The sequence below is a fragment of the Gallinula chloropus genome (genome assembly GCF_964237585.1).
Source record: "Gallinula chloropus genome assembly, chromosome: 6".
Classification (NCBI taxonomy): Eukaryota; Metazoa; Chordata; class Aves; order Gruiformes; family Rallidae; genus Gallinula; species Gallinula chloropus.
Genome location: NC_140091.1, coordinates 17,548,970 through 17,621,058, shown reverse-complemented (window position 1 = coordinate 17,621,058; position 72,089 = coordinate 17,548,970). Strand labels below are relative to the sequence as shown.

Below are 72,089 nucleotides of genomic sequence, written 5' to 3'. Positions count from 1 at the left end.
AACAGGCAGGACTGTCATTTTAAAATGACAGATTAGCCTTTTGTGTGCCCTCAAATGCTGTAATTCTCTAATGAGCCCCTAAGCACAGGAACTCATCTAGAATGCTGTTATGTCATATTGCCTTGCTTACTTCTGGTTGCCTCCTTTCTGTTGTAGTATGTTTTTGCATGTGACATGTAGTATGTGAGTCTTCCCAGAAGCCCTCCCACACAATGCAGTTTTTGGAGTTTGTGGTTCTCTTTCATATCCTCTGTGAGGAAGTAGGTTAGTGCAGTAGTTTGGTGTGGGTTTGCTCCAAATTGAGCAGCTTTGGCTGCACACGAGCTTTCCAGGGCAGAATTTTGAGGACTATGTTCTGATTTTTATTTCTGTTCTTCACTCTGTGGTGTGCAAGCCACAGGACCATATGGCACAGCTACAGAAATGTGCAAGCTGGTTAAGCAACTGCTTCCCATTACAGCTACAAAATACGGAAGCAATGAGTTAATTGGATCAAAAATAATGTCACGGTTCAAGAAAGCAGCAAGCCCCAAACACTTATCAGTGAAAACTAAAATATCATTGTCTGACAGACATTTCTAAAACATTGAATGTTAAAGAGACAACTAAAAATTAGTTTCCTTAATGAGTAATACAGGAAGGTGCTCCAGTTCTTTTGGCTGACTTGCTACTAGCATCCCTGAAAGTGGAATGAGGGAGGCAACGGTGTCTGCTCATACTCAATCCACAGGAGCTGCCAGCTACCTAACGGCTAGCATGTGTATTCCACAAACATGAGGTGCTGAGATGTTACTGGTTTAGGTACAAATGTGGTAGTAAACTGACATTTGTACAAGTCCATAGCACTCTTCAGGTGTTGCTCACCGTCACAGCAATCTCTCTCTTATTTTCTCTTTTGTTTCTCAACTGGAATTTGTAGTGAAATAGGTATTACCATATGAAGTCTGAAAACAAGTGGGAAAGTAGGATAGCATGGAAGGATTAAGACAAGTGGGTTTTTTTGGATAGCTGAAGCAGCTTGGGAGCAGTTTATATAAAGTGCTGGGAAACATGTAACATGGACAATGGTGCTAATTGGAAGCAGGTGATGATGACACATGGACAACAGACTCACAAGAACAGCTTTAACTTGAAGTTGCTGGGCAAAGCTGAGATGTCTTCATGTTTGTCTGAATTACAAGGATCTTTAGTGGAAGCATGTAACTTAGCAGGGCAACTTCCTTCAGAGTTTTACGTGTAAGAGATAAGAAACAAGGCAACTGTAATATCCCCCTCTCACCATGAACACTGCCTTTCATGCCAGAAGAAAGGCTGAGAAGCTGATCTATCACAATCCCTATTATGTTCAATATTCTTGGAGCCACAGGCTTCGTCCTAAACATTCCCTCTCAACTCTGAAAACCCAATTTTCTCTTGGTTTTTATCCAAACTGCACCCTTTGGACACTGTTAGCAGTACTGTGTTGTAGATGGGCTGCTTGTCTCAGGGCATGCTTGCATTGCACTGACCAATGAGACCTTTTTCTCTGCTGGCTTTATCTGCGTTTATATATGTGATGCAGAGCTCTGTGTAACAGTCTTACTTGATGGTATCTGGTACACAGGCAGCTCTGAAAGATACTTGCTAAGGAGAGGTGGAATGGAAAGTCAAGCCTTTAGATGAAAAGGTAATCTGGAGGAAATCCAAAGAGGAAAACAAGAAAAGACATTTTGAACAGATCCTGAAATCAATGAAGAGCTGGTAGGGGACAGCTGAAGATGAAACTGGTTGTATTTTTACATTAAAATTTGCCATAAGTGTATTAATGTTTCTGCTGGGTGCTTATACATCATGAACCACTAAGACCAAAACTAGTTTGAATTAGGAAAGCTTCAATGATAGCTTTAAATAATCAGGTTTGTTAATGGGAGATTTCAATGGGGATTAAATTATGGAAGGAAATAGATAGCTTAAAGCAGTGGGAGCAGTAATGTACAGGAGACACGGGGAGAAGAAAATTGGGGTCAAGGATTAAGTCAGCATCACACGTAAGAGACAACCATTAGGTCAGAACACAGCAAAACAAAAGAGAATGAGTGGGGCATGTATAATATGTGATAGGGAGGGCCAAATTCTGCCCCATCTTATGTGAGGATAACTTCATTGGCTGAATCCTCCTAATACAATGTCACTTTCAATGCGATCTAACAACTTACATACAGGCTTTTGTTTAATTCAAAGCACAAGGCTAAATATTCTACTCTCCTATGCTGTTTCTAGGCAATTGAAACTCCACTGTTCAACTCTTGTTACTATAATGGTTCTTTAGATACTGCTGAATTTCTTCTCCTGTGTGTCTTCTAAGAATAAATATTTACCAGTTTCACATGTGCTTTAGCTAATTAAATTCTTCAGATTAAAAGATCATTTAGGAAAGCAGGCTACTCTATGCCACTGCTTGGACAGCAGACTATTTTATGCACATTTTAAAAAATATGGAATCAGTTTATACTCTACCCATCAATGCTCATTTTAAAATATTTAAGAAATAGTGTTAGTATTCACGCTTTGTGTTTTGGCATCAGTGGTGTAAAAAGAACAATTAAGAGGATAATCAACTCCCAGAACCAACAAGCAGGAAAACTGATGTTGTCTGAAATATTTCTCTTCTCATATCTTTTGTATTTGTAGCACTTGGATCATTTTTTAATGTATTATTTTGCTGATGTGAAAACAGTTATCTTAATCTCACCCCTGGTTTTATGCACAAGTAAAACACCACCCCCTTAACTGCTGTTACAGTTCACGGGTGTGTGTATGCACACAAGGTTTTACTGCTCTGAAACCAGAAGAAACTGCAGGTACTGGTGTTTTTAAACACTAGCTCTTTTATGCTTGTTGCTTGGCAGAGCCCCCCTACAGATGATTTTTACAAACAGACAGAAAAAAACAGCAAGGCTTTCTAATCCCACCCTTCCCACAGGAAGTGACTGGTGTGGTTTCAGTCTTTGCCCCCACTCCTGACCCACAGGCAACTTTGCCTCTGACTTCTGCTGTTTAAAGTCAAAACTTTAAAATTGTCAATCTCTAAAAGCTGCAACTCTCCAGCCCAGAACTCCAGGCTTTCTATTTTACCTTAGCTGAGCATTATAGATAAGGCTGTATTTACTCCTTGTTTACATCAGTGTAACGGAGGTGGAATTAACCCCTGGGGTCACCGCTTACCCAAGAGCGGCAGCGGTACTGTCTGTTTCTCCTCGACGTGCCGCTCTGAAGAGCTGCCACCACAAGAACAAAGGGCCGCGGCTCACAAGAAAACCCTTCCGCAGCCCGGTGCGGGAGAAGCAAGCAATGCATACAAAGAACAGGCTGCCGGAGCCTGCACGGCAGCATCCCTGGCGCAGGGGCGCCGGGGTCCCGGCGGGCTCAGGGAAGCGGCTCGGGGCCCCCAGCAGACAGCAGCGCTGGGGCCCCTGGACCAAAGCAGTCCGTCAGAGAGAAACTGTATACTGAAAGGAAAGTAATACATTTATCACTTAAGGCATCTAGCTTAAAATATTAAAAAGGAGGACAGAACTACGGGAGGGGGAGGCGGGGGTGTCTTCTGGAAAACTGCCCCTGGACTGTATTTTAATGTTCTGAAGCTGTTCCCTCTAGCTATTTTATACTATACCCAGTTTTCTCGAGTTTCTGAAGTACTAATGATTCAGTGGCTGCAGAATCAGAGACAGCTCCTGAACTCAGCTTATGCTCCCCTCCACTGCCTTGAAGTCCTATTTCCAGCTAGTCTTTTAGAACCGTAGAGCACTGCAGTGGGGCAAATATCCCTCTGCAGTGTTAACTGTTGCTGCCTTCAGAAGGCATTCGTTTTAAAGCAGAAAAATTGGTTGTATATGATTGAACTAATTTCTCTTCTCTCCCCCCTCTCCCCAAGAACTGGTAGCTTATTAATCTAGAAGCTTGGGTTTAATGGAAAAGCCATGGTAATTAAATGCAGCATCTTTTGTGTTTAGTATGGGTTTTTCCCCCCCTCTTTCTTTCTCAGTATTTCTGTAGATATTTCTTGTGGACTATGATGTTTAAGATAACAATTACTTGGAATGTCATGAATATCCAGTAGAAATTTAATAAGTAGACCGCCCCTCTTCTGAATTTAATATGAGGATAGTGCTTTTTTTTTAATCCTTTCCAAACACAGGACCCACAGTTCTTGGTATAATATTAAAATACAACATGAAAATAACATTTGATGCAAATGTTAACAATATATTACTTCAGATACATGCTGCATACTGCCTAGCTATATAAATCATCAAGGTAAAGATGGCTTGTTTTTATGATAGTAGCAAATAACATTGACAAGATTTCCATTATTAAAATAAAACTAGGGAAAATGTAGATAATGCAAAACAAGCCCCCCAAAAATCTCATTTTAATGTTTTTTTCCTACAAGACTGCTCTGAATGAATTAGAAATTAGTGAAACACTGTTAAAGCAAAGCTATGTTCATGGAATTTCACTGTAATCAGAATCTTCCAAGGGGCAACACCGCTTTTTGCCTAAGGTTCTGATGGAAAGTCTCAAAACAATTGGATACTTTAAGAGAAGCAGTCTGGGGTATTAGAATTTTATCAGGATGAAAACTCTATTTTTCAACAAGCTCTAGGTGGAAGCGCACTTCTTATTGCTTCATTCTGCTGTTTTAATTCCTGTGTCACGTTGATGGCAGCTGTGGTATCGCACTAGACTTTATTTATCTGTCCTCTTGGTCTGGAGAATAGACCTGACTTGGTCCTACTCTACCATGCCATCTCAAATTGTCTTCCAGAGAATGATGGCAGTTTTAAGAAATTAAAACACGGTGTTATTAGGGGAATTTTATTAAGCATCACCTTGAATCTGTAGCAAATTGTCCTAGTGTAAAGACAAAGCCAACACATATCAACATCTGCTTACACTGTGATGATAATGCCCGTGGGCTTCCCAGAAATCAACTAACAGTTGTAACAGTTCAAAATATAGCTATGCTTTACTAGTGGAGAAGTGAGAGACAGCATTTACTGGGAAATTGCTCTGAAATTCCTTGTATTTCAGCAAGATGTTGTACGGCTGTTTACTTGGCAGGAAAGGAGTAACAGTTAAGATGCTTATTTGGGGCAGGACATGTGACAGTGGCGGTCTCAAAGGGGGAGTTTTGCTGCTCTCTTCTTCCCGAAGATCACTGCTGTAGTTGATAGCTCTAAGAGCAAGAGCTATGTACTTGTACATGCATGTGCTTGTATTTCTAAATATCCAACGTATGCTGGGCTGTGTTTATTGCTGGAGGCACATTTAATACTATGTGCCAGGTAGGAACCGGGCTAATTCCCCCAGTCTTTGTGAAACAGGTGGGTGACAAGCAGCAGTAGTAATGACCATATCTTAAAAGTCTGGAATATAGTGGAGTCTGGGACTCGACTAATGCAGGTACTAACAAGGAGACAGGATCCAGGTGCCCCTCCCAGGGGTCTGAGCCACTCTGAGTCCTTCCCTCTGCCTCTTCCTTTTTTGTTCTCCTTCCTTCTGCTGCATAAACCTCCTCCACCAACCTGATGTCCACTGTTTTATTGCACAGTTATTACTGTAGTGACAGACCCCAGCTCCGTCATGATAATTGTCTTGTCTCTCCTTGCTTTCCTTTGGCAGCTGGGAATCACAGAACTTGAGGGGTTGGAAGGGACCTTCAGAGATCGAGTCCAACCCCCCCTGCCAAAGCAGGTTCCGTAGGACAGGTCGCACAGGCAGATGTCCAGATGGGTCTTGAGTATCTCCAGAGGAGGAGATGGAGTGGTTATACCCATGTAATGGAGCTGCCAGCTGCAGTGTGCTGACTGGCAGCACAATAAATACGTGTTCTAAGCTTACATGAAAACTGTGTTTGTCTTGACACTTCAGTGCATTTCTTTTACTCACACTCCATTTTCTTAATTACTATTATTTCTAACAAGTACTGCGAGTTTAAGTTGATTGTGAAATTCTGTACCTGGTGCACTGGTGATTAAGATTCTCCCTCATACACATGTGGTAGCTGTGAGGAATAGCTCAGCACTGAGTTTTATTTTTTTATTAATTTTTTTAAGAGAAGATTTTTCTGAACGCTTTGTTTTCCCTGGTACTCCTGCTGTTGCCACTTCTATTGCCCAAGGAAATGTTTCTGCCTCAAATCCCTCTGCTTCCAAAGCCTATGCACAGACTCTGAATATAGGCCAAAGGTCACACTTTGGAGAAAGCAAGGGTGGAGAGAAAAGGGAAAGTCACAGGTCTCAAAAGTGTGACTTGGTAAAATTTAGTGGCTTTTTCCATGCAGGTGCTCCTGTTGGAGATTCTTATGGACTCCCTGGTCTTACAGCTGTGGCTCTGTAGCGGCTCAAGCCAAGAGGAAAACAAGAGCTAAAACAAGGTGAGAGGAGACAGATGGCATTCTCCGATAGTCAGGTAGTATTTTAATTAATTAAAAATGTATGTGAAAATAAACCTATCAGCAACTCCACCAAAAAATGCCAATAGTTCTTTGTCAAAAAGAAAGATTATTTTTTTACACTGGAGATTATGTAGGTAGCTTATGAGGACCAAATGTTAAAGTCATTTGCATAGATGTTGCAATTCTAGCTTGTTTTACAGGAAAACAAGGTGCTTAAATGAGTATGAAGTAATTAATGCTAAACCACTGGAAACACACACTTTCTGTCATCTAGTGACGCTGCAGCAGCAATTTAGGTTAAAGTGATGTTACTAATTTTATGTAAGTTACTATGGTTTGCAAAAGCATTCTGTTAAGGTACAAGCTTTTAATCTTTGGTTTCTTAAAACAGTTTTACATTTAATCCATCCCTCCAATTCAGTGCTATTAGAATGTGAGCAAATTACACTTTTAACTTCTAAATACTGATTTGACCCTTTGGGTCTCCTTATAAATGTGCTGCAAGCACCACTGATGTCACTAGAAACAGTTTGCTTACTAATAGCGGGTATTTGGTTCAGTTCTTTTGCCTGAACTACATATTTAGACAAGAACATACATGACTTCTCTTGTAGCACAGGGGAATGCAGCTATTTGGCTGGGGGGAGTCTCCCAACTCTCAGGTGACTTTGCTGAGCCACACAGTCATGATGGCACAGACACACTCTGTCGACACAATATTCAATATTTTGAATTATTCAATAATTATTCAATACTATTTCAAATGGTTTCACTATGGAAGAGCTGAGACAGGCCTGGCCCAGAAAACCCAGTAACTGGAGTTTTCACTCAGAAGGTGGGAGATGTGGGTTGAAGTCACATCATGAAAAGGGAATGGATCCGGAGTGCTATAACTATAATGCTGTCTAGAGAAACGAGAATAACCCTGCCCTACTTAGTAGTGGCTTGCTAGATTCCCTAAGTTCTTGTCATCCCCAGAACTGCACAAGAAGCAAAGGCTTTCCATTTTCCATGGGACATTCCAGTAGAAAGCGCACACCCCATGTTTCAGCAGATGACACGCAAAACTGTCAGAGCATTATGGCATCCCCAGTTCTTCTATACATACAGCCTCAGTCCACTGACCCCATTCCATCTTTTCTTCATGTATTTATGTACCTATGTCTTCTTCTGAACAGCTTACAAAAATTAGCCAAAATCCATATGGTCTGAATATGTGAAAGGGCTGATGAGTCAATAGCTGGACTGAATATGCAAATTACAAAGTTTTCTTTGTGGCTTTATATAAGATGATGTTTTAAAAACTTTATCAACGTCAACATGTCAGCTTGCATTTCTCTGTGAAATCTTGAAACTGTTCTTTCATCTGTGTTGTAAACACATCAACAAGTATGTAGAACGTCTTGACTTTGAAATGCTGTCACCTACTTTCTGTATCGGTGTCAGTAGTCAGCTTGTTATAAAAGTGTTTCATATCTAACTCTGTTTCTTTGGTAGTGTGTCGACATACTGCATTTTTCAACTGTGTTCCTTGCTGCCTCTTCCATTTTTATCAAAAATTCTGGGTGACAGAAGTTTTTCTATTTCTTTGCAACATGTTGATATCTCAGGTTCTCCACTGTCACCAAAGCAGTTGTGCTACTTTGAGGATAAGCTGAGTCTATGTAAACCATCTTCAGCATTTTGTGCCAGAGAGCAGTGGGATTTTTGAACTCAAATGTTTTTTGTGGTGGTGACAAGTCCCCAAGCTTCAGTCGTTGCCTTTAGTACTTGGTTTGGAAGTCTCCCAGAATATGTTCAATCTAATACAATGCCTATTCCTGACATGCCCTGTAGTGTGGAGTCTACCATGTGCTAGGGACAAGCCCACCTGGTGATGGACGATTTCTTAAACATGAGTGTACTCAGGGTTTCTGTTCTGCTGCTTCTCATGTAACATTCTGGCTTGGTTTGGGCTTTGTTTTCAGAAGATAATATGTGAGGAACTGGTAGAACTGCCTCAAGTGCCCCAACTGAAAGCTACATATCTGTACAAGTTACTGTACTACTGAATGTAAGACACTTCCTATTTTCAAGTTTTGAATTAGACTACTTTCATAAGAATTTTCAGTCTACAAATACAACACTTGATGAAGCCCAGAGGTACAAATTTAGTTAAATTGGAAAAAATATTCTGTTCAAATGCTTTCAAGACTTAAGCAATAGCATTGCCTATATTGGTACATGAAGGTCACTGAACCCAAGAAATATAATAGAATACTCAACATAATTAATGCATTAATATTAGATACTTGTATCATTCTTCTGTGTACTGTAGATGTGACGAGATCTATACATTCTGTCTGCAGAAGTGGTCTGCAAGTATATTATACATTATAACAGTACAGTTTCCTCAGACCCTTCCTTGGCCCTGTGCTTGCTTTGGCTGGGATAGGTAAATTTCTTCATGGGAACTAGTAAGGTTTGTGCTGAAAGCTGCGTTGGCCATACAGAGAGGTTTCAGTTACTGCTGAGCAGTGCCCACACAGAGCCAAGGCCTCTTCTGCTTCTCATCCCACCCCACCAGTGGGATGGCTGAGGTTGCACAAGACGCTGGGATGGGACACAGCTGGGACACCTGACCCCAACCGACCAAAGGGATACCCCGTACCACATGGCATCATCATCAGCATGTAAAACTGGGGGAAGGAGGAAGAGGGGGACATTTGGAGTTATGGTGTTACATGTGATGGAGCCCTGCTGCTAGGAGGTGGCTGATGGAAAGTATTGAATGAATTCCTTGTTTTGCTCTGCTTGCGTGCAGGGGTTTTGCTTTGCCTATTAAACTGTCTTTATTTCAACCCAACAGTTTTCTCACTTTTACTCTTCTGAATCTCTCTCCCCCATCCCACGGTGGGGAGGAGTCAGCGGGCAGCTGTGTGGGGCTCAGTTGCTGGCCAGGGTTAGACCATGACAGGCCCAGGCCCGCATCATGCGGACTTCCTAAATCAATACAGTCCGAGTGCTGTAAAAGACAAACATTTTTGTGGTATCTGATAGCGATTCAGGATGGCTGGCTTATGTCCCTCCCATCATCTACAAGGACACATAATCCTTCTGCCCTTGTACTTCCTGCTGTTTATCATGTCCACTGCAATAATATCCTAAAGCTCTACTCAGGACTAGATGGTACTTTAATTGTACCAGAGACACAGCTTTTCACTTCACTGATTGCCTTCAGCCTCATGATTAATTTGATGCTCGATGATACAATAGTATTAACCTTTTTATAATGCAATCTTCTCTGTGGTCATAAAAGTTAAAATAGATAAGTATGGGAGAAAATGCAAACTGTGGGGAAATGTATGCTTTCTGCTCCCTTGCACGGAGAATAAACTTCATTTCTGAAGAAAAATTACTGGCTGAACTTTTTCCCCCTCTATTGGTATAGATAGAACACATTCCTGTGTAACAGAAGTATTTTCTAGTTACGATATGTTTCAAAGCCAGGTTGACACGAACTGGAGATCAAACAAAATCTGTATACACGGACCTACTTTGAAAAAGCCAGGGATCTGTAGGGTGTTCAGATCGTATAGTCTGCAGAAATTTAATTGGCATATTGTTGCTGTTTAACTTAAAATGCACAGCTGCAGTATGGAAGTTTATTAGAAACGACGGAGTAAGCAGGGTGTCATCCTAGGGAAGACAGTTTAAAATTATCAGAATTGTTTCTAGAGTATGTATGTGTCTTAGCCCTGGCTGGCTTAAGCCACTTGTCATGTTGGTTGGACATATTCACCTCACATGTGGATCAAACTCCTGCTTTAATCATGGCCAAGATGCTTTATTCCATCTTCATCAACACAGGTTTAGTAATTAGGATGGGACTATGGACAGAAAAAAGGAAGCAAATTATTTTTTTCTGGAAATCTTTGGATTAGCCTACCAAAGAGAAGAGTAGCTAAAACATTTGCCTTGTTTTCCTAAAGAAAAGAGAGTGGACATAAAACTAAGAAAATAAATTTCTTTGAGAGAGGATGAAGGTCTCCTTACCTCGTCTGCTCCTCAAACCACTGAATCAAACGGTGTAAAAAAAAAAAAAAAAAACCAAAACCAACAGACAAACTCTTTTGATGAATAAAAATGCTATATGTAAAGCAAATTCAGCTTCTACCAGACTGGTGTTTTTTCAAACCTCACAAACTTTCTCTGTCCCTTGAATGTGGACAGATGTGTCGGTGATATTAATATTTCAGTATAAGCAGCTTTTCCAAGGTGAGAAACATCCTATGGACCTCTTCTTTCCATAATGCTTTTTCTTGCTGGTTTAATGAGCAGCAGTAAGTTAGCAGGCTTTCACTTGTGTCCTACCTCAAACTGAACTGGTCTGCAAGTATTCCTAAGGAATATCTGTAGAGGAGTTGGAAGATTGAGCACTTTCAGTGATTTAGAGTGATACATGAAGACTACCATGAGGAATTCTTTTTTCCAGCTGCCAAAACTGTACACAAAATGAAATTCATAAAGAGTGAGTACCTCTTCAAACCATGGCCAGAAAAGAGACTTTATTTTCTCCAGGGAACTAGTTTGATAAAATGATAAATAGGCTCACACTGCAACAAGAAAACATTATCACTTAAGTTCCCTGTTCCTGCCCAAAGCTCACTGCAGAACTGGGACTATTCATAATGTTAACTTTTATTAGGACTGTTTATATTTTTTACAAATGAGAAAATTATTCAAGGAAAAATCTGCAAATTTTATAATATGGTTCTCTAATAAAAAGATGAAATCTACAAATGTGTTCCTTTTCAGGGGCTTCTGAATCACTTTTTCTCAACACCAAAATTACAGTTTCTGGTCTAAAGCAAGAAATTATGCTGATGGGAAATCCTGTCAAAGTGACTGAACCACCAGAGGATCTGGAATCCAGATGTTAGCCATTTTGCAGTAGTATCACCGATTCATAACAATTTAGAGGAAAAAGCTATTAAAGTAAGAGCACTCTGTTGTACCTTTAACTTCTGTTGAGATCTGACTTGAATGAAACAGCTCTAGCTTAAAAATCCTCTATTCCCTTCCTCCCTTTAAAGAAATACATTGGTGTGACTGACAAGATGAAAATGTTATTTTCAAAAATAGGGATTGCAGATACAGCTTTCCAGTTTATTTGTCATTTATACAAAAGCAGACCCCATGGACACTGTGTCACTGGGATATTCTTTGTTTTAAGGGAAGTAGCAATGACTTTCCTCCTAGGAGGTACACTCCAAAGGAGCAAATACCACCATGGCGTTAATTTCATTATCTTTTCTTCTGCGTATGCCTCACTTTATCAACTGAGCCTATGATTTAAATACACAAAGTTTAAAAAGTATCAGCTACGTGAACTGTAACACTTATATTCACTATTATGCTGTCCCCTTTGTCTACATCCAAAATTGCTACTGTCTCTTAATAGTATATAGCATAAAATAATGTGTTTGTACATAATGAGATTTGTTCAGGGTGGAGTTGTGAATGTGGAATGTGCTCGTTTTGTTAATTTGAAGATGCTAATACTATACATAATGAAAAAGGTCCTTGGTGGTTAGCCTATGCTTGAGGTGTTCACTGGGAGTTCATCTCTTAAAAGAAAAAATGTATGGGTAAGAAACTGAAAAAGGACACAAAGGTAAATAAAACACAGAAAAGAACATTTCCCCACCTCACCATGGGGAACAAAATAGTGTTAAATATGTTTTACTTCAGCCACATAGAAACCAAAGTTCAAGAGCTAAACTTCCTGGGGAAGCGTATGTTAGGGGCACAGGAGGAGCATGCTGCTTGCTGCAGCCCTGGGGAGCAGTGCCTTGTATCAAGGCTGGGAGATCCCCTCCGGCGGACATGCAGAGCAGTATTGCCAGGTCCCAGTGGGAGCTGCATTTAGCTCTCTTAAGACCCAATCTTGCAAACACTTATGCACATGAGTAATTTCAGCTGCCACAAACGAGTTATTCACCTGTTATAAGTTTTCGCAAGAGTGGTGCAAAATCAGGCCCACATTTGTAATTGTAAGCCAACGTGATAAAATGGAAGAAACTCCCCTTTATCAAAGCAATTTAGTTTGGGTTGTATTTTTATTTCCCAATAAAATAAACTCAAGCTAAGGTTACAGCTGCGTTATGTTTTTATAAATTCTTGAATTTTGAAATTTCATTCAAGAAATTAATTGCTGCAACTATCTTGAGTATGTGGCAAAGATCACACAGTCCAGGTGTGGCTTGTGATTTTTAAGACCACTTAATACTTCATAGTGATTTCCATTAGAAGGTAGGGCACTTCTTAGAGGCCAATGGTTTTGTTATCTCTGAAATTTTGCCTGAAGACAAACAAAGGAAACTGAGCAAAGATGCCAGATGACTGGCAGCCCGCTTGTGTCCTGATACTTTTCTGCATTTAATTTGTTTGTAGCTGATTTGCTCCATTTGTAAGTAGTTCTTCTAACTCTTTTGTGTTTACTAAGTATGAGAATTATTCCATTATCACCAACATCTGGAGGTCATGATTTTCTAGTTGTGTTGCTCCAGAACATGCAGGTTTATGACTTCCTATGTGATCTCCACAAGCCGGAAAGACTCAAAACATATGGCAGATCAGATGTTAGGCTTGGGGAAAATCAAAAATTAAACTGTCTCAGAGCAGCTGAGAGACTGCTTTGCTATATATTTTATGTGATTTGTGTGTGTGTTGAGGGAGATGTCACCTAGGGAAAGGAATCGAAGAAAAAAATAGCTTTAAAAAATGAACTGTTTGTATTATCGCTTTAAACTTTAAAGTCTGGTCAGCTAAAAGCAGATGTTGTGAACTAAGATGGAAACTTGCCTGAGGCCAGAATCGAAGAAGTTATTCTCTAATAGTAAGAAGTAAAAATGCTTTCTGGTTTCAGAATTTATTATAAGCACAAAATGAATGCTTATTTTAGCCTTATAAGCACAAGCATTTCCCTACTTTTATTCAAATTACTGAATAATATTGGTGGCTTCATAATTTAATTACAGACAATGGGTTTATTAGCAATCCTGATTGTATTCTAAGCTCTTTATCATGAAATCTTTTGTTATTCTGTGCTGGCCAAGATCCTGTCATGTTGGAAGTAGGAATGAACTGCTGTTCACCCTTGGCTGTCTGCCCAGTAATTAGATGGGGAGGTGGATTAAAGCATCTAAACATGTGGTGTAAATTTTGGAATACTGTAATATGACACAGTTCTGATGTGAGTCTCCTTATGGTAAGAATAATAAAGAAAAGACCTCGTATACACCGAACTGTAAAAAGGAGCATAACCCTTACTGCATGCTTTTAATTGACCTGGGCTTGCAGTCTGACAGAATATACTCACATTATGTAAACATACAATGTCTAAGAACTTGAAATGGAAAGTTAAAAATTAATCAATATTTTCAAGAAAGAAAAACAAAAAGTTGATTAAATAAAAATTATTTATGTTAAAATCAATCAATATTTGAGAAAATCTTGTCTCCTTTTCATCTATTTATGTATGAGGAAATACATATTTACAGTAGCTGCCTCTATAGTATTTGTTGAATGGCATGAAGCTTTGAACCAGCTTAAAATTTCGTCTTTCAAAGACAGTTCTGAAATTTATTTTAAATTTACTAGTTCAAAAGCTATGCGCTAATGGCAAGTCCAGAATTGTAAGTCACAGTTTCTGTGGGGAAAGAAGCCAAACAAATCAGCAACCTCCTCTTGCATTTTACAAATACTTTATATGCTATCGTTCCAATTTATCTAAATTGTCTGAGGCAGCTCTTGCTTTAGCTCAGCAGCAGCAAGAAGAAAAACACGATTTTCCAAAATGAATTAGGAAATATTTTAAGGATCAGTATTTTCAGTATACTTTCTTTCTGTAGGAATCTTTTTGATACCAGATTCATATGGTGCAGAAATCAGCTGCCTTTCTAAGTTACACCAGAGTAAAAGGAAGGACTTCTCAACAGTGCAAGTGGTTTCTGATAAATCCATGTTTGGACAAGCTCTAAGGCTGGCACTACCAGAGTTCTTCCCAATTCTTTTGCTTCACTGTTTTAAGGAGACTTTTTAGCTCCTTCCATTCCCCTTGGTTTCAGGGCCTGACTATAGGTGGTGATTAAGTTGCTCCGTCCGTGCCGCGCCTCAGAGAAAAGGCAGCCCTGGAGAAGCGGGCCCGCCGCCCTCCATTTCGTGTCACCGAGAGCCTGCAGACCCCGCCGTTGCGAAGGAGAGTCGGAGAGCTCCCGCAAACTCCGGAAGGCGGTTTTCCCGCCCAGCGGCGCTAGGGGAGGACCGGGGGGCAAATGGCTGGCTCTTCCCTCTATCTCGGCCGGCCCGCCCGAGAAGCACACTGATCGCGCGGTGGTGGCGAGGCGCCGCCGCACCACTTTCGCCTCTTCGTTGCCGCCATTTTTCGCGGTGTGAGAGGGTGCCCTGTGGGCTGTTGGTGAGGTGGAAGGTAATGTGCCGGCTCTCCGTCGGTTGAGGGAGGCGGGCAGGACCTTTGTTTTGGGCTCCCTGGAGGTGAAATTTCACTGAGGTGAAATACAGAGGTCTGAGGAAAAGATTGGGCTTTAGGAGGGAGGTGTAAAGTAAATGGGCTTAAAACCAGAGCAGAGCCCCTTGTGGCATGCAGTGTTCTTAGTGAGCTGTTTCTCAAAACGGATACATGAGAGGTCTCTGCTTACAGTGTCTGGCAAACACCTCTTTGTAAGTGTCAGTCAATAGTCTGTGCTGCTCTCGGGAGCACCTACTCGTTTCTCCTATTCGGCTATGTGGAATATGCATTTTCCTTGTACTGTCAAACACCACTGAGAGTATCAAAAAGACCCTTTAATTCCTGCCCATCTTGGAACCCTATTTTGGTGCCTCCATCCCCTTCAAAAAGTCTGAGAGACTTCGCTATTTCTTGGCTGGTTATTTTGAGTGGGGTGTCCCGGCTGACAGCCAGCAAGCAGGTGGATGAATGCAGAAGTGCACAAAGGAGTATTACGCCATGACACATAATTTTTCTCTATGTTGTTGAGCAATTGGAATTAATGGAGCCAGGCAAAGAATAAATAAAATACAGAGAGTAGGGGCCTGGGAGATTGGGAATAACAAAGATTGTTTGGGGGTGGGGTGGGGATGGAATCACAGATCCAAATTATTTAAATAGTAGTTGCATAATCATAGATCGAAAATTTCCCACCTGAGGTATGAAAGCCATTTCATACTGATGTGCAGTGTTTGTAGCTCTTTGGAGCTGACAGAGTGCTGGTTATTCAGCTGGATAAGCACTTAACACAGATGATTACTACTTGGATAGCTACAAGTTGATAGTACTCCTGACAGATACTTTCTGCTGCCACTACTGATTCCAAAGCCTGAGAACACCTGCTATAGATTATTGACATTGCAAGCATATGAAAGAATGATGCCAAAATTAAACAACTTAGTTAGTTTCGGGGACTTTTTTTACTGTGATTTCTAAATTCTGGATTTATTAGCGTGAAAGAAAAAGTGGCAAAATCTGGCAGTGAAGGAATGGCAGAAATTGGCAGAGGTGTTGTTCAGACCTACTCTGAAAAGGAGTTTAAAAGAGGCATTGACAGATTTCTTGTTTGAAGTTCTAAAAGCTATCTTCCCTGTGTTCAGACAGTTTTGATTATATGTTCTATATACTGGCAGTATTGTGAAATGTTTTCTGTTTTAAACTTGAAGCATTTCGCTGGAACATTTGAAGTTTTGCAGCTTCTTTAGAAGAAAAAGATTTTTTAAAATTGTGATTCACAGCTGACAGTATACAGTAATTAAATAAACCTGAGTCCTATTTGCAAAGCACTCTAAAGATATTTTTTTTTTATATGTTGCTAATGAGATGCTGGAGTACAAAAAAGTCACCTTTGCTTTGTCTCTGCAGGTAAAGGAGATAGTTGTGCTGCTTTATTTTATTACCAAATTTAGTTCTTACTGAATTTTACAAACTCAGTATTTGGTATTTTACAATTTCTTGTGGTGAATGTAACATTTTTTATTCATAAAATCCTTTCTGTGTTACTCTTTTATAGTGAGATACTTAATTTTTAAAGTTGTACTTAGACAAAATTAAGAGCTGTGAAACTTCAGTACAGACAAATACAGAAACCTTAATGCCTAAGGTTGCTGCTAAATGAAAACTATTTTAGCAAGCTGGAGTCTTTTTAAAACTTGTGTTACATGATAAATAATTTAGAAAATATTTCTCTGTTCTTGATGTTTCAGGAAAAAATGTTAAGGAGTTGGGCTCATAGTCCGATTATCTAGGTAAGCAATTTGCTTACCTAGGTGTAAAAAAATTAATCTGATTTGCTTGTAAACCAAAATAATTGTTGGGGTGGGGGTGTTAGATAGTAATGATTTTATTTTGCGAAAGTTCAAATCATAAAACAGATTGCATTTTTCCATCAGAATGGAAACTCAGTAAAGGTGGTTTAAAGTGTTGCGCTGTAAGATTTTTTTTTTTTTTTGGTCATAAGTAATAACATTTTATTGGGGGGTCTCTTTCTGAAGAAGAATTAAAGATTCAGGTAAGAGTTCTAAAAGCAAAAATAATATGGGAATTAAGTATTAGCACTAATAACCTTTGTTTATCACATATTTCTTATACAGTTTAAATTCTAGCAATTTCACTTTCAGAATTCTTTGTGCTTCCTTTTGTAGATTGAGAGACTTCACATTTGATCTAATAATGTTCAACTCTGCAGATATGAGCTTTTCACTGGATAATTTATTTTTTGAAAGACCAGATGCAAGACAAAGGTAAAATCCTTATTCCTAAACATGTATATATAATTGTTTTCCAGGATTTTTCCACACTCTGGATTATTTTACACTGGAATTATTTTGTAGCTCCATTTTCTGTCTACCATTAGAAATGAGGGGCTAGGAATTCCCAGGTTCATAACGTGGACTATGAAATGTTTTTCCAGGTATATTAAAGTATGAATGATGCAGGTGTATCTTAGGGTTTTGAGAAATACCGGTTAGTAGTAGTTTTGCCTCTCAAATTTTCTGTGATTAAAAATCACATGAATTAAAGAGTATTTCTTAGTAGGAATAACATTAGGATATTTATGATTATTAATTTTGAGCTAGATGTAGTGGAGAGTTATTAAGGAATGTTTTTACCGTATATTTGTGTGTTAAAAATAGGCTTCCAGAAAATGAAGAGCCTAGGATTTGGTGTATTGCACCTGCTCCAGCTATTGCTGAAATTCCAGCTGCAGAGGACTTACAGAGGGAACTGGAAAAAAACACAGCCATCACTCATATGGGTAAAATTTTGTATCATAGAATCATTAGGTTGGAAAAGATCTTTAAGATCATTAAGTCCAACTGTAAACCTAATGCTGCCAAGTCCCACTGAATCATAATATTTGACATTCATTTTGAATATCTTAACAAATGGTTAGCTTGACAGATAATTCTTCCTTTCTCTTTAAATACTGTGAAACACAAGATATCCCAGATACGTAGATATAGCCAAATAATGTATTTTAGTTGAGAGTCATGCGTTTACCTTTGTTGGGAGTATTAGCAGCCTTCTTTGGGCATATCCAGGCTACAAGTTTATTGTGAAGAGGTGAGCGAGGTAAGAAGTACGATCAAAATTTCAGCTGTTCCACATTGTTCCATGAAGCATCATAACACAGTGAGAAGAGGTGTAGGAACATAACACAACACATGGACCTGATGACCTGTCTCCCACCCAAAGAACACAGTTTATGTGAACCTAACTTTCTTCTTCCCTTTCAGGGTGTTTTTTCAGATTGCTATTCAGGAGGCCAGTTTGGGTATGGCTGTTAAGTGGAGTATTCCTCCCATCTAAGAATACAGGATTGCCTTAAGGAAATTTAAAGAATTCAGTTGCTTTATTTCTGACAGCTGCATTTCTTAGCTGCTCTTCCAACTTACGATTTTCTCTATTTAGAAATTTTATTGTTAAGATTGCAGGAGAATTTTTCTACTTTATGCAAGAGCAATTCCACTAAGAACTACTCATTAAAATAAACTTTCTGCTGTTTGTGGAATTAGAACTGTTGTGGTTACATCACAAACAGGCCATTGTAATTTTAAGTTTCAAGATCAATAATACAGAAATTAATAGTCTGTGGAATGGAGCTGTTCTGTAATCTTGCTGCAGTCAGTCACTTGTGCTCTCGCCTTCCTTCTGCTGACAGCTACACTTGTATGGTCAGTCAGATCAGGACACTGATCATACTGAGAACTAACCCTGAAAAATGTGATAATTAACCAAGATTACTATGAAAACAGCCTGTCACTGACATCGTTACAAACTTGACTGTTGAGATTGCAAGGTTTGTCTCACAGCTGTTTGTAATAGGAATACCAAGCTTGGTCATTGAGTCATTTTTTTTAAAGACTGTCCTTATTCTGGGACAGGATAAAGAGCTTCCAGCTTCCAAACTACTTTGTAGTTCTGAGGAGTAATAGTTTTGCACCATTCATTTGTATAGGAAACATAGAAGGTGACCTTATTTTTTAAACTTTTTAAGTGACAACAGATGCATTACATTCATTGGCATGAGTCATAAAGTCTACACCAAAGTTCTTGAAATAAGATAGAAATAGTAGTTCATATAGTATATGTGATTTTTTATTATCCTGTGTGTAGGATTTAATAAAATGAGTATGAATATGAATATTAATAGAAATAATAATTTATTGGGTTTTATAGGGGAGAGAAAGCACCAGAAGCTTATACAACAATGTAAGAGTAACACTGAGGAAGGAAATGATAAATCATCAGCACCTGTTCATTTTGGCATAGCCTCTGAGAAACAAGTGCTCCAATTAAGTGTAGGAGAAAGAGAAAAAATAAATGTTCCTCGTGAAAACCTGAAAATGGTTTCATTGTTTCTCTCATCTGACCAAGATAAATGTAAGACAGAAATAGAGCTTTCTCAGCAACCTGTTGCAAATTCTTCACAAAATAAAATATTAAGTAATTTTCCAGAAAGCAGTGGTGATGAGAGTGGCCATTCAACATTAAGAAAAAGGTATGTGTCTATTTAATTATGATAATTTATCAGCTATCAGAATCATTATTTTAGATAGATTTGCTAAAAGCAGAGTTTTGATCCCTCAATTGAAGGTACTTTAACAGGGCTCCAGATAGCAATTATTTTTTAAGGAAGAAACACGTTTCCTTTTGATGATGTTTTAGTACTGTAAGTAAATGTGTCCTGAGCTCAGCTTCTTTGATAAGAAAAGTAAGGTATGACATTTGTTGCTTTAATTTTAAAGGAATTATTAGATAATAAAGGTTTTTCAAAACACAATTATCCACATGGTAAAGAGCAGGAAGACTTAAGATCACTTGTTTTTCAGAGCAGAGGTCACCCAGACAGGATTTCTTTGGGCAGTTCTCAAAGTGATTTCAGTGCTGCCTAGGTGGGGTTTTACAGAGAAACTCCTTTGCCCAGGTCTTTTCATTCCTCAGAACCTTTATGTCTCTGTTGTTTTTAATTATGCAGAAATTGGCACTTATGTTGTGAATCCAAATAGCAGAGTATCTGGACAAGCAATTTATTCTTTCAGGTTCTTTCTGGAATAAAAGTAAAGTTAAAATGAAAGGAATCTTCTGCAGGTAGAAGAGTGACAGATAAAAGTTGGTAGCTAATTTTGTTTCCTTATGATTGTATCTTACTGCAAACATACACATTTAACAAATATTAGAGAAACTGTGTAACATTACAACAAACTAATGAAAATCCTGGATCTTTTGCAGATTATTTAAAATGTCTGGTCATATGTACAGCAATACAGAATTTAAGGATAGTTCTATGGATGTGAAAGAAATTGATGCTTACTTAAATACAAGTGAAAACATAGAAGTGAGAAAAGAAGGTTTCTGGAGAAGTAATCATCATGCTCCCATAACTAAAGACTCAGATTTTACTCTGCATAGGGTAAATGATGGGGAGACTGTGTCTAAAAACGGAATCAAAATGAAATCACTTTCTAATGCTTCAGAAATTCTGGATGTGACAGGTAATTATTATCACTATTTCAAGAAAAATAGTCCTCTGTCTGTGGTATATAATAATAATAATTGATACGAGAGTGCAGAACACTTTCCCACCAGCTCAAGGTGATATAATTGGCTAAACTTGATAGAAGACACTGAAATTCTATGGAATTTAATGGCATTGTTGTTTAATGTAAGCTGGGTAAAAAACTTAGGAAGAAGAGGCACATTTTCAAAAGTGCCAGGTCATGTAAGCCTTTTTTGAAAATGTCACTTCAAATCAGTCCCCTAAACAATTTGAAAAGAAGCAGTCTCGTCCTTCATGTGGCAAGTAGTCTCATCTTCATTTGAAAACAGAAATCAGAATTGAAAGGTTGTTTGTGATGTGGCTCATACTTGTATTTTTGTTCCTATTTTAAAATATATTTCTACAATGTGGAAAAGGGAGAAGAGTGGTGAGAATTTTATTAAATGGTTGTTTAGGAAAATATTTTTGTGGGGTTTTTTTAATAACTTTGAAATACATGTGGTTTATTTCTAGATTTTAAGCATTGCGGGACAGGGACTTACTGCATCTGTGGAGTGTACCTGGCTAACTGCTGCAGAAATACAGAATAGAAAAATAACTGTAGCAGAAAACTGTAGGACAGAGCTGTGGCATAGGATGGGATTTTGGAGGCTGGGCAGGAATGGAATTCTGGTTGCCTTCTTGAGGAATGGTGACTAGTTTTGTAGATGAGGGGAGAGCAATGGATGTCACTGACTTTGATTTCTGCAAGGCTTTTCATAGAATCCCAGAACAGATGATAAATACTGTCTTTCACAACATTTTTATAGTCAAGACAGGACATTAGGAATTGATGGACAGCTGCATGGGTAAAAAAAAATGTTTGGATACTCAGGTTTGAGGTTGGTTGGTGGTTAATGGGTTGCACTCTGCCCACATGCCTGCCAGAAGCAGAGTACTGAAGGGGTTTGTCCTGGAGGAGGGGGCTGTGGGGCATCTCATAAAATTCAGCAGAAACCAATGCAAAATCCTGCCACGGGGAAGGAAGAACAACCCTGGGGTTCCCCTGGGATGGACGGGTTAGGGGCAGCTCTGCAGAAAGTGCCTGGGGTCTGGTAAAGAGCATGTTGAACATGAGAGAGCAGTGTGTCCCAGCAGTACTGAAGGGACAGCATCCTGGGCTTTGTTACAAGGAATAAAGATGGGAAGTGATTTTTCCCCTTCCTGACACTTTTGAGACCATGTCTAGATACTGCATCAAGTTCTGAGCCTTTGGTACAGGCAAGACATCCTTAAACAGAGATAGAGATTGTGCAGCAAAGGGCCAAGTTAGTCCTTTCAAATGGTCAGCTTGTGACATCCCTGTCCTATCCTATTAGCTCCTCTGTATCACCTGAACCTTAAAGCCTTGATGCTTCTCACAGAACACATAGCTTGGGGTCAGGATGATATTTTGCACGGTTATTGGTTGAAAACAGATCTGGTTTTATAAATTTATTTTATTTCTCTAGGAACTACAGGAAGACAATTGGAAATTTTGAGGGCTGTTACGGAAATACGTATCCTTTCCTGTATCTCATAAATTAGACTCATAGTTTTGATTTGTAATGTAATTCTCAGAATCAAATGATGAACAGATGTTTACCATTTGGACTTCCGATAGAATGAAAAGAGGATAACTCAGAGCATTAATTGAATGTTTGAAATAAATTTGTGTATCAAATTTTATGGTCAAAACTGTTTATTTTAAAATGTGAAATTTTTAGTTTGCATAATATGTATTTCAGGCCAGATTTGATATGGAAAGACACATACAGGTATATATTCCCATGCACCTTAAATAAAAGTGAGTTACTCTTTAGGAAATAATCTTTGTCCCATTTTATCAGAGGAAAATAAACTTCAAATATTCCTTATATTGCTGTATTTATGTTGTAGTGTACATAAAGTATATGTCCATTCTTTAGGCAGATTTTACAATAAATTTCCTCCTTGCCCCTGCCTTGAACCAATATCATAATTAACCATCCATCTATATATGTCAAACTTTTTTTTTTTAAATACACTGTCTTTTCAACATTTTGTTTGTAGTAACCTGGCAAATGGCAGGTTAAATATCAGGAAGAGGAAATATCTAAATTTGTGCAACTTAAATTCATGTGAATAGCTTTAAGAAATGTCATCCTTTCCAAAACCAAGAAAGGACTCACTTGTTCTGATGTTGCCAATTGCAGATAGTGTTCTGCATTTTGAAAATAGATAACTAAATTTAGAGAGATAGTATGTTAGAGAAGCTTTTAAAATAAAAATCCTTAATTTTCTTTAGTCTAATATTACTTGCTTATCTTTACCCATTTTTAATGTATATATTTAACAACTTTTATGTCTTGTTTTAGTACTTTCTTTTCCTCTTTATTTAGTCTTTTAATGTAACATCAACCTGAAGCCTCAGCAATTCATTGTTCTCGTTACTGCTGGTGTTACATCTGACTGTGTGTGCATCCTCAGCCTATCAGGTGGTTACAGTTAGTCTGTTTGTGTGGCTTCAGTGCAAGTCCAGACAAAGATTGGCTTGCTCATTTGGATTTGTAATGTAACAATATTCTCTTTCATTTCACTCATTGTAGATCAGAATGATGTTGTCTGAAGAATACACAATGCTATTACAAGAGATTGTAGATCAGTTTCTTTGCTATTGTTACGACTGGACAGACAAAAATTATGCTAATTAATTGGTGTTAGATTACAAATATAATGGGACCTTTGCACTGTAGATACGCTAACAGCAGCGCTTTGATGCTTTTGTATCTGGTTTGCAATGTAGAATAAAGCTTTTGTCCCTTGTGGTTTCACATTCCATAACTGTATACCATCCCATGAAGCTTATTGCAGGGGAGAAATTCTTGATTAGTGGTATAATCCTGAGACCTCTTGAATAGGTAGAGGTTTTTTGGCAGAATGGAACGTATGGCACAAGAGTCCAAATAAATCTACCAAATCATTTAATAGTTTACTTTGATATTTGTTCAAGCCTATGTCAGGGAAAGAATGTTGCATATTTGCATTTAAATGACAAGAAAGATGCATATACAGTTCTAAAATAATTTTTTTGATTTTCACTTAGTTGCTTTCAATTCCTTAATGCTATCAAGCAACCCAATTTAGAAGTATTTTTAAGGACTTCCCATATTTTAACTATGCACAGTCTAAAGCTTTGGATGATGTAAGTATGGACCATTAGCTGCAGCTGCAAGTAGTACTTTGCAGATACATTTAAATGATACTTTGATATTCCATACTTAAAATCTGTAATATATCTAGAACCCTCTTTCTGCAATAATTGAGCAGAGTTGTACTTACCTACGAGAAGAGACCAGAAGCACTTTTCAAAATGTTTTTCTCAGTTTTAAATACATCTGTGTGACGGTGTGAATTGTGTGTATATTTATGCATACAGCTTGATTAGTAATATTTTTTAAACTATTTTCACAGGAGATTAAGAAGTACTCCAGAGAAAGCTGTCTTTTTGGAGAAATTACGTTTGTCCACGCCTTTTTTTTATCAACTATGCTCTTTCTTTAAAACCTGAAACATTTTTAAAGCAGCTAATTTGAGAAAGATTGTATTATAGATAATGCAGAGAAGAGATACAAGTTCCATTGAAGTCTTAACAGAGCATGTGAAATTTTTATTTAGCCCTAGGGGAAATCCTAGTGTCATTCACAAACATTTGTAGGCATGCTTTTAAAATTACTTTTGGTGTTGCAAGTGGTTTTGTTTGTATTTCTTAACTACTAAGTAAAGTTTTATAACGAGAAGGTTTTATGAATTGTGCTTATATGAGCAGAATAATCTTTTATTTAAATTATATGGGGAGCTAACTGTATTTTTGCCTTTTTCCTTACATTTTAGTTTTATGCATGGATTTGGGGTATTTTTACTTACTTCCAAGTTTGCATTTATTTTCTCATGAGAATTATACATCATATTGGCCTGTAAAATAATGTTATGTGACTCTTTGTTCCTAGAATAATGGGAAACCATAGCTGTAAGCAAGATTTACTTTCATGAAAGTTGCAAAAACGGAGTTCTCAGGGCAGTAGGTGGTTTGGTTTGTTTTAATTTTTGGGTTTTTTTTTTTTTTTTCTGAAATGGCTCATGTATTGGTACTCCTAAATATAAGATTGTTTGTAAGGTACCAGGAAGGACAAGGTTTGTTTATCACTATGTGTAAGACGACATGTTTTTAAAAGAACAAGTCAGAATATTAATAAGATAATAATCTTGGGATTTGGGAAGGTTTTTAATTGGCTAAACTTGCGAAATTCAGTGAAATGAGTTGTACGTATTCAACTTAGTATAATTTCTCTGGTTGATAGTGAACATTACAAAGGATTATTTAATAAAAATTAGGGAAATTTTTGTATTTTTACAGTGTTCATATTTCATTGATTTTTGTGAGCATTGGAAACCTGGGAATGGTAGATAAAGAACACAAGTAATTCCTGTTCAGCAGTACTATCAGTGATTGTTACAGATGTACTACAAGTACTGCATGGTTCCCATTCATCCTTGTGACCCCTTGAGAGTCGTAGATTTAGAGCACTAACAGCTAGAAGAAAAGGAAAAAAGAATGACAGTAGGTGAATCCTTGAGGAGTTGGGAGGGAAGGAAGGAAATGAAGCTGCGTAGAGCATGGTGCATAGTGGGAGGGTGGGTGAGTGAGTGATACTGGGGAGGAAGAAGATGAGTAGAGTTAACCTGGTTGGAGGAAAATGAGGAAACCTTATATGGACATACCTGGCTCCTGTAATGGTGGAGGATGGAATGGGGGGAAGGAAGGAAACATAGTCATACAAAACCTACTTTCATCATGATGGAAAACAACTTCCTACTAAAATTATATATATTCAACAATATTGGAAGCTTGCATGCAGACTGAATTGCAGAAGGAAAAGAAACTGCATTTTGAATTTGGGCACAAAATACCTCTTTCTGATGAACCTGTGTTTGGTTGCAGTTGAACATTTGCAGTGATTCTGTATTAATGTCATCTCAGGCTAGATGTTCTGTTTGTTACAGAATGGGAGACTTCATTACACAGTAACCTTAGATGGACAGTATCTCATCTACATTTCTGTGGCAGGTCTATAGCAGATGATGTTCGGTTTTTCACTGTAACTTAAAGATCACATCTAATACAAAATTCTTTAGAGGACTGCATATATCTATTAATAATACTTTCCTTGTGTCATTTTTCCCCAGACAATGCATTTGGAATGTATTAATATGTACAAGGGATAGTTGTGTTATATTTACTACTTTGCAATTCTTTCCTAGCTTCTTTATACAGATAGGAATTTTGTGATTTGTGCTCCAACTGGCTCTGGAAAAACTGTAATGTTCGAGCTTGCTATTACCAGATTACTCATGGAAGCCCCACTTCCTTGGTTAAATGTTAAAGTTGTTTATAGTAAGTATTACACAGCTTTAAACATTTTGGTAACAGTGGTAGAAAATCTCATTCTGTAGCTATGGACATCTGGAGAGAGTGCTTTAATAATACTGACATTAAATATGTTAAGAAATTGTGATTTATGACATTTTTTAAAAAGTTACTTCTTTTAGGGTTGGTTTATTTGTGATACCATTGTATCTATTATTTGTATTCAACAGCACCATCTAATCGCAATGTTCAGCATAGCCTATACAAATAAAAATTTAAAAAATCTTATAAAGAGGTTTTTTTTTCTAAGAAGGCAAGATATATGCAAAAAGGGAAGAAGGAAGCAAAGGAAGCTAAAACAAATTCTTAGTGGCAGAGACAGAAATCATGCAGTAGTTTTGTATGCCTGTCTGTTGCTCTGACACGAGGATCCAATTTTCCAATATTCATTTACCTGGCATGGAACTGTTGCCATCTGTCTAATAGTTCAGAGGCAAGAGAGCTATGATTTTCATGAGTTTAATTGATCTGTTGTATAAGAACTAATGAAAGTACTTGAAGATAGTTACAACAATTACACTTCTTTTGCTTCCTGGATAATTAAATTCATATCATGTAAATCAGATTAAATTGGTGGTTTTCTCCCAGTTTTAATTCATACAATGATATATTTGTCAGTCTTGCTGTTAATAGTTAATCTTAAAACTTACAAAGCTTTCAGCCTAATTATTATTGGTTTTACATTCCAATGTGTTCAAATTCTTACAATAAGTAGAGTGTTGATTTAGAGCTTGCTGTGTATTGTAAACAGATTTTTCATAAACAGGTACTGTTTCTCTGACGGGACTGAGGGGGAGCGTTTCAGTGTACTGTAAAGTTTTTCATTGCCTTCAGAGAATTGGTAAAAGTTGTCTGGTTGGAACTTTCAGTAAGGAAGCAGTTAACTGCTGGCAGAACTAGCTCTGCTGACCTTTCCAGATTGGACAGTGATGGAGAAGGAGATATATCAGTTTCCCAAATGTTGGAACAGAAGTGTTAATCAGATTGCATACTGCCAGAGCATGCTCTGTTACCTGATTCACCAGTAGCCCAATGTATGTGAATTGCTGTAGTTGTGTAAAGTAGAGTTGTTTCCCAGTGGCTTTAACATTTGCTCAGGATCAGTGACTGAAGTTCTGGTAGCTGTCAGTAGCTTCTTGCATTCTTACAGAGCAAAAGATGATAACTTTTGCAGTTTTGTGATTTACTTGCTGGTGGTTTAATGAGTTTTCTGAAGCTAAATTTTTTGATTTCCCCTGCTTTACAGGCCACAGATAGGCTTAGGTGATTTTACCCTTCTTTTTGAAGCATAACCTTTTTCTTTAAATCTCTTCACCTTAAAGATCACTTGTCAGCTGATAGACATAAATGGTTCATATTCCAGTGGCTGTAAATAGCCTAGATTGTAATCACTGTAATAATTATTTTACTACTGCTTTTTTTTGGATCATGAGTAGATCAGTAATTTTTTTCACTTAAATCGCTGCATTTTCCATCTAGATTACCTATCCAATATAGACTTGCATGTATTGGGAAGTTAAGAATTACATTGGTTTAGGAGTCTGTTCGTGAGGACCAGCATCAGAACTGCCACTTGCCATGTTAGCTGCTCCATATGACCCTGACTACTCTTAACTGTACATTTGGTTTAGATTTTAACAGCTTCTGGTATTCTATCTCTTTCTCCTGGATAGTTCTCATTTATAACCCCTTTTGTATCTGCAAAAAGGTTGGTATTTTTATGATCTTCCACTAGAAGAGATGTGTTCCCTGTGTTTTCTTTTGTCCATGAGAAAACCTTTAATATCTGAATGATTGTTTCCATGTGGACTTGAGGAAAAAAATCATGATTAAGAGAGACTGTAAATAACCTTAATTAAAGGGTTCTGTTTCTGATTGCTGATAGGAAAGAACTGGGCCTCAAAGCTCAGCATAGATCTGTGCACATGGAATAGGATAATAAAGATAATAATACCAGTTACACATTTTATGGTTCTGGGAGCAAAGCTGAAAATTACTGACAACAAATTCAATAAGGCATCTTAAAAATGTATGTATTTAGCATCTTTAGCAATACAGTTGAAGATTTGGTTTTCTTGACATAACCTTAATTATTTTGTATAATTTTTAGTGGCTCCAATAAAAGCTCTATGCAGTCAGCGTTTTGATGATTGGAAAGAAAAATTTGGACCTATAGGACTCAGCTGCAAGGAACTGACAGGAGATACAGTGATGGATGATTTATTTGAAATACATCATGCTGATATTATTATCACTACACCTGTAGGTTTCAATCCAGATTCTTACCAAAAAATAGAATAAGCAGACATTAGTAGTTTAATAATTGTCTGATACTAGGACTGTTTTTTTGATTAAAAAAAGTTATGATCCTTATGCTTGCCAGCATGCTGCTGTGCATAGTGTCAGCACATGAACAAGTTAGTATTACAATAATGTGCCAGCTGAAACAGACATGGCATGAGCTTGAATTAATTTAACTGATTTTATTTCAAGTTTTATTAAAGTTTAGGCATGTCTGCCTGTACTGTACTTCTGGCATATGTTGGCCTTTAAGCCATCTTTCACTTTCTCTTGGGTTTTTGTGTTGATTTTTTTTCTCCTAGGAAAAATGGGATAGCATGACTAGAAGGTGGAGAGACAACTCTATAGTCCAGCTTGTACGATTGTTTCTCATTGATGAGGTAAGAAAAGTAATGGTTTATATGCAGTGGTTTTGTTCTTGAAGATAAAAGGAAATTTAGAAAATATAACATCTATTTAACACATATATAGATTGTAACTGGAGAAATATGTAGCATATCTATAATTTAATTCCTGATAGGTGCATGTTGTAAAGGATGAAAGCCGCGGCGCAACATTCGAAGTTGTAGTCAGTCGGATGAAGACTGTTCAGTCTTCTCTTTGGCGTCTTTTAGAGAATCATGACACTGTTCCTCCCTTGAGATTTGTAGCTGTTTCTGCAACAATTCCAAATGCTGAAGATGTAAGAATTGCATTTAACTGCATTTTAAGTAACATGTTGTATTTTATAGAATTTGCCTTAAGATAAGAATTCAGATTGATAACAAAGTTGTCATTGTGAGGCTGTCATCTGAAGATAGCTGCGAGGTTGATGTTAATGTAACAAATGACCTATGGAACTATTGGGCAGCTATGGACATGCTTCAGTTTCAAGATTTCTGTTGGTGATTTTTGTCTCTAAATAATACAAATCACAACAGACTTGAGATTTCAATCTGAGTTATATTGTCCTGTAGAAAACGGATCTTCACCTGTGATTTTAATGATAAAAGCAATGTCAAATGTGTTAATAGTTTTACATGTAACAAAAGGTAAATTAATTAGTGTGATGCAGCTAGAGCAGAGCATGATTAAAAGCAGGAGTTATTTCTGTTCTATTTCTTCTTTTTTAAAGATTGCAGAATGGCTTTCAGATAATAAGATGCCTGCTGTATGTCTCAAAATAGACGAGGACCAACGACCAGTGAAGCTACGCAAAATTGTTCTTGGTTTTCCTTGCAGTGACAATCAGACAGAATTCAAATTTGACTTAACCCTTAACTACAAGATAGCTAGTATTATACAGACATACTCGGAACAAAAACCAGCGCTTGTGGTACAACGGCTTTTTTTTCTATAACATTTCAATTCCTTCTTTCTTAAAAGTGTTGCTTCAAAAAATATTTTCTTATTTATAGTTTTGTGCCACAAGGAAAGGAGTACAGCAGGCTGCTTCTGTTCTTGCAAAAGATGCTAAATTTCTACTGAGTATGGAACAGAAACAAAGGTATTTTTATGTTTGAGTTAATAAGTATGTGTTTTGGTAAACCTGTGGCATCTGTGAAGGAAACTACTGAGCTGATACAGTTTCTAGCAGATGAATGCAACAAAGTCATCCTGACAATTGATATTTCTTTGTAAATTGCTCTTGGGAAGTTTTATTTGCTGCTTAGATGTTTAGGGTACTTTTCACAAAGATTAGCTTGTTTCTAAAAGCTGCTTTCTGAACATAAAAACGTTATTACCTAATGACCTGTATGTCCTTGTCGTGAAAAGATAAGGTATATGAATGCTTGAATTGAATGTGGTCTTACTAGAGTTTTAAATGAAACCATAAGTTTTTGTGTTATCAGATACCTTTAATAAATACAGCGCTGTATTAGTGATTGCCTACATCAGGGTTGCCTTGTTATGGCAGCTGCAGAAGGTACTGCCTGATTTTGGACCTTAAACATGGTTGTCTTTGCATCTAAACAAATCTGCATCTAGATTGTAGGTCATCATTTAGAAAGATGACTGGGCTGGAGAAGCTGCAATGGCTGCAACAGAGAGTCTGCTTCCTCTGCGAAGATGGGAAAGGTGGTGGTTGTTGAAAATATCCAAAGAATGCATATTTTTAAAGTTAATTTAGGACTATGTCCTTGTCGTGGTTTTGCCCCAGCTGAGATCCGAGCACCACGCAGTCGCTGGTTTTTTAAAGCAGGGGTGGGGGGGGAAGGGGGGAAGATGGGGGTCACCGAGAGGGAAGGAAAAGGAGAAAAAAACAAAACCAAGGAATCAAAAGCTCGCGGGTTGGGATAAGGATAGTTTACCAGAATAACAGAAAGATAGCTATAACAATGATAACAGGAGTTTATAGCAAAATACAAGAAACTGGTGATACACAATGCAGTTTCTCACTGAACCACACAACTCAGGCCGCCCAGAGCCGTCCCGAAAACCCGGACCGTCCTCAAAACCGCGCATCCTGCAGCCGCCTGATGCTCCTCGTCCAACCAGCCCGCCCCGCCCCCCCACCCCCTCCTTTTATGCTGAGCATGACGTAATTGGCATGGAATATCCCCTATGGCCAGTTCAGGTCACCTGTCCTGGCTGTGTCCCCTCCCTTCTCGTTAGTAGGGAAATATGAACAACTGAAAAGTCCTTGATTGCTTGGCAACAACTAGAAACATCAGGGTGCTATCAGCACTGCTCTCATCCTGACTCCCAAACGTTCCATCCACTATTAGAAAAGAAATTAACTCCATCCTAGCTGAAACCAGGACAATCTTTTTGATAGTCTAATGCATAGTTGAAAACTCACAACATCCTTAAAAAGCAGTAGAACTGTGGGAAAGTATGAAAAAGTGTACACATCAAGGAATACATCTTACAACCTTAATGGGGAGATTCTGTATCTGTTTTCATGTGAAGCTTTATTTTTGTATCTGAAAAACATACTCGCAGTTTTGTATATTCCATTTATGTCAGAGAACCTGTTTTCTATTCTGATTTTTTTGTGTGTGTGTTGCATAGATTACAGAGGTCTGCAAATTCATTGAAGGATTCCAAACTGAGAGGTAAATAACCTACTACTACTCTGCTCTTTGAATGAATATGTGCATGAGTAAATTTAGTCAAGTGATGAATATAATTATTTCATTATCAGATCTTTTAATGTACGGTGTGGCTTATCATCATGCGGGTATGGAGATATCTGACAGAAAAATAATTGAAGGAGCGTTTACTGTAGGAGACTTACCAGTACTTTGTAAGTAAATTTAACTTTGAAAGACAAAATTATGTTAATATCTCCTGAGAAGATTGCCCTTTACAAGTGGTAACATTTTATGATTCTGCAGCTTGTTTAACCTTTGGAATTAGCTTGTGAAATGCAGATAAAGATGTGTTTGTGTTTCACATGCACTTTTACCCTGTGAGTATACATACACACTGTTACTAGAGACCATAGAACTTTTTCTGCTTTTCATTATACATGGAGGTCATCCTCCCTCATCTGTCTGTCTAGGTCTGTCCGTGGAACTCTCTGCTAGTGTGTCTTTCCTCAGAGTTCGTATGATGGTTGCTTTCTTTGTGTCCTTTGAAGCAGTGGCTTCCCTGAAGGTAATCTGTTACGTTTATGCTTCTTAGATGGCCAGGATACTATTTTCAAACTCAGGTGTAAGGTTTCTAAATACTCTATTTGCTGTTACCTGAAATGAGAAGGCATCTGTTGAGATGCGATGGTATCATTTCATCCAGGCTTTCTCTTGCTTTAAAAAAAAATTTAGACCCTATGGGGAATTGTCTGTGAGGTTTATGTACAACACTGAAAAATTCATGGATTGTTTTTTTTCTTCCCCATACAATGGTTGGGACTCACTAAGAAAATGTTAAGGTAGATACCCTTACTGTGATCTAGCAACCTTGGTAGAGCTGCAGTGTCTGCAGTAGTAAAAGGTCTCTGCACCCTATCTAAATCAGTATTTTGACTGCCTGGTGCACTGTGTATGGGTTTGCCAACAGTAGAGCAACGTCTGAAGTCTCAGGAAACTGTGGTTGTTCTTTGCAAAAATAACTTTGAGACACTTGCCACAGCTGAGCACAGTGTGAATGTACATGTGGACTACTTCTGAAACAGTGCCAAGTTGCTTGTTGGTACTTGATTCCTTTGAAATTTATAGACTGTATGAATATCTCAGAACCACCTGAGATGCTGGAATAACATTTCTACAACTGAGAGGAAACTAAGGGGGTATGGAGCATATTCTGCTTTATATGTCTGTGTGCCTGATGGGGGGTAGGGTTTTCACAAATCTTTCACAGATACTGCAAAGGGGAAAAGTCCTTTGGTGTTCAGATAGAGTGTGTATACTCACAGTGTGTTTGTGTTCATACGTATGCACATGTACACATGGACGGAAGCTCAGATTGCAGCAATAAGTAACTTTTCTTTGCAACTTTCTTTTTGAAAACTTCCAGTTTTGCACACCATCACAACATGAAAAACAATAACATTCTGGCAAGATGATGTGGTTATGCCTTTCAATAAGATTCTTATATTCTTCACCTATAATAATTAATTATAGTTCTCCCTTTGTTTCGAAAAAGGGTTGGAAAATCCATTGATACTTTGTTTTCCTAGTAGAATAGTTGTATCAGTTGGCCTGTGTAGGTTGTTTTCAATATTCAATTTCTGTTCAACGTTCAGTTTCAACATTCATCTCCTGTTAGAAAAATTGAATTAGAAAACATGAGTATAATTTGCCATAAACTTGACTAGTGTTTTCTCAGTGAGAGTATGTATTGGTAAACTATTATGATAGTTTTGGTGGTAATTCTGGTTTGGTACCATGACTGTAAGCAATGCTAATAACTGTTCACTTAAAAACCAAAAAAAATCTTAAACATATTGTTCACCACAAAGCAAGATGAAGTCATGGCAATATTCTAATATCTTTCCATGAAGAAATATGAATAGTGTTTCTTCAGTGTGTGTTGTATGGATTGGATTCTGGATTACCTCCAAATGTTAAGGAACTTTAAAATAAAAATATCTGGCGTGTAATGTGTTAAAGAATAATTGATCATAAATGAATATTGATGCAATACGCAGAAATTGCTAAGCAGATACATGTCTCTAATCTACATCTAATTTTGTGGTGCAGAATTCCCACTGACATCACTAGAAAATAAGAGCTCTTACAAATCAAGAGTTAGTCACTTGCTGCTTGTTTCATGTCTGCTAGACATTCTAGTGGTATTCATCTTGCAATCAATATACTTTAATCTGATGCAGTTACTACTAGCACCTTAGCTATGGGAGTCAATCTACCTGCACATCTGGTGGTTATAAAATCCACAATGCACTATGTTGGAGGAGTGTTTCAAGAGTACAGTGAAACTGATATTCTGCAAATGATTGGGAGAGCAGGAAGGCCTCAAGTAAGTTAATGCCATATTATATTGGTGCTACCTATAGGTGAATCATTAGAAAGTATTCTTGGCAAAGAAACTATAATGCCAACAATTTTATTGCAGCATTTTTAAAGATTTTTATAGGGTTGACACAGTAAATCACTCCTGGGTAACTTCTTTGCCAAGAAGAAAATCTGTTTGCTTTTGTATTGTCCACTAAAAAATTCTGCCTCACCTTGCTGTGGCAAAAGATCTAAAAATTACATCTGGGTTACAGAATGAATGAGAATTAGAGGAACAACTTGGAAGATAGCACACAACTTAAAAATTATATGATAAAAATTCTGAAATACTGAATAATACAGAGAGCAATGTGCTTTTGTTCTGGTAGCATCAGAACAAGGAAATACCTAATTGAGTTAGTAGTGGCGGGGAGGGTCAGAAGCACTGCCTTCAAAAAGCTATAATTCATTTTGTTTCCACAAGAGGTTGCTCATGCCAAGAATGCTATGTTTTAGAAAGGGTTTAGACATTGATTTGGCTGTAAAAAGGAGGGGGAGGTGGGTGTGTTTGAAAATGGTTATTTTAATTATGCCTCAGTCCTATTTTAGTTAGGCTCAGTCCTGGGTCCAGTTCCATTCAGTGTCTTTATCAATGGCCTGGTTGACCGTGCAGCATCCCAGGCTTGGGGAAGAGTGGCTGGAAAGCTGCCTGGCAGAGAAGGACCTGGGGGTGTGGGTTGACTGCAGACTGAATATGAGCCAGCAGTGTGCCCAGGTGGCCAAGAAGGCCAATGGCATCTTGGCTTGTATCAGAAACAGTGTGGCCAGCAAGTCCAGGGAAGTGATTGGTGCCCCTGTACTCAGTATTGGGTGAGGCTGCATCTCAAGTACTGTGTTCAGTTTTGGGCCGCTCACTAGAAGAAAGACATTGAGGTCCTGGAGTGTGTCCAGAGAAGGGCAGCCAGGCTGGTGAAGGGGCTGGAGAGTAAACCTCAAGAGGAGCAGCTGAGGGAGCTGGGGTTGTTTAGCCTGGGGACGAGGAGGCTGAGGAGAAAAACCTTATTACCACCTACAGTTACCTGAAAGGAGGTTGTAGAGAGATGGGTGTTGGTCTCTTCACCGAAGCGACAGATGATAGGATGAGGGGCAGTGGACTCAAGCTGCACCAGAGCAGGTTTGGATTAGACATTAGTAAGAAATTCTTCACCAAAAGGGTTATTGGCCATTGGAACAGGCTGCCCAGCGAGGTGGTTGAGTCACTGACCCTGGATGTATGTAAAAGATGGGTAGATGAGGTGCTCAGGGATATGGTTTAGTAGAGTACAGGTGCGGTTGGATTCAGTCTCAAAGGTCTTTTCCAAACCTTGTGATTCTCTGAAGTCTTTGAATAATTTATGTTAAATCTTGCACTTTTAAGTCTTTTTATAGTTAGAAATAAAGATGAAGCCTAATACAGGAGATAGTTTGCCCCACATGCATGTCTAGAGAGTGCTTATATTGGCAACTGTATTATGTTATGTACACAACAGTATTATACCTGGACATAAGAGCTAAACTAGGTCGGAAATTCCAGTATTATTAACTTTCTTAACTGATTGGGGTCTTTTTAACTAGAGATTATAATTCAGTAAGATTTTTAAAGTTGTGACTCAGAATCCTAAACTAGTTTAATTTACTGAGTCATACACTGATGTAAAGATAGAAAAGTGAGGAAACTTCCTGTACAAAAAGCCCAATAAATCAATCTAGCTTTTTTTTTCGTTACCCAACAAAATAGTCCAAGCAAGGTGCTTGACAGTAGAAGATCAAGGTTATTAAAAAAAAATACTAGAAAAGGCCTGACTAGTCATTTAGGGAAATGTAATGTTTGGGGATTACTAATGAGGTGTTAGTAAACTATTTTCTGTGGTTATGGTTAGGAGTCCTTTGCTTAGCTGTGGACCTTGTAAGGATGTCAATAGCAGTTCACATTTGGGGTATTTCTTGACATGTCTGTTATATGTACATTTAGCACATATAGGCTGGTGGTCTGACCTGCCTGCCAGCACTGGCTGGAATCCCAAGTCTTGCTTGCTACCCCATGAGTTAGAACTTCCTTTAAGTTAGAAAGACCTTGGCATTCAACAGCAATTTCAACAAGGATTTTAATGTTTTCAACAGACATGTGATGCATATTCAACTGTATTTTCTTGCTAAGAGCTGGAGAGCAGGTTTTATTTGGGATTTTATTTTTCAGTTTGATACTACAGCTACAGCAGTTATTATGACTCGCTGGAGTACAAGGATGAAGTATATACAGATGTTAAATGGTGCTGATATAATAGAGAGCAGGTAAGTATTTTTATAAGACCACAGAGATGGTAGCAATGAGCAATGTTTCAAAGTTTCTACAGAACATGATTTTTTTTAGATGGCTTTTAGGGTGGTTTTTTCGTTCTATTTACAAGAAATTTAAGAAAAAGAAAATCAAATCAGGGTATTCAGAAGTTGACAACCTCTGTTTTATCAGCTAGAAACATGTTTAGAACATCTTAGAAAGAAAGTTGTAGATCCCTGCTGGAAAACTGAAGAAGCTGAAATAGTACATGTTGCAAACACGAAAAGCAAGAATTGAACCCAGGTTGTGTCTTTGAATTTTTAGATGATAGAGTCTGGAAAATACCAGATTACAGAATTCACTTGATGTGAATAGAATATCAAGAGAAATATGTAGGAGTTAAGACACTAAATGGTAAACCAGGATATTTTGCTCATATAATTTTCTTAAAGTTTAACTTCAAATATATTCAAAATATCAAGGCTGTATTCTAATTTTTAAATATATGTGGCTTTGTTTTCTAAATAATTGAGAAACTTTACAGTTGCCAGAGTGTTTTTATGTATGCTTAATGGACACTAAGCCATAATAAACAAATTACATTGTTGATTATTTACATATTTTTTACTGTTTTCTATTGATTTCACTGATTAAAGTGAAGAGTTGACAGTAAAAAAGAAAACAAAACAAAAATACCTACAAACCTGAAAACCAAACAACAAAACCACAAAAAACAACCCCAAAACTAACCCAAAAGAAAATGGAAAATTGTTGTAGGGTTTTTTTGGGTAGGGTAGTTTAGTACTAGTTTTAGTACTTTGTTCTTTAGTTTTAGTACTTTATATGATTACTTGGCACATGTACTTACTCTCTTGTTTGTTTTTTTTAATAGCTTGCACAGGCATCTTGTTGAGCACCTAAATGCAGAAATAGTGCTGCATACTGTCACAGATGTCACTGTAGCTTTGGAATGGATACGATCAACATTCTTATACATTAGAGCCTTAAAAAATCCAACTCATTATGGTTTGTTTGGGTTTTTAAGTTGATATAAACTATGACACTAGTATGTGTTAGTTCCATATCATTTGTTTTGATTTCTTACAGACTGTTATTTCAGAGGGGGTAACTTTTTAGGAACAAGTTTCAGTTGCGTTAATAGGGGTTTCAGCATATTATAACATTTAAAAACTATGAAGGAGCAATTTACAGCTTCATAATGATCAATTTATTTTGTTCTTAATACTATGTACTGATGCAGTATCAAGCCATAATGTACTTTTCAGCACTGAATATATAATATGCTGTTTAAAAAAAAAAAAAAGTCTAATATGTCATAGTAATCTTAATGCTGGCGTTTTCAATTTGTTTTGTCCAGAACAGCTTCTCAGTCCCCAGCCCTGACCATGTCGTTGTTCCTGGATACTTGCTCTATACCTGCCTATGGGGCACTAGCTGAAGGCTTTTAAATTTTTTTTCTTTTTAAAAAGGATTTATAGATGGGACTGGAACATAGTACATATAGTACTTAAGTGGTTGTTACAATTTAGGTGGCTTCCTGTATTCTAAAATAGAAAAATTCTGCTTGTGAAGTTTCACGCTGACATTTCTGCAACTTCTAGGGGTATGATATGGAATATCTGGGAATATCTGCATTTTTTACCTTTGCACATCCATTCTATCAGCCATGTATTGACACTTGGGTACTTAGACTACATAAAGCTTTTGGCTTGTTCCCAGTTACATCCAGATTTTTCACTTTTGGGGTATTTACCTGGTTCCCAGAAATTAGCAAATGAGTTTTGATGGGTGGTGATGTTGAGGAGGAAGTATATCATTGTATTAGGTTACAGCACTTTTTGTCTTTTTGTAAAGGTTTTTCATCTGGATTGGATAAAATTGGAATCGAATCAAAATTACAAGGTAGGTGGATTTTAAGTGTTTTTCAGTAAACCATTACATTTTAGGGCAGGTTCATCCATGTTTATTACATACCTCTGTTAATTTCAATAGATCCATGCACAGAACAATTGTAATTTACTATGTTGTGCTTTTGATCTTATTTAATACTTTTGAAACACTATCGGTACTGGTGGAAAAGAGTTTTGTGTATAGAGGAAAAAAGTTAAATGCCTTTACCTCATCTCCGTATACATACTCAGAAATATGGAGCAGATCACTCATTCAGATTGCTTGTCAATCTTCCTAATTTTCCTTTGATCGATCTCATTTGCTTTCATTGGTTTCTGTTACTATACTTTCAAAAAGCCATTTTCAGAAATTCTCTTCCCTTTATCGTAAATTTACACTTGAAAACAAAGGATGTAAAATGCAAACATCTTGATGGTGTTCAGAAACAGTTTACAGTGTGCACAATTATAGCATCTTAGGCAGCAATAATAAAGATCAAGTGCAGAGAGAACATACTAATTTTTTATCACAGATAGTTTTGCATAGGACATTTTTTCGCTAAGATTTGAATGAAACCCAGTTACTTAATGAGCTTGGTTTTTTTAAATATTGCTTTTTGGTTATTGACAACTCCATCAGAAAATACACAGCTGACCAAATAGTTTGGGCATCAGTGCTTCTCATTTTTAGATATGAAATTATCATAGAACTCCTATGTATTTCTTCATTTAAATGTTAGATTTATAGCAACTACAGAATAAGTATATTAATCACAGAATCACAGAGTTGTAGGGGTTGGAAGGGACCTCGAGAGATCATCGGGTCCAACCCCCCTGCCAAAGCAGCTCCCCAGCTCATATTGCACAGGGAGGCGTCCAGACGGGTCTTGGGTATCTCCAGAGAAGGAGACTCCACCACCTCCCTGGGCAGCTTGTCCCAGGGCTCTGTCACCCTCACTGTGTAAAAGTTCTTCCGCATGTTGATGTGGAACTTCCTGTGCTCCAACTTGCAGCCATTGCCCCTTGTCCTGTCTCCACAGACCACTGAAAAGGGGCTGGCTAATTCCCCCTGCATCCCATACTTAAGATATTTATAAACATTAATTAGGTCCCCCCTTAGTCTTCTCTTCTCTAGACTGAACAGTCCCAGCTCACTCAGCCTTTCCTCACAGGGGAGATATTCCAGGCCCTTAATCATCTTCGTAGCCCTTCTCTGGACTCTCTTCAGGAGATTCCTGTATTTTTTATACCAGGGTGTCCAGAACTGGACACAATACTCCAGGTGGGGCCTCACCAAGGCAGAGTGGAGGGGGAGGATCACCTCCTGTGACCTGCTGGCCACACTGTTCCTGATGCATCCCAGGATCCCATTGGCTCTCTTAGCCACCAGGGCACACTGCTGGCTCATGGCCAACCTGTCATCAACCAGGACCCCCAGGTCCTTCTCCACTGAGCTCTTCTCCCGCAGGTCATCCCACAGCCTGTACTGATACAGACGGTTATTCCTCCCCAGGTGCCAGACTCTACACTTGCTTTTGTTGAACTTCATCTGGTTTCTAAGTGCCCAGCTCTCCAGCCTGTCCAGGTCTCTCTGGATGGCAGCGCAGTGTTCCTGCATGTCAGCCACCCCTCCCAGCTTTGTATCATCAGCGTTCTTGCTGAGTGTGGATGCTATTCCCTCATCAAGGTCGTCAATGAAGATATTAAACAGGACTGGACCCAACACCGAGACTGCATGCTAGAACTGTAAATCAAGTTCTTCAAATCTACAAATGCAGTTTTCTCCGGTGAAGGTTCTCATGTCCACCATAATTATGTATTTTTGCATACTAGACCATTTGGAGCTTAAATATTTGAAAGGGAGCCTGGTATTTGAAAACATGGACTGATATATGCCATGAAATTTGTCAAGCCAATACTTGGCCTCAGTTTATTAAATTTGTCAAAATTGTGGCGAAAAAATTCTGATTGATGTTGGACTCAGCAGAACTGTGCTGAGGGTTTCAAGGACCCATCTCCAGGAATACACTTAGTATATGTATACTACTGTTTGAAGTCTCCAAATGTGAGAGACATTTACTGTGACTTGCAGATAAGAAAAAAAGGAGTACTTACCAGTAAAAAAGTTATGTACTTTATATGCTAGTTCAGTTATTTTCTACTTTTTCCCATCTTTTAGATCAGGACATGTTTATTTCTGGCATGTAGGTTGAAAGGAATGGAGGAAATGAAGCATGTTACCTACCTCAGTAAACCTTTATGGGAGAAGGAATGGTTTGAAATCACCTCTACAGATAGAACTAGGGTAGAAGGCTTCACTTACAAATGCTTTTTAGATTTAGATTGTATTTCCTTGAAGTGTTCTGATCTGAAAAACAACCTCTTTTTAAAGTTCTTGCAGAAAATAGCTGCTTTACCTGCACACACGAAATATTTTGTAGTTATGTATATAGTTAATTATGTTTCCATATGTCATATGCAATGTGAATGATTTCTGATTGTTATAGGTACTATCACTTTGAGTGACAACTTAATTTTAAAGTCTGAACATTGTATTAATGTAATGTTTGCCTTTTAATTACCTTGGCTTTGAAAGAGAGAAAACCAAAACCCTTTGGTCATCCTCATGCAGGTATCTGACTAAATGGGTTTAGTGAACTAAATATAAATGCATCGGGTACAGTATGAAAATTTCTGATGGATTCCTAAATACCAGTAAATATTTGACATATCAACCATTTCAGTTAAGTATTCTTACTGTAGTACAAAATATTTTGTACAAATACTGTGGGGTTCCAAATTGTCATTCAGAATTTAACATGACACCCTATGTTCCATGCACCAAGTTTCTTTTACTTTGCTAGTTTGCTTTGCCAGAAAAGACTTGTTTTGTCCTGTATCAGATACCTTTGAGTGAGCTTTCCCCAGCAGAAGTTAGCCACCGACTTTTAGTAGAAGCAGGATCATATTCTGAAACCTTTATTTGAGTTCAGTGGAACTACTTGGATATACATTCTTTGCAGTTTGACGATGTTGTTTCTGGTTTGTACATACGTTTTTCTGAATGTGCTAAAAATTAATATACTTTCAAATTGTTGACAGAACTGTGTTTGAAGAACTTAAATGATTTATCATCTTTGGATTTGATCAGGATGGATGAAGCAAAGAATTTCAAACCAACAGGTAACATTTTTTTTAGGTAAACTAATTTTCAGAAGTGCTATTGAAATCATAGTTAACTACAAAAGGTCACAGCTATTCTTGTGACCTATTAATAGTACACAAATGCAGTAGAGAAGTAGAATATGAGATTGTTTCACTAGAATATATGAGCAGGTTTCTTTAACAAATCATGGAAGTTCATGCTCTTAAAGTTAATCTGTGAATAGATCTTCTCTTGTTGCTGGAAGTATTGATGCAGATCAGGAGAAAATGACAGAACGTTATGGCACGATAATTTGTTGTGACAATGGTGCAATGAAGGACAGCTTTTATCAATATCTGCTCTTCTCAGCAGCCACAGTTCAGAATCTGGTATATTAGTGTGAATTCATCTTCATTGGAGAAAACCCTTAACTGGTGCTTACTTCTTTCTGCCACTCTATGATGGGATCAGTAATATCTGTCAGACAGCTGGGGACAATAACATGCTGAGTCAGTGTTGGTAAATCTCATAGAGCCCTGTAATGTAATTAATCTGATTTTGTGACTTAAAAAAAAATACACTAAAAAAATATTTGGTTTATTTATTTAAGGTATATTCTTGTTTTACAGAGACTGGAAGATTAATGGCGTGGTATTATATTGCATTTGATACAGTGAAACAGTTTTTCACAATTAAGGGAACAGAAACCTTAAAAGAATTGGTAATTTCACTTTTTTCAGAAAATTTACAAAACTTTAATTTTAAGCAGAATCAAACATAAGAAGCAGAAGGTTTTATTTCTTCTATAGAGCTCAGGTTTTGTTTATATAATATTCTAGAGAATACATGTAAATAAATACCATATGGAGTATTTTTGAGGCTTAGTACTCAGATCTTTTGATTTCCAACTCTTTCTCCGCTTGCTAACCCTGTTTATGAAGATATAAAGACGCTGAAGCTGTTGTGTTTCTGTACAAAACACTGTATTGTTTTGCAGTTTAGTAGTTATTTTTTATGGCAAAAACTAGCTGCATGGAGAGTAGATTTTAGTTTTAAAGAAAGTAAAGTGAAATACATAACAGAGAGCAAAACCTATTGGTATTTGCCTATTATGTCAAAGTGTTAGTAGTGTGGCTGATTTTGTATCATTTCAAGTGGAATAGTAATCCAAAACCTGGATGGGGTGAGTGGTGAGGAGTTTGAAATGGTAGAAAAATTATTAAGATAAATAATTAAAAAAATTAAATTGTTACAGATCACAATGATCTCCAACTGTGCAGAATTTCTGGATGTCAAGTTAAGAACAAATGAAAAGAAAATCCTGAACACTTTGAATAAAGACAAAGATAAAATAACTATCAGGTATAAAAAATAAATACAATGAAAAATCAAAGTATCTTTTTAGCAATAAATAAAATTAATATCTGGGAATATGTGTATTTTCATCTGTAGGTTTCCAATGGAGGGGAAGATAAAAACAAGAGAAATGAAAATAAACTGGTAAATATTATATTGTGTTGTTACTTTTTATAGAAAAGGTGTCATTTTGTACCTTTTGAAGTCCCTGCTAGAGGACCACATCTTGATTTCGTTATTTCTATTCTGATTTTTTTGTTTGTTTGTTTTCCAGCAGAAACTTTTCTGATATTTTTTGCTTACAGTATATCTTACATACCAAAAAATATCTTTTTCCAGTCTTATTCAGGCTCAGCTAGGATGCATTCCCATTCAAGACTTTACTTTGACACAAGATACTGGAAGAATATTTAGAAATGGCTTAAGAGTTACTAGATGTATGGTAAAACTTAATTTTTTTTTTACTTACTATTACAAGCTACATTTTATTTAATTAATACAAGTCAATCTTACTTTCACAGGGTTATCTGACTTTCTGGCATCACGTAAGAACAACTTTTCTGCTTTATTAAACTCTCTGATTCTAGCGAAGTGTTTCAGATGCAAACTTTGGGAAAATTCGCTTCATGTGTCTAAGCAATTGGAAAAAATTGGTAGGTACCAGTCAGAAATTATAAAGATGTAATCAGATAGAGAATCAAAACTTAGAATTAGCCTGCTCATTTCTGGGGTGTCTGCTTACATAATCACTCATTTGCCACAATTGTCACAGTTGTCAGAGTAGTCTGTTATTTTAAAAGCAAAAGTAATCTGTTTAGGAATTTTCTTCAAGCTTTTGAAGTATTTCAGAGTTGTTCTTTTTTTTTTTTCTTAGCGCTCATCTCATTATCTTGGGCATGTTCCACATTTGTGTAATCTGTGACTCAGTGACCAGGCTGCAGCTGTCACTGTAGGTCCCATTACTCATGTACGTGAAAGGCCTTTAACTTGCTTTGACATGGATAGGAATCATGAAATAGAAACAAATTTACTCTGCATGAAGCTCCTATATACATAAGGATCATCTGTTTCTGATCTTCGTCCTGTCACTGGATGAACTTCTGGCTGGACATACAGACTTCTCATCCTTATTTGGAAAGGAGATCGGAAATGTTGGAGTCCTCTGCAAGTGACGGGGCTTATTAGCTTGTGCACAGCACTGGGTGGTGGGAACCCATTTCCACTACTTCCGGATCTGTGCTGATGTGTGGTCATCTGAGGACTCTGCCTCATGTTCAGCATTTCTAGGGGTTAGAGTGAGTGGAATAAATGTGACACTCGCAGTGCAGACAAATCATTTCCCGTGCCCTGTATTCAATAGAATAAAACCAGTTTTTTAATTACAGAAGTGCTATATATACTTGTTTCTGTCCTGTTCTTTTCTTTGCATATCTTCTTCCTATGGTGCCATTGCTCTTGTAGCATATGTTGTAAAGAATTGCTAACTTTCAAAGTTCCATTTGTTCCACTAACTATCTGCTGACAGTTCAGTTTGTCCAACCGTTTCCATCCTAAGCTAAACCATATCCCTAAGTACTTCATCTACCCATTTTTTAAACACATCCAGGGAAGGTGACTCAACCACCTCTCTGGGCAGCCTGTTCCAGGCCCTGACAACTCTTTCAGTAAAAATTTTTTTCCTAACATCTAATCTGAACCTGAATATATATTTCCTTTATAACAGTGACAATTCCTTAGCTGGCATTTGGCCTTACTGAGATTGAGGATTCAGTTGAATTCTTACTGTATTTCTACAACTATGTCATTTCATTACTCTTTTCCAATAAGAGTGTTCCCTCTTGTTGCCGTATGCTGTGCTTGATTTCTGTTTGCTTGTTCTGACAGACAGGATAATGATCAGTTCCTGTACAGGCTTTTAACACCTTTCCTACTTGCTCAGTTTGATTTCCACCTCCTTTTTTTTTTTTCTTGCTCAGAGATAGATAAAAAGTCTTATTTGTATCTTGCATTTTCTTCACTGGCAGAAACCCTCCTGCCATTTTAGGGAATTATGACAAAAGAACTTGTTTTCAGCTTCACTTATAAACAAACAAGGCAAAAGCTCTAACTGAAATAGCTGCAGAAGCAGTAAGTGGCAGTCATCTGTCTTCAGACTGTTTGCAGAGCTCCTGCAAAGGAGAGGGGAGATGCTGGAAGATGCTTTACCTAAGTCAGACCCAAAAGGTGTTCAAATATACAGAAAAGGATGAAAAGTCTTCTGTTTCTCTAAATCATTAAATTCTTGAGTTGAAGTGAGTCTTTTCATGTAACATTGCTGTAACGTCTTTCAAGGAACACTTAACTTTCCCACTTAACTTCAGATCTCATTTACTGTTTCTTTAGAATTATATAAGAAGAATCCACATATTCTAAGTTTCCACATATTCTGAGTTTTTGTTATTATCTTTTACTGAAATGATTGCAGTTGTTGTAGTGGGCTCTAGTTTGAGGTAAGGGAATGCCTTTTCATATGCTGTGGTGACTGTAAATCTCACTGACAGTTTGAAAGAACTGGGAATCACAACACAGAGGAATACGATTGTGGAGTTCTCTGCCAGTCTGGTTTTGTGGCAGGTATGCCATGGGAAATTGTTTCTTTTTCAAAATCTGCAGTTTTCTTGAAGATTTTAATGAATTTTTTGGTTTTGAGTAGATTTCATCATTAGCTTGCTCTGAAACATTGAGATCCTTAGGTATTTAACATGGTTAAGTAATTCCTTGGATAAGGAAAAAAATTGTGAGACAAAGAATGTTGTCATGTGTGGGTTTTTATCATGTATTTGCTGAACATATTTCCTGTAGAAAGTGATCTAAAGTCTGGTTTACTCTAGAAAATGTAGCTAAGGATTGTCAGTTATTGAAATATTGCATGTTTTCGTGTTTGATTTGTATTGTGTTTCTTTACTAATGGATGTGAAATTAAATAATACTAAAATATTTAATCAACAGAGAGGAAATTTAGAGATTTGCCAGGCAAAGGTGGGACGAATTTACTATAAAGTGAGTTAAAATGAGTTCTGCTTTGGTTTTACCTGCTATAATGCAGTTGTTCAGAACAATTTGAAATTAGTGATTGTCATTTAACAACATGAAACAAATTTTTCACAGGTGTATCACTGTCAAATGCTATGGTAAATGCTGGGCTGACATCATTTAAAAAAATAGAAGACACAAATCCAAGGGAGCTTGAATTGGTAATTTATTATTTTGTACGCAGAAAAATATGATAGGGAAAATATTGAGTGTTAGTGCTTTACTAGCTGCATATATAAAAATGGCTACTGCTATTTTTCCTTGAAAATGTGTATGATGATTTCTTCCTAGCAAATTTAATGTGGATGATGTCACTTGGCTGTGTGCCAAAATATACAGAATTTCATCATTAACCTGGTTTGAAGTAAAAGGACAGTATGCATTTCCCTTTTAGGAACATTAAAAAAAATAAAAATAAATACACATTTGCAATTTCTCTTAATGTATGTTATTGATGAGAATCCTGAATTTCCATTATTAGTAGTTTTAGTTAAGCATTCTTCTGAATCATCTATAAAGCACTTCTTATTTTAGGGAAGTTAGATTTTACCCCAGGACAAGTTCTTTGGCTCTTGGCTTCTTTTCTGAGGAAGCTGATTTTCCAGTGTCCTGGAGGGTATAATGGATTTCTGTAGGAAATCAATCTTACTTGGGTTTTTCTGTTTTGGCTTTAGGAATGTGATTTCTCCTTTCAGCCCCCTTTTGCAGTTTTTCTGTATTGTTTTGTCTGAAGTGCAGACAACATAGAAGAATCATCTCATAAAAAAATGGAGTAGTTGGGTTTTGAGGTCATTGACTAATTTGTTGGATGTTATCTGAACAGAATTGGTAGCAATGTGAGATAGTATTGGAATTTTCTTCTGGTTTGGTGCTATTCTGGGCATCACTGACAGTAGAGAACCAGAAGTGATAAGGCCTTTTGTTTATAGCATGTGTTACTCTGGTGACTGTGATTCCTTGGATTTACATTTCTGTTGCCATCTCTGATCAGCTGGATATATCAGAAAAAAATTAAATCTTTTCAGATTTTAAACAGACATCCTCCTTTTGGAAACCAGATAAAAGAATCTGTTTTGCACCTTCCAAAATATGAACTTGACATTGAGCAGGTAACTGCTTTTCTATTTATGTTTTTATGCTGGTATTATTAAATGAAAGATCAAATACTGACTTAAAGAAGTATTTGAGTCTTTGGTGGTGGATTATACAATATTGTGGCCTTCTCCTACCTTAACAGTATAATTAAACTCCTAAATATCAAAGGAAAGCCTTGGAATAGACATCCCCTATAATACATTGCTGTCTCTCTCTCTCAAACCAGTGTGTTCCACATTCTAGCATTTTATGTGTCTGAGAGGTCTCTTCTACTTTGAATATAAAGAAACCCTAGAGTCAGAAAGACATCCATATAAAGCTTACTGAAGTAGCATTAACTCATGTTTATTTTCTATGTCACACTTAGGAATAGAGAGAAACAGTAAATTACTACATTAATCTAGCTAATGCCCTTTCAAAGGAAAGGTGTGATTCCAGAGCTTTGAGGCTCTGATACGCATTTTGTCTTCAAACAGGTCACATAGCCACTCTACCTTTCTGAAATGCAAAATTTGAAAAATAGCCTTAAAGTGTCTTGTGAAATTGGTACAAATGAAGGCACCTTTGAAGTTAAAAATTCAATAAGTGTGTGAAATAATACTGTTACAACGATCAGTTCTATTTTAGATTTTCATTTGACAAAATACCAGATAAGTATTGCTAAAGTTATTCACAGAAGAAAGATTTAACAATTATAAATATTTTATAGAGGCGTGTGGGATGCCAAAATATACCTGATTTTCTTGTTGCATCTTTCTCATTGCACTGAACAGATGAGAATTTTTCAAGGGCTCAGTGTAGGCTGCCTTTTATTCTCAGTAGTTAATCTATTTTAGCATATTGAGCTGTGAGCAAGTTAGTACTATGTAATAGTGTCTCAGAACAACAAATAAAAAGTGTACCACAAATTGAAATTGCTTGAATTGAGCTTTTGTGTTTGTCTCAACAATTAAACATTTATGGAAAGGCATATATTTTCTTTTGCATATTTTAGCAGTTATGTCGTCTTCTGTATCACTTTTTCCTAGCTCCCAAAATACAGTGATACATTGGCTGAAATCTTAGTAACCATCAAATTAACAAACTATGAGCAGCTACAGACAAAGAGAACAGCGACAGACTTTCACTGTGTTACACTGGTCATAGGAGATGCTGACAACCAAGTCATTTTTAATCAGAAAATTATGTATGTATGATCGGGGGGGGTTGCCTCATGTCTTTTAAGGGTATTGGCTTTTAATCCTTTATGTGACTTAATCCTTTATGTGACTCGCAGTTTTTACAATACTTTCTACTGATGCCAAACAGCACAAAATTATTCTTTATCCTACAGCATTTCCTAGTCACTGCTGTCATTTAAAATGCTGCACAAGATTCAAAAACCCCAAAAGCACGCAAGTGTGCTTGTCAGTATGCAAAGTGTAAATGTCTGTACAACTCTGATGTCATGTTATGGAAGTCATAATAATTTCCACATAAATATATATAGTAGGTAATAAAAAAGGAAAACACATATTAAAAATACACATTCTGAGGTTGTTTCTTATCCCTATTAGCTACATATCTTAACTTATATCAGATGGTTAAAATTGTTTTTTACTCAGATAGGGAATTAAATTCTCCATTTGGCTAAGATATGCTTGGAGCAAATGGGAAAAGAGGAATAAAATCTTTTCCAACTGCGTGACCTTCATGTGAGTTCTGGCTGAAGTCTGGCACTTTTGGCAGAACTGAAACTGATCCGCAGGATCCTGGCTCTTGTATGGCCATAAATCATATATCGGAAGGTTATACTTAGGCTACTTATCAAGGAAAATCCAAGGACTAAGACCAAATGAAAGCTCTTTCACTTGATTACAGATGCCATCATATAAAATCTTGTTTTCATTGTCTGACAAAACGTTACTGATACTTTACAGGGATTCTGTGCTGCTGAAAACTGGAAACTGGACAAAGAAAATGGAAGTGAAAAGAGCTCTTAAATCACAGGAAATTAGTATAAATTTAATTAGTTCTGATTATGGTAGGTTGATAGGTATGCTTTTAATTTAGAAACAGCTGCATAATATTTTTGAATAAATTCTTAAAATGTTTTACATCAAGCCAAATAATAAAATTACCTGATGTGAAAACAAAATTCAATTAATTTTTTTTTACGGGGTTGAGTATTAGTCAACAGCCCTGATTACGTATCTGTTTGTTCAATTTACTAGCATATTAATGAACTGGGAAACATCAAAACTGTTACGGGTGTTTTGCAGTGTGGATACAGATTAGGATTCTCTTTTGCCCTTTGCCTTCAAGTTGAATTTAACCTATCAGCTTGATAGGTTATTTATGCCGGGAAGACCTCAGTCTCAATTTCCATAGAAGGAACTATTGCAGCAGATGAGGGGAAACAGTGATGATCCTGAAACAGAGAACTTAAAGCCAGTCTATTTTTAAATTATATTTTTATTAAATTCTGTCATCACATCCAACCTGTAATGAAGATGGCTGTGTGCTAGATTAACTGAGATGTTTGTGCTTCCATGATAAACAATGAATATTGGGACTATTTCCATGATCACACCTGGAATAATCTGTATTATTATGGCTAAACCTGTGGCTCAGGAAAAAGGAAGAAGAGAGGTGAAGAAAACATTGTCCTTTCATTACTACTTGGTTATCTAGACATTGCACTGAGTTCAGTAAAACTCAACACAACAGTTAATTTCCCTGAAATTGGTAACAGTAAAGTTGGACTAAAAGTAGGTCGTCCTAGCCTGTTAAGTCTGTTTCAGTTTCAGACTTGAAGGAAATTTTTTTTTTTAAAGCCTGTCTCTTTTTCCAGCAATATTTGCCTAAGAAAAGACAAAACCATGTTGTTTACAAAAGGTGTCTCCCATAGTCTTATATTAATCATGGTTCAATTAGAACTAGAACCATGATTATCATTCAAGATCAAAAGTGCTATCAACATACTCATTTTACACCTTTCCCAATACTTTGCTGGTAGTCCTGTAAGACAGACTGCAGTTCAATTTTAAACAATACAGAAAAACTATGTTTAAGGGACTAATTTCATTCCTCCTATAGTAACCATGTCTTCAATTCTGAAAATATTTTGGATTTTTCATCTCAATCATAAAGAATCCATTCGTATAGAAATGTGCTTTTAATGGTACATTATGTTTAAAATTTCCCTGATCTTTTAATAACATTTATACTTTCGTAAAAATTTTAGAAAACTGAGGGTAGTTTACAGCAATTTTAAATACTTTTGTCTTTTTTTGAAGTTGGCCTTGATATACAGCGAGCATATACAGCCTTTTACCTAACACCAAAAACAGCGGGAAGTAAAGTGGTTCCAAATCAAAACCCCCAGTCTTCACTTGATACGTGTTACAGCTCAACACAGAGTCTGCCAGCTGCAAAAGGAGATACAGGTAAATGGTCAGATCACAACATCTCGCTAATGACAAAGTCAGCAGCACATGGAATTTTGCTTTCCGTACAGACCTAGATTTTTCTTTATCCATACTGTTTCTTTCTGAGGGGTAATAAAGGTACAATACTGCTGCTACCACTTCTCAAGCACTACAGTGCAATTCTTTGATGAATTTGAAAGTAGTAAAATTTATGAGTGTTTGATATCTAATATTGCTGTATTAATTTGGGAAGGTGGTAGTGTCTCAGTAGCATTGATTAATTTCTTTCCAATTATATTGCCTGAGCAGCCCAAACTTTCATTGAAGGCAACAAAATTCTAGTGACTCAGACTATTTGTAGTGCATCTTTTACTTCATGAAGTATTCTCTCAACAATATGTATGAAATTTTAAAAAAAAGCATTTCTGTGTTATATTTATCTAGGAGGCAGCTCTAAACAAGAGATTACTTACAAGAAATATGGAAACAGAGATTGCAACCATCGCTGTAAAAATAAAGATGTTTGTGGACATGACTGCTGTGAGTTTCATTTAATCTACTATTTCTGTTACTTTTAGGCAAATATAATTTAGAATAGCTTCGTTTATACCAATTGCTATAGTAATAGAAACAATGTAAGCAAAAGAGTCAGGCCTGAGTTGTTGCTATGATGCAATCATAAAAGCAGTAATAAAAAGCTTTGTCAATAATACTTTTATAGGCATTAAAATGATTAATAATATTTTTCAGAACGTCTAGCATATGATTTAAGAGCAATGTCAAGCTTATTACACTTTTATATAGTTATTGGCGTTTTAAAATTTTTAATTAGTGTGTTAAATCTTCTAGGATCTTTTAATAGAATATACTAAGCTTAGTGGCAAAGTTTCCATTGATCTGGAAAGAATTAGGATTTATTCTTTCTAATCTGAAGATTATTTTCATTTCTTTTCTCAGGTAAAAGTGGAGTACCTCCAAAGTCCTCCGTGAATGGCGATTTAAAGTTTTCTTCATACCTAGCTGATTTAAGGAGCAGGAACTCAACTTCAGTTGTACCACCAGTAAAACGGTTAAAGGTTCATTTGAAAACAACCATTCAGTAGATTTATTTTAATTTGTTATGTATTTGTATAAATCGTTTGCATAGATAATTTTATAACTAAACATGAACTTTCAAGTTTGTTGTTTCTGTATGGAAAGCAAAAAGCAAACAAAGATACAGGAAAATTTTAGAGGTTCTGCTGCTGTTTGGAGTTGATCCACTTCTGTGCATGTACTCTCTGGTTTTCCTTTTATGGCCTTTGATCGATTGTGGTGATCAAGGTACAGAGGCATCGTAGGAAGGCAGGGTACTGTGACTTGGTTTTAGCAAAAGATGATCCGAATGAAAACAAATAGTGATATTTATCAGAGTAATGCTACTAAAAGATCTTTTTGTATTGACAGGTGGATCCACTTTGTTTATAAGAAAACCAATCACATTATCCTTTTAACCTCTGAAAGATTTCATGGCTTGCACTTTATCCCTTTGAATGTAGTACTAAACTAGTTATTTCTACAACAGTAATGGCATTTAAGATGTTTTACGTCCTCCCAGTTTGTTTGCGCCTCTGTGATAGAGGATCATTTAGCCTACAGCTAATAAGATGGGAGTTTAGTGATCGCCAGTCTGACTTTGCCAGGGTGCTTGGATAACTGTACCAGGAGCATGTAATTTAAACCTTTTTAACTGATTATGTTAGATAAGCAGACATCAGAAAAAAAAGTATATACAATCTTCAAAATTATGCTAACTTGATACAGTATTAATAATGTCATTAAGAGTGTTAAAATCCAATGGTTTTAATGTATCTTATCAGTTACAATCATCTGCTTTCTTTAGATGCAGATGTTAAATCAAGCTCAACATGTGGACCTCAAACAATTTACTTTTACACCAAAATCTTTGCCAACATTGCCAAGGTATTGATTAATTTAAAGGACAAAAAAGAAATCTGTATAATTTTAGATAGTAAGTTAAGTTGTAACAACTGAAAACTGTTTGCTAAAAAAAAAATTATTTTGATTTTGCAACTGTTTTACTGACATGTCATTGATTTATTTTTAATACATTAAGCAATAAACAGTCATCTTCATCAGCTTTGTCACCTTCCGTGTACCAGGTAGATAATGTTAATAGCTCAGGAGTATCTCAGAAACAACCACAAACCTGGAATTATGGAGAAAGTGGTGAGTTACTGCTAGTGTGTTTCCATTCGAACGTACTGTTTTGATTTGAATATGCTTGTAAACTCAAACTTGCTGAAATCACTGAAGCAACCAGGATAGTGTTCTAGAACGCTGATTGTATAGGCAAGTAGAATGGCTTTAATTGGTTTTCCTTCTGGTATCAGTAAGAATTTCTAATGTAAGCATCTAGATGTGCCCTTAAATCAGAAATTACTAAATCAAATATATGAGGGACCACATCTCTAAATACTTACTGAAAGGCATGATTGTAATGTATTTCCCCTGAAGCCATGTGTAATACAGGAGGCATGTTACCTCTGTGTCTATAGTGAAATATAAGCTTTTGTTTGATAGCTGCAAAACATGACCATTCAGTAACTGAGTTCACACCCTGTGAAACATCTCTATCTGGAAAAAAATTTGGGTTTAGTTTCTGGTTTTACGTTTGGTGTTAAATGATCAGTCTTCACTATCAGTGTGTAACTATGATGTCCTCACTGCATGCCTTTTGCTATTGCATTTGATGGCAGTAGATAGATTGGAATCTGGGCATTAAGTAGCAGCTCCCATGTTTAGGTCATATTCAGATGTAGCTGCGAGTGTTGGCAGCTATACTGCATAATTTCATTTTTACTTAATATTTTGACAATGAGATTGTAATCCCACTTCTTTCAATTAATGCTTTGTGTTTTCCTGCTTACTAATTTACCTGCTATATATAGTTGCTGTCTAGTCTTAAAAGGGAAGACTGTTGGTTAGCCATATCTTCAGTTACTGCGGGAGGACATGCAGTGTATGATAATGATCATGTCAAAAGAATAACGTCATGGGAAGACAGATGGAGATTCCTCTACAGCTGTAATCTATGCTCAGTAATATCAAGGCAAATAATACAAGATCGAGGGCTCATAGTAGATATTACTGACTAAAAACCATCTCCATTGAATGGTAACGGAAAAGGTAACTTATTGATTGGGACAGCCATTTTTAAAAATGCACCCAAAATAGTTCTAATGAAGTAAGGCATCTTCACTCCACTAAAAAAAAAGTAGGCAGTCAAGAATATACTCTGAAATTGTAGTAATCTAAACCTGTAATTTATTTAAAGTCTGCTTTCTTTCAGCTTTCTCTTGGAAACATTCAGTGTTTGTGAGTGACAACAGCCAAGTGACAATGACATAATAAAAATGTAAAAAAAACCCTTTAATACATAACTTGGCTAATACAGATAAAAGCAGATCTTGTTTTTCAGATGCTTTGGATATGGACTTTGAACTGAGAGATGATGTTTGGGATTATATTGATGATGAGAAATTAGTATTTGCTAGCAACTTTACCAGTGGAGAATTAGGTACAGCTATTTTAACAAACCTCTTTGTTTCCCATGTGCAAATTACTTTACAGGCTATTATTTGAGAATAATTTATTATACTATATGATGAACAGAACTACCTGAAATTATTTGGTTAATTGACTTGATTGCCAGGTTTATTACTCTACCTTGAATGTCACTTATATTGAAACAAATCTAATATGTAAGGGAGAATTAAGAAAGTCATAATTAAAAAACTTTTAATGGCGTGCACCTGCTTATCTCTGCTTACCTTTACATTAGCCCAAACCCCCCAGAATAAATATTTTAAGTGTTAAGACATTTGAATAATCTTCAAACTATTATTTATCGTATGAAAAATGTTTACAAGGGGTTTCAGCTGTTTTGTGACTTTTTTTTTTTTAACTTTTATTCTTATATGGAACATGGGAATATATGCCTTTAAATTCCAGATGATTGTGAAGCACTTTTCCAGTATACAAGCAAAGCCACAAATGATATTTCAAAAAAGTAAGCATTATGTAATTCTTGTAGTTTTATGTAGCTGGATTCTTATGGAGAAAGGGGGGTCTGTAGAGATGGCTCCAATATACATTTTCTCCCCTTTTTGGCTGGAAAGGGGAGTGATAGAGCATCTGGTGGGTGGGCATGGTGGGCATCTGGCTTCTAGCCAGGGCCAAAGCATCTCAGTAATTCATTACAGTTTCATTCAGTTAAAAATAGTATCTGTGTTTCACATGTATCTATCTGTGTATTTAATGTATAGAAGGTTGTTCACTCATAAAAGCACATGAAATTTCAACTTTTAAAAGGATGAATTGTTGAATGATCTGATTTTTTAATTATTTAAATGTGGAGGGAAATAAATAGAAAATTCTGAACTGAGAAGTAACTGATTTTGCACTTCTGTAAAAATACTTAAATTACTCAACTTGCTGTTTTCAGTACATGCGCATTACAAGATGAGACCAATATTCACAACTCAGTTGTTTCTGTTGTTAATACATCATCAAAAGTAAATTATTCTGTACAGAGTGGAAATATAAATGTGGTGAGTAATAATATTTTTATAAAATAAATTCCTGTGATTAATTAATGTATAAATTTATTTAACATATCTAACTTATGAATCAATTTGGACATACTGTATATCTGAACCTCTCTGTGTTGTCCAGATACATATAGCTCCTGTGTTTGGTCTGATACTCATGATAAAAGAGCTATAACTTGAATTTACTTTACATAGCATGGCTTCAAAATTATTTATTCAATTTGATCATAATCTGGTCGTATATTTATCATGTGTTTGGTCTTTGTCAAATGCTGTAATATCAGTGTAAGTATTGGTACTACATTCTACAACAATCTGGCAGTTTCCCTTTTTGTTACTTACTTTAACCACATACACTTTTTAAAATTTACATTGCAGTTCAGTTTTCAAGAAAAAAAGCATTCAAATCCTTCACAGGAGCCGGAAAATGTACAGTGTTCTTCAGTCTCAAAAATCAGCTCAGGCTCTTCTAAATTCACTAGAAAAGAGGATTTTTTTATTTTCACAAGAGTACAGGAAAAAGAAGTGGATCTCAGGTAATAAAAGTTGTGTATGTTTCTCTGTTGCCTCAGTGTTCCACTGCTTAGTTGTTCATGGAATACAGACCTTTAGGCGATCTGTTAATTTATAACATTCATTTTAAGATTAATTTTCACTGTAGTAATAGCAATTAGCTTTTGTTAGAAATTAAAACACTTTAGAATTATTTTGCTTGACTATACTTTGTATAGTGTTCCTGATTTCATAGGTTTGATACATTATACCTAATTTAATTTATTTTATTTCCTTAATCTTCATTAGGTGTCATCTTGATGATGAAATCAATGATGTCAAGCCCTTCCTTGGAATATTTGATGGCATTCTGTAAAACACACAACCAAAATACATTGTAAGTACTGGGTAAAAAAGTTAGTCAATTTTACAGAGCGAAGCCTTCAAATCCTGTTAAGGGAATTTGATTTCTGTTGTAGACCTATTTACCAATAGCTGGATTGCTGGACAGAGTAGATAATAACAAAATTGATGTCTAATTTATTGAATTATACGTATGTTATCTTATTTTGAACAGTACTTAAATATTTGTTTACCTTGCTGTTTACAGGATTACAAAGAAAAATACTGGAATGTGTCAAAGGAGAATAGTTCTCAAACTGGGGGTGCTTTCATAGATGAGGTAGAAAACATGTAAAGGAAAGTAAGCTGTTTATTACATGCCCTGCTCACAAGTACTCTTTAAATGAATGAAAGGCGCTGTCCTCAGAAATTTCTTAATGCCTTCCAGCTTTGTCTTTCAATTATTCTAATGCTGAATTTTTCATAGCACTGATTCTGTAAAATAATTAGATTTATACATAAAAGTAATAGAATGGTGAGTTATTCGAGCCTGCATTCCTTTTGACAGTGCTATTAAATTGTTAATAAAGAGTACAACTTCCTTCAAACAAATGTGTTTCCAGACTCTCAACAAAACAGTTGTAAAATGTCTATAAACATTTGTGTTTGGCTGTTCACTTTGACACTCGAGGTCATAAAATGGACATTTATGCATCTAAGTCCAGATTTAGACAACCAAGCATTGGATTTGGGTATCTTTGTGTAGCTCTAGTGTTTGAACAGTAGACATTGCAAGTTCAATAGTTAGAAAAATACATTATATTGCCTAAAATCCAAAAGAACTTATTTTTCACAGTTAATTATTCAAATTGTGAGGAATTAAAATATTTGAGAACACAGGGGAACCTTAGCTGTCTGTTCTTGCAATGCTGTTTGCGGTGCAGCCAAATACATTCCTGTTTTGCTACATTACCTGGTTGCATTTTTCTCAGCAAATAACATTTCACTTGACTCCAGTGCTCCCTTACACATTTGACTGACTTCCTGGTATAAGTTTTTCTCCATGTGAGAGAATGGCCTCAACACTCATCACTTGGTATGTTTTTGACTGGGCAAATTCCAGCAGGCAAACTCCAAGCTTATAACTCACTTAGCTGTACCTAGAATTGTATCTTGAAGCTAGTAGTATGTCAGATTTCTTCTTGTCTTTTGGTGATTTTTTTTATATAAAACTTCCAAACTGAGGTCACCCAGCATTACTACACTTATCCCAGCAGTCCTAGTCATGCACATCCTAGTCACTTCCCAGTTCTGTCAGGTTGAGATTTAAGAATGCAGAGTGCCAAATGTCATTTTGGATGCCCCAGTCTTCCTTCAGCTCCATCTGCCATTCCAGAAGAGCACAGGTCTCACATGGAGATGTTCCAGGTCCTCTAGGGCTTCTAATGTGGTACTTGATGCCAGTGTTTAAGCACCTGACACTCTCCCTGCTGCTTGAAATACACACCAAAAAAATTTTCAATTTATAGTTCATATTTACATAGCATTCTTTAATTACCTTTGTATCCTGCCTTTCCCTGGGGTTTGAGCTTGCAGCAACTGAGCAAGCTGTTTCTCGGTTTCTTCAAGTTTGACAAAAGCAACACAAAGCCGAGCTTCAAATGTGGGAAACAGGAGAAGAAGAAAGCAATAAATATAATTTCATGATTATATAATTTATATAATCCTGTGATTATACAATTTGCAACTTTACAAAACCTCACGCATCTGCTGGTAGTCATCAGGCCTCACATACAAACTGGGAATGTTTCTGATGGCAGGCGCTGCACTTTTTCCTGCTAGTTTGCATAACCCTCCATCAACAGGTTCTGAACTGTGAGGTAACAACTGTAGTGGAAGTTGATTGTGCTTAGGTATTAATAAAAGTTAATAAGGTAAGCTTCTATTTACTTCTCACGTTTAAGGATTGTATCTCTTAGAGATGGAGGTTGGCCTCATTTCCACACTTGAAGGTTTATTTCCATTTTTCTGTGAAATTTTTGGTAGTTTATATAATTTCTGTACAGTAATTGTTATTATTGCCATTTTTGCTTCATATTTTGTACAGTATAAATATAGCCACTTGGGTTTAATTAGTTTATAGAAGTAGGTTTATATTTATACTATTACCTGCAGAGCTATTTTATCTTCCTTTTAGTTTTGACCAGGGCAGGAATTCAGTAGTTATTATTGGGTTTCTTCAAAATTCAGGCTGATTAATTTTCTGACACGGTATTCAAATTACTTTCCTTTTGATTTTTTTAAGTCTTTAATTTCCAATTTGATCCATAGTCAGAACACATGATAACCAATGCTTTTCAATACTTTAATGAGTACTTTGCAGATGATTTATAACATAATTTCCTGTCTGTTTTCCACAAGAAATCCTTGGAAAACTGCAACATTGTGCTATTGCTGCTGACAGCATTTCACAGATTTCAGAACATCAATCTTTTAATACTGCACTGTTTTACTGTAATATTGAACCTCTGGTACAAAACCATTTTTCTAGAGATAAGTATTTCATTTGGCATTGTTGTTTTTCTTCATTATTCATATTAGCTCTATGGCTCTCTAAAGTCTAAATCACTTTCAGGAAAGCAATTTGGAAGTACTTATATGCTGACGTGTTCACTATCTCAGGAGAAGGAATGACTTTTCATATGGTAGCATTTGTTATGGTTACTGTTCCATTTTTCAAATAATAACTCAAAAGATCAAAAGTGATAACCATTAAGTCTCTGTGTCAATAATTAATTGCAGATACACACTGACTGTACTTAAAAACAAATACAGTCAGAAAGACAAAATTGACTTCAGTATTAGAAAAACCTAGTCAAATTTGAATTATTTTTTTTAAATTAAAGTTCAAACTAAGGTAACCCAGCATTACTAAGCAAATGCTGTGTTTAGCCCAGCAGTCTGTCACGTACACCCTAGTCACTTCCCAGGTCCATGTCATGGTAAGACTTAAGAATGCAGAGTTTCCCTCCTGCCCATCGCTATCTTCTCATTTCCCTGGATATCGGCTGGCTCCCAGGCCAGAACAGTGCTGTCTTTGCTTAGAGGCTTTATATGAATGATCAGGGGACCAAAAGCCCAGGTCGTGCCCCAACAGGCAAGTACAGACATAGCTATGAAGAACTATAATTTTAGCCATTTAACTGAATCACTGTGATAAGCCTAGTTTACCTGGAGTCCTAGTTTATCACTGGACTCCCTGTTTACTCACTGGAAGAGGCAGGCACTGTCAGGAGGTGATTGAAAGTGGGCTGAATTGCTTTCTGGTGGAACTTGCCAAGTTACCTAGGATGAAAGCGACCACAGAGTTAGTATGGGGAAGATGGTGTGCTGTAAATTCACAGCCAGGCTCGCTGAATATTGGCTTTCTTGTGCACATGAGACGTCTGAGTTCTTTTGTGTGCAGTTCTAAGTTGAATAGTCCTATATGTGTACAGGAAAAGATGGCTGTGCTCCACTAGTGTTGCTGCATGCAGCTTTCTTTCAGATGCTGCCCAGATGATAAAACAGACTGAACTCAACAGGATCATGTCAGATAATTTCACTGAGCTACAACCAATACAGTCTAAAAGACACAAAAACATTGTTGAAGTCTGAAAGGATCCTTGTTTTTAATTCTGCGTAGATTTGTAACATTAAATGAGTGGCTTGAGTTTGAATCAGTTGGATTATTGAAGTAATTCTTTGGGGATACAACAGAATGCCACAGACTTTAGTCTGGGGATAATTCTATAAAATTTACATTATAAAAACACTGTTTTCCGTAATGGAGTAGTGAAAGAAAATTCAATGTGACAAGAAGTCAGATTTTACTATCTTACTTGTCTGATTCTCCATAATAAAATACATGCTCATACCTGCTTTTAATTTAACTTCAACTTCCTTATATGCTTCCTTGTCCTATCACAGATACTGGTTTCAGAATATAAACTGAGGTCAACCGTATCTGTGCGTGAAGAAAATGCAATATGCACTCAAAACCCATGATCTTCAAGAATTGTTAGCCAAAAAATACGTATAATGTTTAAACATGTTGCCAGGCATGTTTGTGTATAAGGTATGTTTATAGCATACAGAATACTGTAAATGTATTCTGACATCATTTTAATTGTATGCATCACGTATAGTGCCCATTTTAACTATGTAGTAATTGTTAATAACGGCAGTCACAAGTAGTCAGACTCCTGTTACTTGGGTGGATTTAAGTTAGATACACCTTCACAGAATAGTCACTTAAGGTATAAAAAGTTGGCACTCTGAAAGGCAGTCAGTGTAATGATAAAGAGTGAACAGAAACCACTGTATGGAACCTATATGCACCTGAAAAAAGTTAAAATCAGTAATTTTGTAGAGCACAAATGGTATGTCTCTAAGGCGGCATCACAGCAGAATCAGTGGTATCTCTAAAAGATGGGGTATCTTGCATTACTTCTTTGTGTCACCCCTTCTACTTTTTAGGTAGAAGCAGGAGAGTAGTACCGTGTCAGTTGTTTTACTGACAGAATCTTGAAACTGTACCTGTGAAATGAGATCCATGAATGCCTGGGGGGTTTTCTAGCTCCTTTGCTTAACGAGGAAATAGAATAGGAGGTACGGTAAGAGTAAAATTCACTTATGCAGACAAAAAACACGATATTGAATTTATTGAAGGCTTTCATGAGAGTACACTGAGGCACATACAACATGCTGATAGTTTGCAGTGATGAAGTCCAGCTTGGTTGAAAACGAACAGGAAAAGGGCAGTAGTTTATTGGCCACCACTGTTGAGCTGAGCTAAGAGCCAACCCCCATTGAACCACGTTTTTAAATTTGTAAGGGAGAAAATTTTATCTGTTCAAGCCCTTGCATTTCTCCCAGTATGTAAATCTTTGTCTCTGTGTGCTCTGGATGGGTATTTCAGATGGAATGGGCTGAGGTAAGGACTGCAGCTGCCTGTGACAGGCACCCTTGAGGTCCTGCTGTCTCACATCTTGTCTTGAGGTGCTGACCCCTGTGGTTGTGAAGTGACTGGAGAAGCTGTGCTACTGGTAACTGCATGTCCTGCTCTTAACAAGAGGTCCCAGTCCAGACCACGTATACCAGTCAAGAAGAGTTGTTTCCCAGTTAGCTTAAGTATGCTGCCTACCACACTAAAACACCATGCTTTCATTCTGGTCTCGTGGGATGTGTGTGGAGTGCTCCTCAGTCTGTGCTCCCGTGGTCTTTTGAACAGATGGTTTCCATGTGCTGGGACTTGAGGGGGACATTGGATGGGTGGTGTGTGAAAATGGTACACGTTTTCCAGAAATGCAGTAGATTACGCTGGGTGGACATACTTCTTATAAAGAAGGTAAATGTTCCTTCAAACACAATAAAATCACCTAGATACAACAGCAAGGGATTTCTTCCTCCATTGAACATATATGGAACTAGCATAACAATGATACGGACTGTCCTTTTGCCTTATGCTGCATGGCAATTTCTACATTTTTGATAGCTGAGCGTAGGGAAAAAGGCAAAACATTTTGTTTTGAAGGCTGTAAGGGTATTTTGTTTATATAAATGAAACAATAGTTCTTTTGTAACTGTGAAACTTCCTATTAAAGGATGCATATAACTTTAAAAATAAAAAGATGCTTGTAACTGTAAATGGCCATGATATATTTGCTGTTCCTCCACCCATTTAGAGCCAAAACCTATTTATGAGGCTTTATTAAGTGCAAATAATTCCCATGGCTTCAGCACAGAAGAAACAGCTGCAGAATACCATCTGATTTGCATATAAATGACATGATTTCTGCTCAGAAAAGAATATTGAAAAATATGTATTTCTACAGTGAAAACTTGATAGTCACACATATTAAGGTCAGCTTGTGTAACTTCCTTTAAGCTGCTGCATGTTGATACCTGATCACATTTCCAGCTAGATTCAGGCTGTATCAGTTGTGCCCACTATGAAATTGTGAATTTCTTCTTTTGAGCTAATTAAGCTATCATTTGTAGAATTATATTCTAAAACATTTATCTTAACAGTGGAAGCACGTAGAAGTAGACAACTCCAAACTAAGGCACTTTTCCTTATCTTCAGTACTGTGACTTTTTGATGCAAAGGAATTCCTGTTCTTTTGTTAAGACAGAAAAAGTCCTGTTAACTTGGTCTAGTCACTTTAATAAATGGTAGGATTTAATTAGATCAGGCACAGGGCTATTGCTATTACTTTTACTGTCCTGGATAGTTTCCTCAGGCTGTCTTTTCTGTTCAGTTCATGTTGCTACAATTTCTGCCTGACATAGGCCACCACTGACCAACTGAGATGCTTGGCCAAAGCAAAACCCAAGAGTTTCAAAGCTAAAGCTGTATTTGCCATTTTATTCTAGCTGTTCCAGCTCACTGAACACATTCTCTAAAATACTGTATTTATCTCAATAGAAGTACAACTCTAGATAATTTTAACAAGGAACTGTCTCCAGTGTAGTAGTTATTGAATTGGTGAACTTGGCTATTGCGCACTATTCATCGTGGCTTTTGCACCAGTACTCCTACAGGGTTTCGGCACCAGCAGAGCCACCCTCTGCAGAACAGACCCCTGCCCCTCCCAGGCAAACTGGCAGCTCCCCCAGATCCCTGAGGAAAAAGTGGAAGAAAACAAACACAGGCTTACAGTCAGCAAGTAGCCACTTCCCTCCCTGAAAGACTGCAGTAGAGAGTTCATTTACTGACAGGCTCCTGTTGCTGCTTAGATATATCCTAACATAAAAGAAAGATTTTGGAGAGCCAGGCAGTAAAGGGTTTGGAGGAGACCTGCCAAGCCTTGGTTTTCAAATCCCTGCTTGGCAGCAGCCTTACTGAGCTGAACACTGGTGCCAGAAGCTATAGGTTGTCTACTTGGAGAGACTGGATGGCCATAGTGAATCGTTATTAGTCTGAATGCCTCTTGGAGAGGCTTGAAACTGCTTAGTAAAGAAAAGGCTAAAGTAGTGCTGTCTAGAAACTTGGATGTGCAGGCCAGAACTTCTTTTTCAGCAATCTCCTTCAGTTCATAAGGACTGTTAATTTATCTGAATGAAAATGAGACAAGTTGATTACCAGGATTCTGATTTTTCCCCTGGTTGTGATGTACTATTTTAGCTATTGTAGTCCAGACTTGTTAGGTTACTGGGTGCAGGAAATAAACTTCTTTTATCCCAGGATTCTATTCTTGTGTCTGTCATGCCGTGCCTAAAGGAGGTTTTACTGACTAGCTATGAAATTCTACTCAAAGAACAGTCACCCAGATCATTAACATATTCAGTATATCCTCAGTTATAAAGGTTTTGGGCTTTGAGGTCAGTTGGGTGGTTTCTAACAATTGCACTAATAGATGTGAAAGCATTCACCAAAGCATCAGCACGTTATTGATTTTATTTCAGAAGTATGGCTGTAGAAGTGATTAAGGAAGTGTAGGTCATGAAATAATCTGCTTATCTTGTGGCATATCACAGAGATGCATTTCAGAGACTGGAGGCTTGCTTAGCGAGGAAATAACCTGTATTAGGAAGGTAAGAGATATGAGTGGATCTCTTTCTCTTGGGTGTGATTATCTTTGGCAACAATATTAGCAGACGCTCAGATGCATTCTTAGCTTCTGGAACAGACTTACCGAAATGACAGTGCTTACTGAGGAAGACAGTAATAACAAGGGCAGTGTGTTCTGGAAAAAACTCAAGTTGGCATCTTGGAACGGTTGAAAAGAGCTTTGGATAAAGATGTGGTTCCATAGAAAATAGGCTCTGTCCATAGACTTCATAGCAGCCAATCAGAACTGCTCTTTCAGTCAAGCCATTAATAATATCTCAGCGCTGCAGCTTAAGGGATACAATTTTCAAAATTATTGTAGTGTGGGACCGATAAATTTCAGCACAAAGAAGGCAGTATTCAATATAATTTATTTTAGATTTCCATCTAGGGTATGTTCTGACACTCCACATGAAAGTCAAATTGTCCATGTAAAATGGTTTTCAGGTGATAAGTTGACCCCTGGGGTTTTAGTAAAATAATAGATTCAGAATTCTATGTGACTTTCCAATCTATAAAAGCTAGTTATCAGCTGTTTGAAGGATCTGATAAGAAGGAAGGGGGGGGGAAGCTTTTGTATAGTGACATTTTTCTCATTAATGGGGACAATGCTAGAATCACAAACTCCTTCTGGATTCGGTAGTAAATACTCTGCTGACATGTGTTTTGGGAGGTGGTGGTTCTGCGTGAGGAGCGTGTGTGGCTAATACTATGTGATATGCATAAGGAACGAGGCATATTTCTAATAGATGTGCACAGCCCTGCAAAAGAAGGGCGTTCATTGTGCCACCATCTGGCCATCATTTCAACTGCATTCTGTCACCAAGAGCCTACCTCTGCAGAGGTTGTGCTGGAGAATGGCTTCGTTTTGGAGCCTGGAGAAACACAAGAGTAACAACATAAACGTTTCTGATGCCAGCATTTCTTCAGTATGTACAAGGAACACAAAGCAAATGGTACCCTCCTTAAAAGAAATGAGGTGTTACTTTAAGTTCTTGTCCAAACACTCATACCTCATACATTACCTGCTGTAATTTCTTCCTAGTTTTGGTGTTGTATCTAACTGTAGATTTTTTACAATCACAGAATCAATCGTAGGGGTTGGAAGGGACCTCGAGAGATCGAGTCCAACCCCCCTGCCAAAGCAGCTCCCCAGCTCATATTGCACAGATAGGCGTCCAGACGGGTCTTGGGTATCTCCAGAGAAGGAGACTCCACCACCTCCCTGGGCAGCCTGTCCCAGGGCTCTGTCACCCTCACTGTGTAAAAGTTCTTCCGCATGTTGGTGCGGAACTTCCTGTGCTCCAACTTGCAGCCATTGCCCCTTGTCCTGTCTCCAAAGACCACTGAAAAGGGGCTGGCTAATTCCCCCTGCACCTCATACTTAAGATATTTATAAACATTAATTCGGTCCCCCCTTAGTCTTCTCAAGACTGAACAGTCCCAGCTCACTCAGCCTTTCCTCACAGGGGAGATATTCCAGGCCCTTGATCATCTTCGTAGCCCTTCTCTGGACTCTCGCAAGGAGGTGCCTGTCTTTTTTATACCAGGGAGCCCAGAACCTAGCGTTCCATGTGGCTTCACTATCAAGCAGATCCAGAAGTTGGGGAGAGACTTTGTTGCATCTTGTTTTAGCAGGTGGGTGTATCTGCATGTACATGCATATGAAATGCAGTATGACTAACAGGGGAAAGGTGACAGTAAGATAGGACTCCTCAGCATGACAGTAGAGGAAGCTTGCCTAATAAAATGCTAAAAGCCCTTTATGTTTAGTGCAGTTGAGTGTCCCTTTGAATTCTGAGCAAAGAAATTACCTCCTCCTTTTCAAAAACATCTGTGCTCAAGAAAACTTGACTATTCTACAGTCTGTGTAAACAAAAAAGATTGTCTCAAAGAAAAAACCAAGTCCCTCTTCAGTTGTTCATGTTAACCACTGTCCTGGATTTTCCCTGCTTGTGTCTGCAAAGGACATTTAGTTCTCCCTGTTACACTCTGCATCTGGGACTTTTGCAGGGGATGAAGAAGGCTGCAAGGAGGGCGCCTGTTTGCCTCCTTGTTACTGGGAGAAGCAGCAAATGTCTCCTCCTCCGAGAGGAACTGAGCAGTGCTCGGGGCTGGGGACAGCTGGCACTCCCAAGTGGGTTAGAGAAGGGAAATGCCTTGAGCCAAGATCTTGCAGGCTGTGTCGTGGAGGAGCGGGGGTTTTGCTTGTGGGACAGAGCCAGGTTGTAGAAGCAACAGGGGAAAAGAGAGTTCCCCAGAGCAGGCTGGGCAGTCTGTGGTGCTCTGTAAACCATTTGGAAATTCTCTGATTGGAAGCAAGACTGGAAAGAAATATTTACCCTGCAGCGACACAATGGGGATATTAATTTTTAAGCTTTTCTATTTAATCTAGCTTTCCATCACACTTTAAAGAATAATTCTGTCCTGCCATTCTAGTAACACCTGCTCTTAGGAATCTGGATTCTGTGGGTGTGCTGCTCAGAAGGAAAAGCTTCTGCCTGAACACAATTGCTGATTCAAGGTCCCTTCAGCTAGGATCAAAAAGAGCTAAGTAGTCTTAAACCTTGCCTTTTGCTGGTTTTGGTTGGTTGGTTTTAGCTTTACAGAGAGATAATTGGGTGCTGGTCCTGGAAGTGGGTGTTGTAACATGAGGGACAGGCCTGTTCACTCACCCAGCTGCTCACTCCCACTGCCTGAGCTCTAATGAGGTCTACTGGAGCGTGTGCAGAAACAAACTCACATTCTTAAAGTGCTTTTTTCTGGACGAGCAGATCTGAGGATCAGAAAAGTTTAGGAGTAACCAACTGCTGCTATTGCTTGAATTTAATCTATGTTAACACTTTCCAAAGTAGCTATATATTGTCCTTTGGGGTGCTTGTCTCTGAGGCCAACTTTAAAATGTCATCTAAGCTCAAAGTTTCAGGCGTTACCACTGAAACATTTACCTATCCATTGAGGTAACTATCAAAACATTTGTATTTGGGACCCCAGTTAACTGGAGGCCACACCTTTTGATTACTTGAAGCTCTGTGAGAAATTGTTTCCTTTTCTGGGGTGGGATGATGCACAGAAGGAAGTGCTTTATCCGTATTCCTCCATACCCTCCCTTTACATGATCTGGAAGTGCTGGGCTGAGGCAGTGTCAGGTGCTGTAGCCATGTTAGTATTCACTGCAAAACCTGTGACAGCAGCCATAGGCTGGGCTGCTGTCAGGCATGGAGACATCATGACACAGGCCTGCAAGGAGAGTTGCAGGGCTCCAGATCAGGGGAGACACGCAGCAGCCACGTGTCCAGTGTCAGTATCCTTGGAGCAGCTTGCCTTGGGACAAGGACAGCCACCCGTTCCCCCAAGAGGGTAAGATTACTCAGGAGGCCTCTCATAGATCCACTATTGTGAAAAAGTCCGTAACTTTTAATGCAAGAGTGGGGCACCTGGCCTAACACTTCTGACTCAATTCATCTTGCAACTGAAAAAACGTAGAAGGAAAAAACACTGGACAGAGTATTGCCTCCTTCAGAGGTGCAGCTTTAGAAATTATCTGTTGCTCACATGAAGCATTGAGGCTTCTGGAGCAATGGGCAAGCAGGGACATTCCTCACCTTTGTTGCCTGTATTTTGCCCCATCTCTCCTATGGACAAACTGTGTGCAGGTACTGTGTTTCCTACTGATAGGCAAGGTTGTGCTGACTGGCCAGACATCACTGGATGTTGGTACAACTGCAGCGTGCTTGTAAAGTGACAGGACCCTAACCAGTACTGAAAGGACTTGCTGAGAGCGCAGCTCTGTGTTAAGTGTGTGCTGGCCTATGAGCTTGTTGATGTTCTGCTCCTGCCCTGCACCATCCAACTGCTCTGCCAATCCAGTTGTTGGAGGGTTGTGTGAAACCAGCTTAAACAAATGTGTGAGTAATCTCATGCATACACACATGCAACCCCCCCTTTAGGGCAGCTTGTCTCTTACCTCTTGGCAATGCTGTTATTGCTAGGAAAAAAGTGTGTGTGCGCAAAGTGTGAAACAGAGCACTATGTTATCTTTCACAGTCACATTTCACTCCTCCTTAAATTGGGAAATAGCCTTTGTTTCATGTGTGTGACAAGTGAGCTACATAACATTAATAAAACAGAGAACCTAAATCCTGTTTGGAATTGCCATTGGCAGCTATTAATGTATTTTTCAACTGTATTTTTTATTTGTATCTTAGCAATAACTCACCAAGATGCAGTTCTGCTTGTTAGCTTTGGGGGAGGTTGAAAGGGCTTGGGATGCTCCAAGACTTCATCCCAGCTCCCCAGCCTCCCACAGTGACTTGAAAACTGCGCTGGGTTTTCTGTCTCTGGCGGAAGAGCTGAAAAAAGGAGCGGCATTAATCTCACATCTCCGGTTGCTGTGCGGCTGGAATGGGAAGCGAGCCCCTTGCCGCCAAGCGGAGCCGGTAACGCGGCTGCAAGTTCTGGCTAACGTCTGTAAGCGCCGGGGCCTGCCCCCGGCCTGACCGGAGACTGCGGACCGCGTTTCTTCAAACGGCCGCCGAGGAACGCTACCCCCAGGGCGCACCTCATGCCCAGGGTTTCCACATGGCTTTCACACAGGCCTCGTATCGCACGCTTCCCCTTCATAATTCGCTCCCCGTCGCCGGCCTGAGGCACGCTGAGTCCTCAGCCGCCCCTCTGCCGTGCAAGAGCCGTGCGCGGAAACGAGCCGTGGCTTCCTACGGCGGTGCCGCGCGGTTCCCCTCTGCGTACAGGCGGGTGCTCAAGGGCGCTGCCGGGCCGAGCCGCCCGACAGCCCCCTGCCTGCGCTCGGGTTCAGCGCCTGGGCCCAGGGGCGCCGTACCGGGGACACGTTCGGAGCGGAGGCGGCAGCTGGGCCTGGCGCAGACCGCTTGGCTGCGTCGGGGGCGGCAGCGCCCCTACCCGTGGTCGTCGCCATGGAGACGGGGGGGCCCGGCTTGGCGCTCGGCGGGCGGGGCCCGGGGCGGCCGGCCGGTGCGGGGCGGCCGCCATCTTCCCGCCGCCTGCCAGCGGGTCGTCGGCCTGGGGCGGGTCTACGCCTCGGTCCGGGCGTTGGGTTAAACGAGCTCGTGGCGCTCGCGTGTTACCGTGTCCCCCACCTGGGTGGTAGTAGCACCGGGTGCAAGGTGAGTTTGAGGTATTGCGAAGTTTGTGTTGTGACCGAACCACGGTGTATTTCAGTGTGTTTATCCAAAGACATCCCGGGTCACCGCAGTGTGCGAGGGCAGAGCTCTCAGGGGAGGGTGCCGCAGAGACCTGCCGGCAGGGACCCTGACCCGGCGCTGCTGCCGCCCAGGCCTTGGGGGCCCCGCCAGCTGGGCATGCAGCTGGCCTTAGGCAGGCTTTTCTGGACTTAAGTGCTGCAGAAGACACCAATCCAGTCATGGGAGGTTGTGAGAGGTGAGCTGGGGATCGGTTATGCAGGTGGCTGTTTACCTGAGATGGCTTTAGCTCTTGCGATGCATTGGGCAGCCACTGCCCAAGTCAGACATACTGTTAGGGGTCACTCGTGCAAAAGTGCTGCATAAAAGCAAAGGTGGCAGCTGTGCTATAGCAGCGCCAAGAGCTGTGATTTTAAATGGGGAAAGGCCTGAGATCCAAGATGCCCTCTTTCTGTGGGCTTGAAATGTATTTTAACAAAACTGATTGTGTAAAGAAGGGACCAGTGTGCTGCAGAGGGAAGGTTAACATTACCATCCTCGCAGAATTTTTCCAGCTGAGGGAGTCGTGTGACCCTCCAAGGAGCTGGAGTTCCCTGATGACTGTTTTGCTTTGTCATTCTCACCGATCAGATGCAAACTGAGCCAGCCAGGAGGGGAGGGCCACCATTTTGTCACCTCCTTTTCCAGCCGCTGCATTGCGCTCCCTGCTGCTGCTTAGAGCTGCCTTGGTGCGCGTTTCTCTGCACAGAGCCCATCTGTGTGTCTGCCTGCCCCCAGCCACAGCCCGTGTGGGAAAGCAGAGAAGGAAAAGTGCCTTTTCTTTAATGCAGAAATAGGTTATGGGATTGGGGTTTTGTCTCAGAATTTATTATCACCTGAAAAGAAAACTGCATGCCCAAAGCAACTGTTGGGCTGAACTCCCTTCCCCATGTATGCGGCCCCAGCTGCATGCCAGCGGGGGGAAGTGAGAAATGGTAAGACTTGGCTCTCTCCTGCCCCGACCTTGCTGGGTTTGGCTTTACGGCCGGTGGTGACTCCCGCCCAGCCTGGGAACGGCTTGGCTCTGCCTGTGGTACAGTGGGGCTGCACGCAGACCCTTCCCTACAGCAGAGCTCTGTCAGCCTGTGGACTGGTATCTGTCTTCACTTTCGGAGTTTGTAAGATGTTAACTTTGAAAAGGGAGGTCCCCCTTGTGTATTTATGTCAGTGATTTTGGGTTTTAAACTATTCATGCATGAAAAATGACTGTAGGAACTGTATACTCCCATGTGTGAATAATGACTACATGGGAACACAGATTACAGCAGTTTTGGGCTGAGACTGCTGCAGTTTACATGCTCTCTTTGGGAACGTTATGAAACGTTTTTAAATACTGGTGCATGTTAATGCATTGATTTCAGTTGGGTTTTTTTGTCCCTTTTGGATTTGTTCAACTTAACAGCTAGTGTGTCTCATGTTTGCTCTAAAATACATCTAGGCAAATTAGGCAAATTAAAAAAATGTATGCAAAAATACGGCGCTGCACACACGTATCAGGTTTGTTATTTATTAATGGGCTCCAATTTCCATATGATAGTGTACTTTTTTTTTTTTTTGCTCAATGGATAGTTTATGCCAATTACATGTAGTTTAACAGCTCTGGAATCTGTTTTTGCTTTGCTTATGCATAAAGACATGGATTCTGTTTCAGGTTTTAATTAAACTCTACACTGACTTTAAAGATTCTATTGTCCCTTTTCATTTAAATAGGATTTTTGTTAGATCTTTAACAAGACCTCAGTGGGGTAATAAATCTAAGCAATTGTCCTTATTAGGAGTAGATTATTCTCAGGAGATGGAAAGTCACAGAAGTAACTAAAACCATTTGTAGAGACTGAACTAAGGGTTTTTTTCTTCTTAAACATTAAACAGACTTGCGAATGACTTGCTTGGGCGCTCAAATTAAATTAAATGATATTTTGTTTATTTTTCACATTTTCAGTGTAGGCTATTTGCATTTACTTAACTTCCAGTTTCATTGAGCAAAATTTACTCCTGGGTAAGGATCGTTACTTTCAGTATACAAGCTGTAAATGGAACTCAGTATATCCGCCGATTTCTTTTGTTAGTAACCCTTGCAACGCTTGTAATTTATAGGACCCACTGACCTAGTGAGTGCATTCCTAATTCATCGTATTTGCCAAGTAGATGAGTCCTGGCTGAAGAATTAGTTGTGTGTTTGTCTCACATCCATCCCAGCAAAGTAGAACTGCAAAGTATGTATCTGTGCAGCTTGTCCAAAGATCTCCTTGGATGCTGGGCTAAACTAAACCCCCAAGTTCTTAGTCAGAGAAAACTTGACGCAAACCGACAGCTCTGCCTGTTTGTCCTTCAGGGGTTTACATGCTGCTAGGAGGTGAAAGGGGATTTGACCTAATGGGTCTTTTTTTCAGCTGTTTGCTTCCTTTGAGGGTCTTTTTCGTTCTGTAGGTGCTCAGACCTTGCTTTGTTCCCGGTTTTAATCATTGGTTGACTTCTGATGGGACCTGCCCTCCTTTACACACAGTACGTTTAATTCCTGGCTTTGTTACACACATTGTAGTGCCACTGTTCAGAGCAGGCAGTTATTTGGGTGCTCCATTTTGTGGTGCCAGTTTCGAGGCATCCATTTCTAGGATGCAGTTCTACCCAGAAACCAACAGGCAAAGGCAGAGGTGTTGCTCAGGGACATCCTCACAGTAAGACGTGTTGTGAGACAGGCGTTTTGGTTTTTTTCCACTGGCTTCAGTTCCTGCGCTGACTGAGCTGCTGCCCTCTGCAGAGCACGCTGCAGGAAGCTGGACTCCAGGGACACGGCTGCACGTGACCCACCCACGTCCGCCTCCACCGGGAAGGAGCCCACAGCCCTGCTCAGCAGATGAAGACAAACCCTTCTTGGTTGCTGCAGCTGCACCAGCTCTCAGCCACCAGGTATTTAATGTCTTGAAGCTCTCCTGTCCGTGGGCTCCTCTGTCCCTGTCCTGCAGGCCAGCATCTCTGTAGAGCCAAGTACTGTCAGCCTCCAGTCTGCTTCTGCTCCCACATGGTACTCTGCTGTGTTTCTCTATTAGGAGACTTCACGTCAACCCTTCTTGTCTTCTAAGTAACACTGTAGTGATACTTCAGGGCAGAAAAAATTATATTAGAGCTCATAAATACTAATTTCTAATTACATATTTGCTGCATACTCCAGGCAAAATTACTGATTTTGAGCCTTCATCTCCTGCTTTCCATATCACTCAAATGGCATGGGTTTTGGCATGTTAAATCACAGAGGGAGGTGCAAAATTTGGTGCAGAGTGAGATAATGTAGTTCTTCAGCATCATGGCTTCTCTGTGCCCTGATAGGAAACTTAGAAAAATAGAAGGTGCTGACAGCATAGAAGTCACCTGGTTGCTGCTCTGCTTTTGGCATAAAGCCGGGGGAAAGCGGGTGAAGGAAATGCACAGCCTGGCTTTTAAGCTCAGATTGCAGCTCTTCCGTCCGCCCAGTGTGGTGCACATTCATAGAGTGGCAGACCTAGGCTGGGTCCTGCTGCTGATTTAATATGATCTGCACACAAGATTATGAAGAGGCTATGCCTTTGGGACAGATTCTAGGGGAATTAAGAGATTCTCCATTCTGTACTGTGTGGCAATTAGACCTGATTTAGACAATGCCATATCACAGGCAAAATCCATGGGATGTATTTTTGCTCTGGATCCTCATCTGTATGTGGGATTTTCCCTCTGTTTTTTCCAGTAGCAGGTCCAGGAGCTAATCTGGTCTTGGCTCTGCAGAGTGAGACTAAGAGGGCCCAGCTTTGTCTCTTCCTTTTTCCACCCCCATTTCTGGGGATGTATGCTGTAGTCATAGGCAAGCATGGAGGCTTTATACTTGCAGTATGG

General features: G+C 38.3%; 1 protein-coding gene across 1 annotated transcript; it reads left to right on the top strand.

Annotated features, from left to right (window-relative positions):
- Positions 1-17,162: 17,162 nt before the first annotated feature.
- On the top strand, positions 17,163-55,969 carry HFM1 (helicase for meiosis 1; the record flags this gene model as incomplete). The annotated part of the gene is given in 40 exon segments (XM_084266267.1): positions 17,163-17,233; positions 17,627-17,748; positions 19,173-19,494; positions 20,226-20,488; positions 21,984-22,031; positions 23,625-23,695; positions 25,813-25,945; positions 28,089-28,240; positions 28,582-28,677; positions 28,679-28,711; positions 28,800-28,961; positions 29,394-29,594; positions 29,677-29,765; positions 31,274-31,317; positions 31,407-31,508; positions 33,537-33,682; positions 35,894-35,988; positions 36,867-37,000; positions 37,850-37,897; positions 40,987-41,067; positions 41,659-41,750; positions 42,285-42,391; positions 42,482-42,529; positions 42,725-42,822; positions 42,907-43,038; positions 45,533-45,618; positions 46,483-46,566; positions 47,581-47,738; positions 48,472-48,575; positions 49,831-49,980; positions 50,407-50,502; positions 50,920-51,038; positions 51,845-51,924; positions 52,079-52,191; positions 53,420-53,542; positions 53,977-54,034; positions 54,470-54,575; positions 54,954-55,111; positions 55,377-55,464; positions 55,678-55,969. Coding segments are annotated over 39 exon segments (4,392 nt in total). The 3' UTR covers positions 55,444-55,464; positions 55,678-55,969.
- Between the last annotated feature and the right edge of the window lie 16,120 nt (positions 55,970-72,089).